At 34.9% G+C, this 62,344-nt stretch overlaps 3 protein-coding genes and 3 non-coding genes across 6 annotated transcripts in view; 1 reads left to right on the top strand and 5 right to left on the bottom strand.

Annotated features, from left to right (window-relative positions):
* Positions 1-2,095: 2,095 nt before the first annotated feature.
* On the bottom strand, positions 2,096-10,845 carry LOC143532292 (protein FAR1-RELATED SEQUENCE 5-like). Its single transcript, XM_077027381.1, has 5 exons — positions 10,827-10,845; positions 9,733-10,410; positions 2,912-3,111; positions 2,415-2,622; positions 2,096-2,358 (listed from the first exon to the last, which is right to left on the bottom strand). The coding sequence occupies exons 1-5, from the start codon at positions 10,843-10,845 to the stop codon at positions 2,096-2,098; spliced, it is 1,368 nt and encodes a 455-aa protein (XP_076883496.1).
* Positions 10,846-14,701: 3,856 nt separating this feature from the next.
* LOC143532307 (uncharacterized) lies at positions 14,702-16,954 on the top strand. Its single transcript, XM_077027395.1, has 5 exons — positions 14,702-14,878; positions 15,969-16,083; positions 16,237-16,326; positions 16,416-16,514; positions 16,679-16,954. The coding sequence occupies exons 1-5, from the start codon at positions 14,811-14,813 to the stop codon at positions 16,775-16,777; spliced, it is 471 nt and encodes a 156-aa protein (XP_076883510.1). The 5' UTR covers positions 14,702-14,810; the 3' UTR covers positions 16,778-16,954.
* Positions 16,955-21,167: 4,213 nt separating this feature from the next.
* On the bottom strand, positions 21,168-21,241 carry TRNAV-CAC (transfer RNA valine (anticodon CAC)). The gene has a single exon. It is a non-coding gene; the product is annotated as a tRNA-Val (tRNA).
* Positions 21,242-46,710: 25,469 nt separating this feature from the next.
* TRNAV-CAC (transfer RNA valine (anticodon CAC)) lies at positions 46,711-46,784 on the bottom strand. Its single transcript has one exon. It is a non-coding gene; the product is annotated as a tRNA-Val (tRNA).
* A 12,861-nt stretch (positions 46,785-59,645) lies between these two features.
* Positions 59,646-59,719, bottom strand: TRNAV-CAC (transfer RNA valine (anticodon CAC)). The gene has a single exon. It is a non-coding gene; the product is annotated as a tRNA-Val (tRNA).
* Positions 59,720-62,020: 2,301 nt separating this feature from the next.
* Positions 62,021-62,344, bottom strand: part of LOC143532325 (transcription factor EMB1444-like) — a 3,856-nt gene continuing 3,532 nt past the window's right edge. The window contains exon 11 of the mRNA XM_077027410.1: positions 62,021-62,271. Coding sequence (XP_076883525.1) covers positions 62,191-62,271 — 81 coding nt within the window. The 3' untranslated portion in view covers positions 62,021-62,190. The remainder of the gene's footprint in view (positions 62,272-62,344) is intronic.

Below are 62,344 nucleotides of genomic sequence, written 5' to 3'. Positions count from 1 at the left end.
TGTATCCTCAAGGATTTGAGCTTGAATTTGTTTCAACAACAGATCCTTAGCTGATGAAGAAGAAGATGAAGATGAGGAATCCATATCTTATTGTACTAAGTTTTGTGTGGTGAGATGAAAGGTGTGGTTGTAATTAAATAGATAAAATAAAGATACATGAAGACAAAAAATAACTACAGTGACAATAATTATTGATAAAAAGTTATCCTTTGTAATTTAATAATTTAAATATCTGACACCTATGAAACTATAAAGACAATTACACGTTCCAATACATAACAACTGCATGTAATTAAATATCTGACCAAAACGTTCTCATACGTTCTATACCAAAGCATTAAAAAGATTGGGCTCAAAAATAACACTACTGAAGTGACAACTGCATGTAAAAAAAAATTATCATCAAATTTTAGTTTAATTATGAAATACATTAAATCTCCAACCAATTAAAACACAGAGAAAAAAGAAATTACAAATTTCATTAATATGTTCAACTACTCACTTTGAAAAAATTGGCAAAGCAATCATGCCTACTAAAATGTTATGATGCCTAGATATAATTATACTCAGTTCAATAAATTAAGTAAAAATTGTAATAACTTGATTCACCAACCCAAAAAATCAACAAAGTCTATAAAAAGAGAACAAACGCATCCCACAAACACATAACAAAAAATTTGAAAAAAGAAAATGGATTCTGGAAATGTTACTGTTAAAAGCATTTTTCGAGCAAGAATCAACATGGAGCTTGAAAAAGACTGCAATCGGCTACGAGTAGTTGAAGATACAAAGAGGTGTGTGACAGATGAAGCAACAAAAACCGATGCTCTTCATAAAGAAGTTCTGAAGCAACCAGATAGCACATTCAAGACACAGGCAATAACCTACCTGGAAAGGCAAGCTTCATACTATAGACAACTTCAAGATGTTCTAGAGAGAACAGCTCACAAGGTGACGGTGAATAAAAGAGTAAAGCGTGAAGGGGCCGAAGAGATCCTCGACAACTAGGGTTTCCTGTTGATTGCTGGTGTGGTGGTGTGATGTGGTGATGGTGTGGTGTGGTGGTGTGGTGATGGTGTGGTAGAATAAAATAAGTTTGTGAATAGGTTAAATATGATCCTCTTTTGTAACCTCCTTTTTCAACCGGATTTAATATAAAATCTTTTTAGTATCAGTTTATTTACACGTTCTTATATGTTTCATTATACAAACTTGCACGTTCCATGAAATATAAAACATTTTCTTATACGTTCCAGTATACAAACTTGCACGTTCTATGAAATATAAAACAGAAAAAATATAAACAAAACAATAACGCTAAAAACTATTCTTCTTGAAGTTGAGGACAAGTTCGACTGTTATGACCATGTTTATGACAAACTTTGCATTCCCTATATTTCTTCCCAGACCGACTTATAGCAATCTCTTTATGAGATTTAATCCGTTTATGTGACCCGCAACCCTTATTCTTAATACCACTAGGCACACGGACAGTCACCTCTGATGGTTGATCATACCCTAGAATAGCAGCAAACATATCCCTTTTTGATAAATGAGTTCTTTTGTATCTTGTCTCATCGGCTTGTTTGATCATAATGTTCATTTGATCCCTGACTTTAGTAAGTTCATCAACATCAGTTGCGTAGCTATTTATGAGATACTTGCCAGCCAATGTTATTTCCCTTGCGATCTCTTTGACAATTTTTGTCATTACCAAAAGTTGAAATTGGAGCAGTTCTAGGATTAACACCAGCATCTCTCTTCCAACGATCGACTATGTATTTCTTTGGAAATCTTGTAACTCTAAGCAAATTTAAAATATAAAGGCTGTGACGACACAATAACCCATAATGTTCAAATCTTTTGCATCCGCAAGAAATCGTCGAATCAATTCCTTCCTCACCTTCCTTTTTATACAAAAACTGACACACAAAAATATATTAAAATACTTTAAAACATTCTGTCAAAAATTCAAATAAACTTTAAAAAAAATGTTTTAATACGTTCTAAAACGTTCAAGCAAAAAAAATAAATAGAATCTTTAACTAATTCATACCTCCAAACAGCCTAGAACGTATGCATTAAAGTCAAATACTTAAAACCTCACAAAATCTTCTTCTTCAGTTGATTTCAAACATGCTACACCGCTCCTAATATGATACATTTCATCTTGGAAATCATTAAAGATAGCCTTTGTATACATCAGTTTTGCTTCCTTCTCAAAAGGGTTTTCACTAACCGGATATGGATGCGTGTATCTTGTATCATGATCATTTTCCCTAGCTTTGTGCCTTTGTATCTCCATACAATGATCAAAATGACTAAAGAACTCAACTAGTGATAACTGTGAGTTAGAAACTTGACAAAAAAAAAATGATTTTCACTTTCTGATCTCGATGTAGTTCTCATAAGACCAGACAACGGCTCATCCATGTAATAAGCAGGAATCCAATCATATCTCATTTCAAACATGTCATACAACCATTTATTTGTTTCAAGATCATATTCCTTCATTATAAGTTCCCATTGCGTTTCGAAATCAAATTGAGAAATTGCATCCGTCCAAACAATGTCACATATTTTACGTTTAAAATCTTCATTGTTACAAAGGGTAGCACCAACCTGTTACATAATTTGGTAATAAGATCAACATCAGTTAAAAAACACGTTCTTATACGTTAAATAATTCACACTTAAAACACACTGATGCATGCTAGTTTGTTATACACGTTCTAACACTAATACAAATATTAAATATACTAAAACAGTAATATGTTTATACGTCCTTAAACGTTCTAACACATTTAAAAAATATGCAGCTATCAAATAATGATGGATACTAATATGTTTAGACATTCTAATACGTTCTGAAACATATGCATAGAATATTGAATACATTAAAAAAAGTTACCTTATCAGCAAGTTTTTTCATAATGTGCCACATACATAACCGATGTCTCGATTTTGGTAAAATAAAGTAGATTGCTTGCTTCATTGCTGGATCTTGATCAGTAACAACCACCTTTGGGGCAATACCGAAAGAATCAAGAAAAACTTTCAAAAGCCATGAATAAGATTCAATAGATTCAGATGATAATAACGCAACACCAACTATAACATTACAACAGTGATTATCAATGGCAGTAAATAGTACAAAAACCATATTGTACCTGTAAAAAATAAAATTATTAGAAAACGAATTAAAAAAAATATGTAAAAAAATAAAAAATTAAAAAACAAATGTATTAAATTGACATACTTGTTGGTCTTAAATGTTGCATCAAATGATATAATGTAACATCCCGAAATTTCAAAGTGATATTAATTATATTACTTACTAATAGAGGGAAGTTTGCTCGGGTTGTCAGGAAATAAATAATAGAGTAGGAGTTGGTATGAGTCGGGCTAGTGTTGGATTAATGGAGACGGGTTAAATGAGAATGGGCCTTAGGTCCATGGGATTTCAGGGATATAAATACCCTAGCACCCCAAAATATCTTCATTTCTATCATTATCCAAACACACACATACACCACAACTTCGTCGGCGGCCGGAACCGGGCAGATCCGAGGAGAGGAACGGGCAGATCCGAGAGAGAGAGCGATTAGTTGTGTTAACAAGTTAAACGAGATCCAAACAAGCTCAAAAAGGCATGATTCTTGATATTTGAAGTTTCAAAATCCAAGCTTTTTAGTGTATAAGCGACCGAAAATGGTCGGGAAGCGTAGTGGGTGATATTGAACCATAGCAAGGGTGTTAAAATCGCTCAAAATGCTGGAAAGAAACCGAACAGCGGCTGTCTGGGCAACTTCGCCTGCATCTGGGCAACTTCGCCTTCAAAGCGATGAACTTCGCCTGCAAGCTAAGTTCGCCTGATGAACTTCGCCTGCAAGCTAAGTTCGCCTGATGGCAACTTCGCTGTAAAGTTAAGTTCGCCTAACTGGTAACTTCGCCTGAGGCCAAGTTCGCCTGATGACAACTTCACTGTAAAGCTAAGTTCGCCTAAGGTTTAACTTCGCCTAAAGCCAAGTTCGCCTAAGGTTTAACTTCGCCTAAAGCCAAGTTCGCCTGAGGTTTAACTTCGCCTAAAGTCAAGTTCGCCTGAGGTTTAACTTCGCCTAAAGCCAAGTTCGATTAGAAAATAAATTAAAAGCGATAAGTTAAAGTAAGCTAATACTAGGCCACCAGATTAGATCAGGCGAGTATTGATACGTGTAACTTGTACAGTCAGCCGAGCTCAGTTAAAGAAGGGATTTACAGATATCAGAGGAAGAAGCAGAGTCCAGGTGAGTTTCTAGCCCCATTTCCTTGTTATGTTTTCGGGGCTGTGTGCATACTCGATGTGAAGTGTGAATACACTTACCTTAAGTGGTAAGTGTATGCTATAGATGTTATACGAGGTATATATTTTATAATGCTTGTCGGAACGTGAACGATCTTCGGATATTGCACGCATCGCCAAGGATAGTGATTGCCAAGTGGTTGATAGTGTGTATGAATGTTATGATGTGACTTGTTTATTACGTAAATACTGAACTGATATGAAGTGTGATATAGGCAGGTAGAGGTAGAGTGTGTTAGAAGTGGCAAGAGTCTAGTATGGGTGTTAGTGGCATAACTTGAGCGTGTGATAGGGAAAGCCTGTACGTGCCATCGTTATTATGTGTGTATGATTGTTGATGTGACTTGCTTATTATGTAAATGATATGAAGCGTGTTGTAGACAAGTAGAGGTAGAGCGTGTTAGAAGTGGCAAGAGTCTAGTAAGAGTGTTAGTGGCATAACGATAGTACGTGGTAGGGTAAGCCTATACGTGCCTTTGTTATTAAAGTGGTAAAGTGGCATAACGTTTTACGTTATTAAAGTGGCAAAGTGGCATAACGTTATACGTTATTTAAGTGGCAAAGTGGCATAACGTTATACGTTATTAAAGTGGCAAAGTGGCATAACGATATTCGTTATTAAAGTGGCATCAAGTGGCATAAAGTGGCATAAGTGGCTAAGCTGTAGGGGTAATTAAGAGGCTAAGCTATAGGGGTAATTAAGTGGTTAAGCAGTAGCAAGTTAGATAGTGGACTACGTGTCTTCGGATACGCATATGATGCATGTAGTGGTTGTATGATGAGTTGCTTGATTAACTAGAACTCACTCAGCGTAGCTGAATTTTAGTATGCACGCAGGTGAGCTGATTATAGAGTTAGCATGAGGATGGCACATGGCATGGATTGAACGGCTGGCATCTGAAGAAGAAGAAGAAAGGATGTTTTAAATATAAGTTTTGTGTTATGGTATCAAAGAAAAGATTTAATGTTTTGTAAAAAATGATTGATGTTTTATATTCCGCGAAAAGTTTTAATAAACTCTGATTTGAAGAACTGTGTTTATGAGTAAATCCGACGCTAAAGTAGGGTCACCGGGTTCGGGGCCTTACAAGTTGGTATCAGAGCATAAGTTCGAGAGATTTAAGCATCCTACATGCTTAGACTCGAACAGAGAATGGGATTTAAGTAAGAAAGGAAAGAAGATGCCAGTTCAAGAATGCCATGTGTCGCTCAAGCAAGATCAGTAAAGGTAAAGTGTATAATTTAATGATATATGTTAATGAGAAAGAAAAGATACGTGAACGGCAGGGATAGGAATAATTGATTGTTGATTTGACTAATTGCTTAAGTAGAACCAGCACAAAGAGACACATAAAGGGAAGTGTATAGAACACGGAAAGCAACGTGATATGCTAGTCACAGCTGGCCACTGTTATTACCTGTTAGCCTTGCTATCCTTGTACTAAATAGTTCATTGAGTGATGATGTTTGTGTTGTCCCTTCTAGAATACTGATGGCTGGAGTTGGAGAATTTGTGGGAAACGGGGGTCGCACTGGACGTCGTGGCAGGCCTCGTCTTGTCTGGCAACCCTCGGTAGAAGAAGCTTCCCACACCGAAGATGAAGGAAGCGCCGCTGGAGGAGACCAGAACAACAACGAAGAAGTTCAACTTAGCCCTGCAGTTCAAGCAGCCATTGTTCAAGCTGTAGTTGCTGCTGTGAAGAACCTGAATCCCGAAGGGCCTGCTGGAAGCCGTGAACGAACTGCTGAAGGGGCTGGTGGTGATGGTAGGAAGGACGGGGAAGGAGAAAGAGGGGCCTCGAGTGAGGATAAGTCTGTGAAAGTCGATGACAAGAGAAGAGGCCAAGGTGGGTGCAACAATAAGTCCTTCAAAGGATGCGACCCGCCAAAACTGACTGGTTTGGGAGACGCAATCGCTACTCTCCAATGGATAGCCACTATGGACAAGGTTATCCGCATTAGCGAATGCCGTCCCGACCAAGCAGTGGGTTATGCCACTCAGTCATTTGAAGATGAGGCCATGTACTGGTGGGAAACTGTCGAACAAAGGAAGACCCGAGAGGAGATTAAGGCCATGAGGTGGGATGACCTTAAGGAGTTAGTGATGAAAAGGTTCTGTGCTGATGCTGAGGTTGAGAGGGCCGAGATGAAATTTCTGAATCTAAAGGCGGACAAGATGACACATCGTGAGTACACCACTGAATTCAACCGCATGTCTAGGCTGGTTCCTGACATGGTGAACACCGAGGCGAAACAGATCAAGTGCTACGTTAGAGGACTTCCCCAGAAGGTCCGCATGTTGGTCAGGGCCAACAAACCTGTTACCTTTGAGTTTGCGGTCGAGTTGGCGGAGAAGGTCTATGATGATCTGGCGGCGGATGATGTGGAAGTGGAAGATGAGGAAAAAGGGAAGGGAACTAAAAGAGCTGGGGATGTCGTGGAGCGTGCAGGGAGAAAGACACAGAAGATGGCAGGAAGGGAAGCATGTAAGGTGTGCGGGAAGATGCACTTGGGGGAATGCAAGGCTGGTCCAAATCAGTGCTACCGATGTGGGAGGAAGGGGCACATCTCCCGTGAATGCACCGAGGACCAGAAGTGTTACAAGTGTGGTAAGTCAGGTCACATAGCTAGGGAGTGTGGAGAAGCCGTGGCAGTGGGGGAAGGAAGAGGAAACGCGTGAAAGGATGGTCTATTAGCTGCTGAGGAGGTTGCAGGAGAATAAGTGGCATGTCACAGTTGTTTTATGTTTAGTAGTTAAAGAGTGTTTTATGTTACAGTTGAACCTATGTTTGTTTAGCAAGCTTGAATGATTTCCTTTTATGTTATGAAGTACTTGTGACTTCTTATGCTTTTGTATGAACGATCTATGAATTTATCTTGAATGCATGTTGGTTATGATAAATAGTTGTGTGATGGTAAAGCGTCGCCTTAGGAGTTAGCGTTATTATATAAAACAAGGTTCCTCGGGAGGGCGATACGAGACTTGGTACATCGAGGGCTTCATAGACAAGCTACCGTAATAGCTAAAACACATGATCACCGCTCGATGACTACAAGTCAGGAGTAAGAGGGATAACTCAGAAAGCGAAGGCGATTCAATAAAGCGTGTAAATATAAGAAGTTTTCCTTTTATAGGGAATAAGTTAGGTTTCGGGGACGAAACCTCTTTAAGGAGGGAAGACTTGTAACATCCCGAAATTTCAAAGTGATATTAATTATATTACTTACTAATAGAGAGAAGTTTACTCGGGTTGTCAGGAAATAAATAATAGAGTAGGAGTTGGTATGAGTCGGGCTAGTGTTGGATTAATGGAGACGGGTTAAATGAGAATGGGCCTTAGGTCCATGGGATTTCAGGGATATAAATACCCTAGCACCCCAAAATATCTTCATTTCTATCATTATCCAAACACACACATACACCACAACTTCGTCGGCGGCCGAAACCGGGCAGATCCGAGGAGAGGAACGGGCAGATCCGAGAGAGAGAGAGCGATTAGTTGTGTTAACAAGTTAAACGAGATCCAAACAAGCTCAAAAAGGTATGATTCTTGATCTTTGAAGTTTCAAGATCCAAGCTTTTTAGTGTATAAGCGACCGAAAATGGTCGGGAAGCGTAGTGGGTGATATTGAACCATAGCAAGGGTGTTAAAATCGCTCAAAATGCTGGAAAGAAACCGAACAGCGGCTGTCTGGGCAACTTCGCCTGCATCTGGGCAACTTCGCCTTCAAAGCGATGAACTTCGCCTGCAAGCTAAGTTCGCCTGATGAACTTCGCCTGCAAGCTAAGTTCGCCTGATGGCAACTTCGCTGTAAAGTTAAGTTCGTCTAACTGGTAACTTCGCCTGAGGCCAAGTTCGCCTGATGACAACTTCGCTGTAAAGCTAAGTTCGCCTAAGGTTTAACTTCGCCTAAAGCCAAGTTCGCCTAAGGTTTAACTTCGCCTAAAGCCAAGTTCGCCTGAGGTTTAACTTCGCCTAAAGTCAAGTTCGCCTGAGGTTTAACTTCGCCTAAAGCCAAGTTCGATTAGAAAATAAATTAAAAGCGATAAGTTAAAGTAAGCTAATACTAGGCCACCAGATTAGATCAGGCGAGTATTGATACGTGTAACTTGTACAGTCAGCCGAGCTCAGTTAAAGAAGGGATTTACAGATATCAGAGGAAGAAGCAGAGTCCAGGTGAGTTTCTAGCCCCATTTCCTTGTTATGTTTTCGGGGCTGTGTGCATACTCGATGTGAAGTGTGAATACACTTACCTTAAGTGGTAAGTGTATGCTATAGATGTTATACGAGGTATATATTTTATAATGCTTGTCGGAACGTGAACGATCTTCGGATATTGCACGCATCGCCAAGGATAGTGATTGCCAAGTGGTTGATAGTGTGTATGAATGTTATGATGTGACTTGTTTATTACGTAAATACTGAACTGATATGAAGTGTGATATAGGCAGGTAGAGGTAGAGTGTGTTAGAAGTGGCAAGAGTCTAGTATGGGTGTTAGTGGCATAACTTGAGCGTGTGATAGGGAAAGCCTGTACGTGCCATCGTTATTATGTGTGTATGATTGTTGATGTGACTTGCTTATTATGTAAATGATATGAAGCGTGTTGTAGACAAGTAGAGGTAGAGCGTGTTAGAAGTGGCAAGAGTCTAGTAAGAGTGTTAGTGGCATAACGATAGTACGTGGTAGGGTAAGCCTATACGTGCCTTCGTTATTAAAGTGGCAAAGTGGCATAACGTTTTACGTTATTAAAGTGGCAAAGTGGCATAACGTTATACGTTATTTAAGTGGCAAAGTGGCATAACGTTATACGTTATTAAAGTGGCAAAGTGGCATAACGATATTCGTTATTAAAGTGGCATCAAGTGGCATAAAGTGGCATAAGTGGCTAAGCTGTAGGGGTAATTAAGAGGCTAAGCTATAGGGGTAATTAAGTGGTTAAGCAGTAGCAAGTTAGATAGTGGACTACGTGTCTTCGGATACGCATATGATGCATGTAGTGGTTGTATGATGAGTTGCTTGATTAACTAGAACTCACTCAGCGTAGCTGACTTTTAGTATGCACGCAGGTGAGCTGATTATAGAGTTAGCATGAGGATGGCACATGGCATGGATTGAACGGCTGGCATCTGAAGAAGAAGAAAGGATGTTTTAAATATAAGTTTTGTGTTATGGTATCAAAGAAAAGATTAATGTTTTGTAACAAATGATTGATGTTTTATATTCCGCGAAAAGTTTTAATAAACTCTGATTTGAAGAACTGTGTTTATGAGTAAATCTGACGCTAAAGTAGGGTCACCGGGTTCGGGGCCTTACATATAATATCTCCAAAAGCCAAATAATTTTTCTTTGAAATTTCGTCCGCCCAAAATAAACGATCTAATTCACCATTAGAATTAACAGTATACTCAAACGAATAACCATCACAACAGTTTTTCTTCCCACTTAATCTTTGTACAACCATTTCCACATCATACTCCCCAATATAACAAGTTATACTCTGTTTGAAATTCTTACAATCGTCTTTTGTAGCCCCAACTTCCTCAAATCCTCCACACTTTTTCCTCATAATATTGAACGCCTTAACAGGGCCTAAATTCAATGTTGACAACTCATATATAATATCTTGTTGTACATGAGTCAACTTCCTATTTGATCGAACAAAATGCATATCTTTTGCATCCACCAGTTCATGATTATGTCCTTCGACAAAATCATTTATTTCAAACCTCAAACCATCATCAGATTTTAGAAAAATTTGAGCTCGACAACCACACCGAATTGTTGGTCTCTTCCTTCTTTTATAATACGGTCTATTGGAACCATCTTTTTCAGCCATAGAATCATAACTGTTTGTAGGTTTATGACCTTCTTTGGAACATGTAAAATATTTAGACTTTAATAAACCGTCATTCATATACGAACCTCCTTTACCAACACAAAAACCAGCTTTCTTTGCATATTCACAATAGAAATCATATGCATGATCAACAGATTCAAAAATAATTCCTTTTACAGGTTTACAAGATGCATTAACTTGCGGTATAACAACATATGATGAAGGATCTGATAAACAAAAAGCAATTTAAGTCAAAAAATTCGCCTAAAAAAACTAATTACAGTTTAGAAAATACATACGGAAATAAATATAATTTAAAATATAATCAAACATCAAAAATAATTTAATACGTTCTAATACGTTATAATATGTTCTAACAGAATCACAATTACTAACCAATTATACATTCTAATACGTTCTGAATACAAAATCAACAATCCTATCCACGATTTGCTATTAAAACACATAATTTGAAGTCTAACCGAATCACAATTAGTTGACAAACTATAAAACACAATATCGATCATAAAAATCAACGGAAACACAACCTAAAAATCGAAAAACTTAATTTGAAGTCAATTAAACCTACAGTATACAGCTAAATAAATAACAATTGATTAGAATTAAACCTACAATTACTTACTTTGTTGATCGTAATACATGACGCTAAAAGTCAACGAAGACCGTCAAAGCTAATCGAACAACAACTCGCCAATTGTTAAGCAGTTTTCGGATACAAAGATCAAATTCAATAAAACAGGGTATATGCAAAAACCGTTTATTATACAGGCGCGATTAACTTTTAAAAATAATGTAAAAAGACAAAAACATCCTTCTGTTAACTTACGCGATCAAATTAATGAAATTGGAAATCAACGAAAGGAAGCCTCGCGTACGTAATGTACGATAACCAATTTTTGTATTGGATCCTTTATCTATATATATATATATAGGGTTGTTATCAATTGAGAACTCACATTTTTTTAAGAACTTTGAGAACCAATCTGAACCACAAATTACTTGATCAATGGTTTAAAATAGATGGCATTTATGTAATTAAATAAAAGATTATGAATAACAGTTAAATTATAAAAGGGCATGATAGGAAATAAATTTATTCTCTTTCTTAATAGTAATATTTTCGAAAATTACTCAGTCTCTCTCCTAAGTGTTGACCATCACTTTTTTATAATATGACTTTCTCTCTCTCTTTCTCTCAACTGTGTCGTCAGTCCCTGATCCCATGTCTTTGATGATGTTTCATATAGAGATATATACACAGCAAGTATTGAATTTCAATATCAAACTCATGGAAGATTGTAACTAATTCATTCATATTCATGTTTCTCAACACCTAAACATTAGTATTCATATTTTATATTTAGGTGTTCTTTTTTATTACGACGTTCTTGCATTATATACATATATATATATATGTAAATTGGTTATAACATGACATTCTTGCATTATATACATATATATAAATAGGTTACGTATATTAGGATGAGTATCATTACAGAACTCTTAAATTATTTAGGGACTTGAAGGAACTCTTAATAATGGATGTTCTTTATAAAAAAATTTGTATGCTAACGTTATTTGAGTGTAGTTTTATCACTTTTTATATTTAATATCACGATTACAATTATGAAAATTAATTTTACACATATCTAAATATTATTTACATATATGTAAATATGTTATTACATAAATTTTACATATATGAAAACTTGTAAAACTAGTATCAGACAATGTTAATATTGAAAAAAAAAATTAAAAACAAAATGTTTGATTGTTATGAGTTACAAGAAATTCTTAACTTTTTTTGGAGTTCTGAAAGAATACCAACCCATGTATATTATATATGTTTAAATAGTCACGTACATACAAATATATTTCAAGCAAATCGAACTAAGGCATTCACAAAGTTTTGGAAACACTACGGAAATATACCGGAAATAATGAAGAAATCTATTTTATTATTGAATGGTTTTGAAAATATGAACGTATGTAAACATTTATATTATGGCAATCAACATCTTTGATTTTGTGCGCATGTGTAATTATCAATTTGAAAAATGTTTTTGAGTTAGTAGATTTTGTTTTGTTACATACACGTGTAAATATACATTTTGGTTATACACGTGCAATACGTTTTTTTTGTTATATATATACATATACGTAAAAAAAGACTCAATTTTAAACAAGAAATGTAAATACTATGTGGAAGTTTGTTTTCCTTTTTACATATATGTAAGTTTGTTATATATGTAAATATTGTTCCAGGTTGTTCGAAGTCTTCCTCCTTGGCAATGAGAAAGTAGAGATGAAATGATTAATTGGATAAGTTTGTAAATATGACTATTATAAAAAAACAGTTTGTAAATAACCAAATATGGAAAATATGAAAGAGAAAAGAAGAGAGAGAATTAATTATTTAATTTGGTAAGAGACAATTACATGAATTACCATCATACCCTTAACTGTTTATTTTTAAAACTTTCATATTAACCAAAATATTTGGTTCATATTAGTTTTTAGTTCTTAACCAAATTAGAGTTTTTAAAGGATACTAACCCTATATATATATATATATATATATATATATATATATATATATATATACACATATATCTATAATATATATAAACGAAGATATAAAAATCCTACGTGTCGCGATGTGGTCGCTCCCCCTTTTTTGGAGTCACCAGATTTGCTTAGATTTTTAAATGGAAGCTTCTCATACATTTGACCCAAATTCATGGGTATGGGTCTTACCTAACCCAGATATTCCTTAAACGGGTTATAACATCTAATTAAATTAAAAATTATTCTCAACAAATTATTGATGTAAAAAATCCTATAAAATAGGAACCATAAGTATATTATTAACTTTTATACAATAAAAAAATTTAAATTTAGAAAATAAATAAATATTAGAATAAACATATAAAACAACCCCCGTAATACGAGGGGTTAAAAACTAGTATGTATACACACACACACACACACACACACACACACACACACACACATATATATATATATATATATATATATATATATATATAAGCAAAGCACCAGATATTAAAAGTTTAAAACAATGCTAATCCACAAAAATTGAAAAAGTGTTTTAAAACATAATAAACATCATCTTAAATATAAAAAACATATTCAATTTTTCAAAGTAAAAAAGCATCCCAAACAACATGAAACCATTATATGTTTTGGATAACAACGACCATCGAATATTTTGTTATATTAACATATATTTTTCCTGAAAATGTATTTATCTAGATTTGATGCACATGAACATGTAATACTGCATGGTTGACAATGAAAATTACCGTTGTTGGATGGTTGTCCAAAATTTATAACAATTAAACATTTGTTTTTTAATGTAAAATAAACCAATTTTAATATAAAACATAGAATAGTAAGATTATATAAAAGTTATTTTTTATGTCTTTTAGCATGTTGTTGTTATTATTATTATTATTATTATTATTATTATTATTTTATTTGGAATATAATAGAAGTTATAGTTATAGTTGGGAAGTGAAAGATTTTAAAAATTATGAATGATTTTCTAGAATTAAAGTGTTAACTATAGTTTATAATTTAAATTAAAAATAAGATAAAATACAAAATTTAAAGTATTCACTTTTTAACATGAAATTATTAAGACTATTACTTTGTGTAAGTCATAAAATTGTAAAAAACAATGGAATGTTATACTAAAAATTTAATACAAATATTGTAAAAGGATATCATTACGAGAAACATTCTTTTTGTTAAAATTAAATATTACATGAAAAAAAACATATTAGAATTCTAGTGTTTTGATATGATATAAGGATAATAATTGGATTAGTTATTGAAGGTTTTAAATGATTTATTTTAATAAAATAATTAGGAATTAAATATGAAAAGATAGGGTTGACACTTGACAAAATTTAGGCTAATTGAAGGATATGTGATTGAACCATCATTTTTGTTTATTATAATAGTAGATATGGACCATTGACAATATTTAGCTCAATGCCCATGCCCAGAATTCTAAATCTTTTATGTACTCATAAATCATAATCATAATCACTAATCATTCGTCGACTCAGCGACAGTTCCATGTAGTTATTGTGGCCTTTAACTTTTAGTTTTAGGATGTATATCTTGTGTTTGTTTATTATGGCCATTAACGGTGCTCGAATCCGGAACACTAACAAAAATTAAATTCAAGCCAAATTGTTGTTTTGGATGAATTCGGTTAATACGGTTTGAATCAATTTGTTCGTTGTAAATGAACCAGAATTCGGTTTGATTACGGTTCGATTTTCCCCTTTTCGAATTTGGTTAGGTTCGATTTTCTTAGAGGTACAAAAATCTCATAATCGAACAAATCAAATTAAACAAATCGAATAAATCGCTAGACGAATCGTTAAACGCCCCTAGTAAACTAGATGCATTCCCCGTCTCTTTCTCATAAGTATTTATTTTATTTTATCCGACTGCTGATTGACGTCGATGACGGCGAAGATATTAATAAAAGTTTGTTAGATAATAATAATAATAATAATAATAATAATAATAATAATAGTCTCTTCCTCTCAGCTTGACCTAGGGTTTAATGGCGTTCACTTTGTTCATCGGAAGGCTTCTCTTCGCTTCGTTCTTCATATTATCTGCTTATAAATTGTAACTACTCTTTTTACCCTCTGATTACTACTCCTTTTATGCTCACAGATCCGGTTCGTAACGGTTCAGTTATTCTGTTACTTAGCTTTTATCCTGTAATAATTGCATATCGCTTCAGTTTTGTTAATAATTGATATGATAGATTTTGCCGTTATGTTGAGCTGGTTCTCGTTGTTGCGAATATGTGAAAGTAACGGATAGTAGATGTGGTTCGTACTCGTATTAATTTATAGGTTGCTAATGACTTAATTAGTTTGTTCCACTTGTTTACCGGTTTGTTGCTACCGTTTGGGCTGGTATAACAGGTTAGACATGACACGATAAGACATGATTATCTGTGGTGTTAGACACTAACACGAACCTGTTTAGAAACAAGTTACTTGACGTGACCTGTTTAGGGACACGATAAATATCACATGTGTAGAATTGGAGCTCGAGAACTGGATTCAAAAATAAATTTATGGTTTGGTTTAGGATGTAAGGGCCGGGCCGGGCCGGGGTGTAAGGTAACTAAGCCATAGGCCATATATTGTATTTTTTTTAAGTAAAAATATAAACAGGTAACCAACCTGTTCAGACGCGAAGTTAATCGTGTCGACCTGTTTAAGACACTGAACGTGTTAAGCTCAAACTTAGACTTGTTTAACCCTGTGTCGTTTCGTGTCATGTTAACATGTCCATGTCATAAATTGCTAATTCTACTGTTAATGCTGCTTACATTATTGATTTTTTGGACATCAATTGGAGATGTGATGCATATTAACCAAAAAAACCTAAAAAAACTCTATACATTTCTGAGAAGTTGTAGTTCTAGACAAGTTGTGATTTGTTAATATGTGACTGTCAGAAGAAAATGAAAATTGCTTGTTCTTGTGAGGACAATACTTTTTTGCTTGTTTTTGAGGAACTATGGTGCGTACAAGTTCCTATTATATTATCAACTAAATCAGGACATTAGTTACTGATAAGACTGTACAATTAGCCATACTTGAGTTGGTTCTGTATATCTGTTGACAGAAAGAGCAGTAAATAAATTAAAAAACACTTCTAATTGCTTATTATACTTATTGGAATGATTCGTCTATTTTAGGTATCAGGAATTTGGAACTGATGGAGGACCAGTTGTAAAGGTTCTTGAATCAAAGCTTAATGTGTTCACTAAATTGATTACCTCCAAAGTTGGCATAAGAGTTCCTGAAGTCGATGTAAGTATCTCTTCATTCATTTATGTATAAACAGTTTTAAGTTTTTAATTTATTTTTGAGTTTTTTCTCTGGCACTCTTCATTTACTTTCACACTATAATAATATAATATGCACTTAATTTATGCAACGAAAATTGAGCCTTGTTTTGAACAGACCAAACATGTTGTTGCAACAATGATTGTTCTTCAAGGCTTAGGTGGCGTTGGTTTCATATTTGGTAGCTACCTCGGTGCCATTTTGCTGGTAAATAACCATAGTTTGTGTTACTAGAAGCTCTTTTTGACAGTTTTTTTCTCTCTTCAGTCTCTTGTATTTATTTGATCTGCCTGCAGGCTCTGCACCAGCTTATTTTTACACCTATATTGTATGATTTCTATAACTATGACGCTGAAGACATAGGATTCAGCCTACTTTTTTCAAAGTTCACACAGGTTAACATCTTTTTGCTTCATTACTTTTAGTAAAATGCTTTTCTTTAATTATTGTCATTGTAGTTCCATTTTAAACCAAACAACAAAGATATAAGTAGCCTATTTTACAGCAATTTATATATGTTTTTAATTTTTTTTGTACTGGTTTTGTCTTTTGAAAGCAGAATATGGCTTTGCTGGGAGCAGCGTTATTTTTCGTAGGGATGAAACACTCGATATCGCTTCAGAAATCAAGGAAGATTCCCAAGGCCAAAACAAGCTAGTTTGTCAAGTGTTTATCTCAAACATTGTACTTAAAACTGTGGTTTATATTTGATTACCCAAAAGGTGATTTGTATTAATTAATTACCCCATACAACATTAGAGGACTAGTGGGGGTGATTCATAGTTGTAACAAATGGAATGTTTGATGTTATCGTCAGTGTTGTACTATTTCCTTATTTTGGTAATCGTAGCTGCAATTGTCAAAAACCAAATGTTGCTACTAGAGGTGCACAAAAAGACCAGGTCCGGACCCGACCCGACCCGACCCGGTGTACCTAGCCCGGAACCGGTTCCTACCTGTACCCGACCCGCGGGTAGGACCAGGTATAGGATTTCTCCCCGAAACCATACTCGGAACCGGAACCGGAAATACCCGGTCAAAACCCGAAAAAAATCCGGAAGAACCGGTCAAATACCCGGAATTGGTTCCTACCCGAACCTGGTTTGACTTTTGTTGACCATACCCGGAATCGGTTCCTACCAGCTCCGGGTTTAATTAATACCTGATTTTGTGCATGTCTAGTTGCTACGCTGTGCACGGAAAATTGTAAAGCTACGACTATCTATTATGGCGTCTAAGATATCATCATCAACAAAGATGGTAATTCGTCGCGTTTGGGATGGGTTTTGATATTTGCAGCCCCATATACTATTATAAAAGCCTAAGATATCCTCGTTTATGTCTTGGTGGCTAAACTAATCGTTGAGACTTCAATCATAGAAACCGAAGAATCACGGATCTACTCCCCACTAATGGGTCCTAGATCCGATGAGTCAACAGGGTAGGATATGGTTAACTGCCAATATGATATGAACTCAATTGCCCAAAGTCTAGTGACGAAGACCTGCAAAACAAACACCGTGAGCTCGTTACGGGAAGGACAAGAGGGGGGGGGGGTTCTTCCCGTAACCACCCTCCGGCGTGAGAATAAGTACAGTTCTGATGAGAATAAAGTACTTAAGTAAATTGAGAGAGTACAGTGTGAGTGAATGAATACCTCATGATGATTGAGAGGGTATGTATGGCCGAAGGGTGTGGGAAGGTGATTGGGCCAGTTGTCCCTTAAGAAGATGCCTGTATAACCGTCTGGACGCGTGTCCTTATATGATAGGTTTAGCTTATACGTTGCATGTGCATGTATAACAACCTGGACACGTGTCTCTCTATCATTGGTTAACGGGGTAATATTGGCCATGTGCACGGTTATAACGATCTTGCCACGTGTTACTGGCTGATTGGCCGAATGATCACGTATTGCCCAAGAGAGCATCTTGGCAAATCTTCTAGAAAGTGTGACAATCGTCAATTTCAGGTTAACTCCGTTAACTCAACTCCGTTAATTCAAACTTAAAGATCATTGAATCTATAACGCACACCTCACTACATTTAAACTAGGGTTTAAATGACGCTTGACAATTACTACATGTGTAGTCTTTCGGAAATTGCACCGAAACGCAAACGAGTTGACGCAAACAATTGGTGAATAAACGAAAAACGTCAAAACAATAATTATGTGATAATTATGTGTTAGACTTATATGTTATGTGATAACATTGTATAAACGTTAACTCAATGTGCTAGAACTAGTTATTTAGGCTAGAAAAGTAACATTTGGAAGTTGAGGGACTAAAGTGTAACATGTTATTATAAATAATAACATAAACCTAAAACCCTAACACTCTTTCTCTCCTCCCAAAACCGATCGGCCCTCCCTCTCATTCCTTTGGCAGCCGTCGACCTTCATACACACACATACAATCAAGATTGTTCAAGTTTGATCGAAGATTAAGGTGCTAGGAAGGTATAAACGACTATCCTATGCATCCTTTATACTTAATTTTAATTTTTAATGGGTTAATTACAAACCCTAGATTCCGAAAATCTCCATATAATGTGTTCATATGATTCGTTTGATTTGATGATGTATTGATGATGATTTGATAACTAGAATTGATATTATTACATGTTAATTGTTGTGTCTTTGATTTTGAGATCAAATAAAACCCTAACCATGTATGTATGGTGTAATTGATATGCATGGATAGTGATTATGGTGTCTAGAATGTTATATGAATGAATTGTGGTCTATAGATGGTTAATATGTTGAGTTTTGTTGCAAACAGTTTCTGGACAGATTGTGTTGTTGATGTTCAATTGACTGTATCTGGGTGTAAATGTGAAAATTGGTTGAGATTATTGATACTACAGTAAACTAGGTTGAGTCTAGTTTCTAAAGAATATAAATTTGCAATTTTTGGACGTGTAAAAGTTAACCTTTATGATTTTACAAAAACGTTGTGCAAAGCTGAGTTGTTAGACCTGCTGTTAGGTTGTTTTGTAAATGTTATATCTCATGAACTGCGAGACCAATTGGGTTGGTTCCACTTCTGTAAGTTGACTTGTTGAGTTAGGAACCTAACCCAAGTGGTCTTGCATTTGTAGGATTTTTCGTTTAACGGGAATTTCAAGTAACATTCTGTTGCGCATGAATTTGACTGTTATGAGTTTGCTGTAATGTTTTGATCACTGTGAGAAACATATGTGGAATAAAAATAAAATAAAATATGTTCTGGAAACCTAATACATGTATGCTTTTGTGATGATTTTTGGTAAATTAATTGAGATGCTATGATCGGTGGAATAGACTAGTTTTACAAGTAGAATTCTGTCATTAAGAAACTAGTTGCTGAATTTTGTAAAAGTTGCATGAAACATGGTAATTGCTAATTAATTGTCGTGTTTTGACCAAATTGCCCTTGCGGGGAATAATTGCTAATTAATTGTCGTGTTTTGACCAAATTGCCCTTGCGGGGAATAATTGCTAGTTAATTGTTATGTGTTGACCAAATTGCCCTCACGGGGAGTAATTGCTAGTGATGTACATTATTAATACATGACACGTAAATAATTGCTCACACATGTAATGTATCACAAATGTACTTGTTAAAGTCACACACGATTCACAAACGAAACACGAAACATACTGTGTGCATAGGTATTATGTGCCGAGTCTAGAGACTCGATAATAGTTCCGACACTTAGAAAAATCTCTTTGTTGTTTTAGAACGCTAGAGAGAGTTTTTCTGTGACGCGCATCCTTTGGTGATTTATTTTGGGAATTCTTCGCAAACAGTGAGTTCACTTACCCCTCTAAACTATTTTCAAACGCTTTTCACTTGGGGAGATAACATACTCCGAAAACGCATTTAAGATTTTGTTAATATAAATTATATATCACTTGTAAAGACTAAGTGGCAAACGCAATAACTAAAGTCCTTCATTCACATCGAACCGTTTAGTATTGGATAATAGCGAGCCATTGTTGAGTAGTACTACTGGGTTTGACAAACCCCACCCAACGCTAAACTCGACTGGAGGTCGAGTGGGTGTAATCTTGGCTAAACACATACCATGGTCGGGATAGACCTGGTGGCAAGGCAAATGATAAACAGACAGCTTCGGTGTCGAACACTTAGTAATACTTGTTTTATAGGCTAGCTACCTATAGATATATAATTGACATAACATTATCTGGTAACGCAAAACGCTGAACGCAAACGCTAAACGCTTTATTTTATATAAACTTGTGAACTCACCAACCTCGTGTTGACACTTTTAGTATGTTATTCTCAGGTAGCCGAGGCGGGCGCGCGGTATAGGATCATGCATTGTTTGAAACGCTTTTGTTTATGCAACCTGATTTTAAACTGTTATTATGGGGTTTTGAGTCGTCCTGCGTGACGCAACTTTTATCTTTTGGTTTTTACGCTTCCGCACTTATTTTCATTTACACGTTTTTATGGTTTGATTATAACTAATGATTCCGATCCTGTTAGTTCACACCCTCTGACGGTAAAACTCCGTTAGTGGATGTTGAGAGTGTGACAGAAAGTAATTGGTTATTGACAGCTGTCCCGGAGCATTACCTCGTGGTTATTTACGCGGAAGGATATTCCTTCTTGCAGATGATTTTTGAGGGTGCTATGATGCTTCCGCATGTGCTATGAGGGTGTTTCTTCCTCAAATGATTGTGCAGATAGTTTATATGTCCCGCGGGTGCTTTATGAGGGACTTCTGATTGACCCACGGGTATTCCTTAAAGGTATTCGCGTCTTTTTGGTACCCTACCTCTATAGAAACCTGCTCTCAAACTTGTCAAATTCACTTTAAAATATCAAATTCTAGCAATTCCGAATTTTAATAGGTCTAAGTTTATAACAAATTTAAAGTACCATGTAAAAATATTTTTAATGCCATATAATATGGGATTTGATTATTAAAGTCGTCCCTAAGATGTCAAGGGCCAAAGAAAAACTCTCTCAACCCGTTATCGACTAAAAATTGAGTATGGACTATGGACAAAAAGTATAATATACCACAAAACAATTTGTCTGAGTCCGGGTTCGAACCGGGGACCTCTAGTGTGTGAGACTAGCGTGATAACCGACTACACCACCCAGACTTGCTTGTTTAATTTTCACCAAAGTTTAATTAGAAACTATGAAAAAGCATGCCAACTTGACTTACTGATAAAGAGAAAAGATCAAATAAGAAGTTTGATTATCCTAAGAAGGCTAGGAAGGAGGATATTTTTGTCTAATACCTTAATATTGAAAACCACTTAATTTAATTTCAAAAACCCACTTAATTAAAACCCACTTAAATTTTCACTTATCTCCTACAACCACCACCACCCACCGTCACCCACCACCACCACCTTGCCGGAAAAGGCTTCGGAAATTTCGTCGGAAAATAACACACTATGAAAAACACAATGAAAAAGACACAATGTAAAAAACACAATGGAATAAACACTATGAAAATAAAACACAATGAAAAACACAATTAAATTACACGATGTAAAAAACACAATGCAAAAACACTATGAAAAATAAAACACACTTGTATAACACAATTTTGTAACACACAACAATTTTGTAACACACAATTTTGATAAAACACACTTTGTAAAAAACCCAAGAATTTTTTTTTATTTTTATATAACAATATGGTACTCATATAAAAGATAAAAAAACACTCGTTATTATGGTGAAATTGTATTGAAAAAAAAATGTCGTATAAAAAGTTATGAGCGTTTTAAAATGATGGGGGTATTTGACATGTGCCTTGCATGTGGAAGAGAAAGTCAACAAATGTGTTATCTCTATTATGCCATTACCCTTGTTATACACTTTATGATCTATCTAATCTAATCTCAACAATTCAATTTTAAATGAATGGCCAAGATTATTTCTTATCATTCTTAGGAAAACTAATCTTCTTATTATAACTCAACCCTACTGATAAAATCGTAAAACACACTTTTGATTTGTTTTATTTTTTTTCTTAATCTGCCTACAAATAAAATTCATTTTTAACCGGATAAAGCCTTTAAATTTTAAAATGCTTGCATATAAAGTGCCAACTATGAATCAAGTGAGTTCTTTATAGAAAATATATAAATCATGTTTCTATAAAATTTTGCAATAAGCTTTACTTTAAAGTCCTCCTTATTCACCTTAAGTCCTTGATTATAGTTTTTGAAATATAAAAGATCCATTTTGATGATTAAATGGGTTATCACTTACGAGAGACGATGGGAGTAATGACAACGCAATTGGTGATGGCTTTACTACAAGTTAGACCGAATGTAGTGGGCTAATGCCCCACTACACCTCAACATTTTATGACGTTAAACACTATTACACAATAGGTAGGGACGACAAAAGGGCAAGAGCGTCAATCTATTGGTGGGTTTGAGGGTTTGGTTGTGGGGCTAGGTCTTTTCTTAACCAATCAAATCATTTTTAGCATTACACATTCTTTATGGAAAAGTTAGCGGGAGCCCTAATGCTTACATGACAGTGATGTGACATGGCGTTTTTTATTTTTCAGTTAAACTATTAAACATACCGGAGCGAACCACAAATTAGGTGACTGTGATCTAGCCCTATGTGCTTTTCTGGTTGAACTTGAAGGCATGTCTCCATTTTACAACTCTTTCTAACAAGTTGAAAAATATCATGTTTTTTAAAATAGGCAAATTGGATTTTAATAACCCCAACTAAATACTATTGGCCGATAATAATCTCAGTTTAGTTTATTCCCACCACCAGTCCCAAATTTAAAAAAAATTAGATCTTAACGGTCCTCCGTTAAAAAAAAACTAACGGCGTTAAGTTTTTTCCAAATTTCAAACTGATTTTTAGGGCTTTTGATCGGTAGGAGGATACGAGTCGATTGATGTTAAACTTATCTTGAAACGATGCTCCAAACGGCTTGATTAGTGCTTCAAATCGGGTTTTTAACTTCAAATTAACAAAAATTAATATGTTGGAGTATCATTTCGAGTTAAGTTTTGCATCAATCGATCAGCATCCTCCTTCCGATCAAAAGCCCTAAAAATTAGTTTGAAATTCGAAAAAAACTTAAAGTCGTTAGATACATTTAACTTATACATAGTGATTCGATCTCATAATCATTGGCTGGTATTTGCTTGTTATTATAGTCGAAAAGAGGTCTTAAGAGTTTGGAATTTAATTTTGGTTATTGAGTTTGATCATGTAATGTAGTGTTATCTACCCGTTTTAAATGTTTATCTTTTTCGTCAGATGTTATAAACATGTAGGAAAAATATATCCATGTGATGGATGAAAATTTTCAACACCAATTATATGTTTATGTCTCCTAAATAGTAATTCCAATAGTATATATATTTACCTCATGTAACATAAGAAGATACACATTGACAGTTACTGAATTGTCTATTTTCTTATTCTCTTGTTTCTTTGTTAACTTCAAGTTCACATATTACTCTAATAATCTTTTTATAGTTAGGGCTAATATCATAACACATTATCAGCACGAGCCACTTATATCCTAATCAAGAAAGATAATAGGCATAAAGGTATCCACATAAGCATCATAAACACTTCTTTAATTATGTACATTAGATATATATATATATATATATATATATATATATATATATATGCATATACATATACTAAGTAATAACAATAATGTGTATAAACATTGTTATTAGAAATTGATAACTATTCTAACTTTTCATAATGCATCTAATTTTTACTTTCATCGCAACTAACTTTTATTTATATATGCACACTAATATTTCATTTAGAAGTTATATTTATATATACTAACAATTCTATTCTTATTATTGTGCATACTATTCATATATTTTTATTATAAAATAAACTATATTTAATATCTTATTTATTACCCTACTTTAAAATAATTAATATTATATATATATAGATACACACACACATATACAAACGGTGATATTACCGTTATAAAACGGTAATATAATCGTTGTAAAGCGGTTATAAATTTTCACCATAAATAACTAATTATCAACTCCATTTTATTTACAACAAATATTCTTCTTCTTAAGTTTATCCAAGATAAAGCTTTCAAAATGATTCACCCGGTTTTGGTGTTGGTCACTATAATGCTTATACTACTTCTCATTCTACTTTTTAATCTCTCACCTGAAGATTTCGACATTTTCTTTTTCTTTTTATGTTTATAGCTCTACCAATGTATTGTATCAATTGTTGATTGATATATATGGATTATAATATTTATCTTCTTATTTTCTTTATTATGTTTAGCAACAAAATGTCAAAAATCACAAAACTTGAATTCCCTGCACTCAACATTTCTGGAGAAAACTATATGTCTTGGACAACAAATGTCAAAAGATATTTGCAATCAATGGATGTGTTAGAAACAATCCAAGAAGACAATGAGTGCTCTGTACAGGATAATGCAAAAGCTGATTTTTCATCCATAAACATATTGATGAATTACTACATCATGAGTATTTTAATTGTGATAACCCATATATGATTTGAGAAGATTTGAAAAACAGATTTGATCATCTAAGGGAAGTTTTACTTCATACTTCTAGAGATGATGGAACAGTCTTAGGTTCCAAGACTTTAAGAGGGTAAATGATTACACCTCTGCTTTATACCGAATTTCCTCAAAGCTAGAATTTTGTGGACATCCTAAATCAGAGGAAGAAAAGTTAGAGAAAACTTACTCCACATTTCATGCATCAAATATAAACTTGCAAACACATTATCGATTGCAGAATTTTAGAAGATACTCTGATCTAAATGCATTACTCCTTGTAGCAGAGGAAAGTAATGAATTATTGATGAAAAATCATCAATCTCATCCCACAAGTTCATTAGCAATACGAGAAGTATATATTGCTTACAAAAATTCTCATAAAAATTCTGGTCATAAATGGGAATAGGGTCGTGGACGTGGCCGTGGTTATTTTGACAAAAAACATTCTAATGGTCGTAACCATTCATTTAAATGGAACACTAATTCTTACGGTCGTGGCCGTGGCCGTGGTCATAGCCAGAGAGCCAATAATTACCATGTTCCACAAAATAACAATTCCAACCAACACAATAAATGGAATGAGCTAGTTGGTCCGAAAACAATTGCACTTCCTGTTTTAAATGTGGAAGTACAAACCACTGGTCAAAGGCTTGTCGCACAGCTCCACATATGTGTAGCCGACACCAAACGTCTCTCAAAGGAAAAGAGAAAGAAGTGAAACATGTTGATACCTTTGATGATCTCAATGCTGAGCTGAACATTGCAGACTTTGATGTAGAACTCTGAAACAAATGTTGCTTGAAGACAATAATTATATTCAATAATTAAGTGGGTTTCTCATTATCTTCAATTATGTGTTTTTCTTCATGTAATGTTTTTTTTTTCAATTAAATAAAGTTCTTATTAAAATATCATAATGTATTTGTTTTACACTTATTATTTTTCTTAATATTTTTAAGATTTAAAATGAAAGTCACTGGAGCACAAGATCAAACAAATGAAGAAGATATATGTATAGCAGATAGTGGAGCCACGCATACTATACTTAGATCTAACAAAAAATTTTATAAACTGAAACCAACAAAAGAGATCATCAATACAATATCTGGTCCTACAAACTTGATAGAAAGAGTGGGAAAATGTAATTTAGCACTACCAAATGGTACAAAGCTCAATTAGAAAATGCTTTGTTTTCCCCAAAATCAACAAGAAATTTGTTGAGTTTCATATACATATATCATAATGGATATGATACTCAAGGACTGTTAGTAATCAAATATATTTTCATATCATAAGCAAAGATAAGATATTGCAAAAACTATTAATGCTCCATTCTGGATTACATTATACATATATAAATGTGCCTCAAACACATATAGCAGTCAAAGAAAATTGTTGTGATTCTTGTATCATAAACTTATGGCATGACAGATTAGGCCATCCAGGATCCAAAATGATGAAAAGGATCATTGAAAATACACATGGGCATCCACTGAAAGATCAAAAAATCCACAAAATAGATAAAATGTCTCAATGTACATCTTGTTCTCTTGGCAAATTAATTACAAGGCCTTCGCCATTAAAAGTTGATAAAGAAATTTCTTGAAAGAATTCAAGGCGACATATGTGGACCAATTCATCCACCATGTGGACCATTTAGATACTTTATGGTCTTAATAGACGCATCCAACAGATGGTCTAATATCTCTTTATTAACGACTCGTAATGTCGCTTTTGCAAATTTCTTGATCAAATGATCAAATTACGTGCACATTTTCCCGATTATACCATTAAAAGAGTAAGGCTTGATAATGCCGAAGAATTTACATCGCATGCTTTTGATGATTATTGCATGTCTATGAGGATTGTTGTTGAACACCCTGTTGCTCATGTACACACACAAAATGGTTTAGCCGAGTCGTTGATCAAACGCCTACAGCTAATAGCTAGACCATTAATAATGAGGACAAAACTACGTGTTTATATTCGGGGTCATGCAATTATGCATGCTGGATCATTAATTCGTGTGAGACCAAGTGCAAATCATAAATACTCTCCCACATAACTTGTTTCCGAAAATGAGCCAACTATCTCTCACCTTAGAATTTTTGGGTGTGCTGTGTATGTTCCTATTGCACCACCACAACACACAAAAATGGGTCCTCAAAGAAGGTTGGGAATGTATGTTGGATATGAAACGTCTTCCATCATAAGATACCTTGAACCTTTAACAGGTGATGTATTTGCAGCACGTTTTGCTGATTCCATTAATTTTAACGAGACAATATTCCCGGCATTAGGGGGATAAATGAAAAAGCAAGAAAGAGATATATCATGGTGTGTGCCATCATTATTTCACCTAGACCCGAGATAAAAAAAAGTAAGACAGAGGTTCAAAAAATAATACATGTACAAGAAATTTACTAATATAAACACGGTCACTAAATCTCATATACCAGCTGCTAAGGCTCCAGCTCAAGTTGAGATCCCAAGCAATAAAAACAATAATAATGCACCTCATGAATCCCAAAAACATTTAAAACGTGGAAGGACAATCGGTTCAAAGGATAAAAATCCTCGAAAAAGAAAGGGCTCTGAAAAGGATACTGACCCAAAGGAAGGAATGATTGACAAAACCTTCCATCAGGAAAGAATAAATGATATAACATTCCCTCAGAAGAAATGAATGATTCCAATAAAGAATTGTCAATTTTCAATGGTCAATTACATATAATGTGGGATCGAGATGAAATGAAAAATATTGATGATATATATTCTTATTCAGTGGCAAGTGATATCATGGAAGAAAGTGATGACCCTGAACCAAAATCTGTAGATAATTGTAAAAATCGACAAGATTGAAACAAATGAAAAGATGTCATGCAAGCTGAATTAAATTCACTAAACAATCGAAAGGTTTTTTGGACCTATTGTCATTACACCAAAGTCAATAAAGCCTGTAGGATATAAATGGGTTTTTGTGAGAAAACGAAATGAGAAAATGAAGTTACAAGATATAAAGCAAGACTTGTAGCTCAAGGTTTTTCTCAGAGGCCAGGACTTGACTATGAAGAAACGTATTCTCCTGTTATGGATGCTATTAAGTTTAGATATAAAATCAGCTTAGCAGTCTCTAAAAATTTAGAGACGCGTCTTATGGATGTTGTCACGGCTTACTTGTATGGATCACTAGACAGTGGCATGTATATGAAAATTCCTGAAGGATTTAAACTCCCTGAAGCATTAATCTCAAAGCCTAAGGAAATGTACTCCATCAAGTTACAAAGATTTATGTATGGGCTGAAACAATCTGGAAGGATGTGGTACAACCGTTTGAGTGATTATTTGATAAGCAAAGGATACACAAATAATCTTATTTGTCAATGCGTCTCATTAAGAAGACAACATCAGAATATGTTATCATAGCTGTGTATGTTAGTGATCTAATTTGGGACACAAAAAGAAATTAATGAAACAATTGCTCTTTTAAAGAAATAATTGAAATGAAAGACCTTGGAAAAACCAAATATTGACTTGGTTTATAAATTGAGCATATGCATAATGGGATACTTGTGCATCAGTCAACATATACTGAGAAACTCTTAAAATGTTTCAATATGGAAAAAGCAAGTCCTTTAAGCACACCGATGGTTGTTAGATCATTCAATGTTAACAATGATCCATTTCGTCCTTGCAAAGATAATGAAGAGATTCTTGGTCCCGAAATACTATACCTCAGTGCAATTGGAGCACTTATGTATCTTACTAATTGTACAAGACCTGACATTTCTTTTACAGTTAATTTATTGGCAAGATTCAGTTCATCCCCAACTAAAAGACATTGGAATGGCATTAAACATATTTTTCGGTATCTAAAAGGAACTGTTGATTTAGGTTTATTTATCCTAACGATTCAAAAGAAGAGTTAGTTGGTTATGCAGATGCAGGTTATTTATCTGATCCCCATAAAGCAAAATATCAAACTGGATACATATTTAAGAATGGAGGAACTATGATTTCATGGCGTTCTCAGAAACAAACACTCGTTGCAACATCTTCAAATCATGCTGAAGTCATTGCATTGCATGAAGCCACAAGAGAATGCATATGGTTAAGATCTATGTCACGACACATATTGATTTCTTGAGGACTAGAGAAAGATCGAATTCCAACTCCTATCTATGAAGATAATACAGCTTGTATCCCTCAAATGAAGGAAGGGTATATCAAAATTGACTGAACAAAGCATATACCACAAAGATACTTTGAGTATACTCGAGACATTATTAAAGACAATCAGGTTGAGATGAGATATGTCCAATCCAACAACAACTCAGCTGGTCTTTTCACAAAAGCACTTCCCACAACAACATTCCGAAAACACGTTCATGATATTGGTATGAGACACGCACGAAAAATGTAATTACATTCAACTTGAAGGGGAGCTATATACTGCACTCTTTCCCTTAGCTAAAGTTTTTCCCACTGGGTTTTATTTAGCAAGGTTTTTAATGAGGCAGTAATTCAAATATCCCGAAGTTTGAAAATGTGTCATCGAAGGGAGAGTGTTATAAACGTGTAGGAAAAACATATCCATGTGATGGATGGAAATTTTCAACACCAATTATATGTTTATGTCTCCTAAATAGTAATTCCAATAGTATATATATTTATCTCATTTAACATAAGAAGATACACATTGATAGTTATTGAATTGTCTATTTTCTTATTCTCTTGTTTCTCTGTTAACTTCAAGTTCACATATTACTCTAATAATCTTGTTATAGTTAGGGCTAATATTGTAAAGCCCCGAACCCGGTAGCCCTACTTTAGCGTCGGATTTACTCATAAACACAGTTCTTACAATCAGAGTTAATTAAAACTTTTCGCGGAATATAAAACATCAACCATTCGTTACAAAACATTAAATCTTTTCTTTGATACCATAACACAAAACATTATATTTAAAACATCTTTACTTCTATCTTCAGATGCCAACCGTTCAATCCATGCCATGTGCCGTCCTCATGCTAACTCTATAATTAGCTCACCTGCGTGCATACTAAAAGTCAGCTACGCTGAGTGAGTTCTAGTTAATCAAGAAACTTATCATACAACCACTACACACAACATATGCGTATCCGAAGACATATAATCCACCGTCTAACCTGCTACTGCTTAACCACTTAATTACCCCTACAACTTAACCTCTTAATTACCCCTATAACCTAGCCACTTATGCCACTTTATGCCACTTTAATAACGAATAACGTTATGCCACTTTGTCACTTTAATAACGAAGTCACGCATAGGCTTGCCCTACCACGTACTGTCGTCATGCCACTAACACTCTTACTAGACCCTTGCCACTTCTATCACACCCTACTCCTGCTTGTCTACAACACACTTTATGTCATCACGTCATTCATATAATAATCAAGTTACATCACAACATTTATATACACACTAATAACAGCTTGGGGATCATTCCCGAATGACGGTACGCGCAATTTCCGAAGATCGTTCACACACCGACTAACCTTCCCTGTCTACGCGTGCAATATTGGAAGATCGTTCACGCGCCAACAGACATCCATTCATAACATAGGTAAATATTTCACATCAAACATTATAGCATACACTTACCACCTAAGGAAAGTGTATTCACACTTCATATCGAGTATGCACACAGCCCCGAAAACATAACAAGGAATGGGGCTAGAAACTCACCTGAAGTCGGTTACGTTCACCGTTAATAGTTATCCCTTCCTTCAGTTGGGCACGGCTAACTGTATAACAATTACTCGTATCAATTATCTATTACTAGCCATATCACTAGCTTATTTGTAATTAATTCATTCTTTTCTAAGTTCAGGGACCATTCTGTCCTTCTGTTAAACTTCTAATTCGTTACCCTTTTCCCCTAACGAATCGGATAAAGAATCAAGCCTAGTTCGTTAGGCTTCCCTATGCGAATCAGCTAAAGAATTACCCTCTGATTCGCTAAGTTCCATAGCGAATCAGCTAAAGAATCACATAGCGAATCAGCTAAAGAATCACCCTCCGATTCGCTAAGTTCCCATAGCGAATCAGCTAAAGAATCACATAGCGAATCAGCAAAAGAATCACATAACGAATCAGCTAAAGAATCACATAGCGAATCAGCTAAAGAATCACATAGCGAATCGGCTAAAGAATCACAAAACGAATCAGCTAAAGAATCACATAGCGAATCAGCTAAAGAATCACATAGCGAACTAGGGTTAGGTCAGGGAATGTCAGAACATTCCCTGACACCTCTATCCTCATATTAACTTTTCCGGCGACGTCATTGCCGGAAAGCCGCCGGAAAAACAGAAACTCACCGGAAAAACGAGTTTTAACTCGTTTTTCACCGTTTTTCGCCCCGTTCGATCCAGATCTGAGCTAGGGTGATCCCTAAGCTCATCATAGGTTCGGTTTATACCCGATTCCACCCGGATCTCATGATTTAAACGGTTTAACGATGTCGGCTCATCGTTTCGCAACTATATCTAACGGGTTAAGCTCATACAATATTAAACTATCGTTACCTCGGGTCGGAAATCGGTTCTCCTTCTTCTTCTTCTTCTTCTTTTTGGTTTCGGCTTAGAGAGAGAAAGTAGGATGAGAGAGAGATCTAAGTGTATGTTTTGGGTGGTGTATGGAGTATGAGAAATGAATGATAATTGGGTAATTAAGGCTTTTACAATTATGGATCATGGGCTTAAGCCCATGGTCTCATCCTTCCTTCCTTCATGACCCAAGTCCATAACCCATATCCATTAACCAACACTAGCCCGACCCATACTAGCTCCTACTCTATTTTATTATTTCTCCGCTTACCCGAGTCAACTTCTCACAATTATTAAATAATATAAATAATATCATCTTAGAAATTTCTTGATGTTACAAGTCTTCCCCCTTAAAGAGGTTTCGTCCCCGAAACCTAACTCATTCTTTGTAAAAAGGAACGCTTCTTATATTTACACACTTTATTGAATCACCTTCGCTTTCAGGGTTATCCTTCTTACTTCTGACTTGCAGTCATCGAGTGGTGATCATGTGTTTTAGCTATTAAGGTAGCTTGTCCATGAGGCTCTCAACGTACCGAGTCTCGTCTCGTCTTCTCAATGAACCTTGTTTTATATAATAACGCTAACTCCTAAGGCGACGCTTTACCAATACACAACTATTTATCATAACCAACATGCATTCAAGATAATTCATAAGTCATTCTTACAAAATCACAAAAGGTCACAAGTAGTTCATAACATAAAAAGAAATCATTCAAGTTTGCTAAACAAACACAGATTCAACTTGTAACAAAAAACACTAACATAAAGCAACTGTGACGAGCCACTTATTCCTCCGCAACCTTCTCCGTGACCGATAAATCTTTCTCTCATGCGTCTCCCCTTCTTCCCTCACCGCCACGACTTCCTTGCAATCTCTAGCTATGTGACCTGACTTACCACACTTGTAACACTTCTGGTCCTCGGTGCATTCACGGGAGATGTGTCCCTTCTTCCCGCATCGGTAGCACTGGTTTGGACCAGCCTTGCATTCCCCCCAAGTGCATCTTCCCGCACACCTTACATGCTTCCTTTTCTGCCATCTTCTGTGTCTTTCTCCCTGCACGCTCCATGACATCCCCGGCTCTTTTGGTTCCTTTCCCTTCTTCCTCATCTTCCACTTCCACATCATCCGCTGCCAGATCATCATAAATCGTCTCTGCTAACTCAACCGCAGACTCAAAGGTAGCAGGTTTGTTAGCCCTAACTAACATGTGGACCTTCTGGGGAATTCCTATGACATAGCACTTGATCCGTTTCACCTCGGTGTTCACCATGTCAGGAACCAGCCTAGACATGCGATTGAATTCGGTGGTGTACTCGCGGTGTGTCATCTTGCCCGCCTTCAGATTCAGAAACTTCATCTCGGTTCTCTCAACCTCAGCATCAGCACAGAACCTTTTCAGCACCAACTCCTTCAGATCATTCCACCTCATTGCCCTAATCTCTTCTCGGGTCTTCCTTTGTTCCACAGTTTCCCACCGGTACATAGCCTCTTCTTCAAATGACTGAGTGGCGTAACCCACTGCTTGGCCGGGACGGCACTCGCTAATTCGGATAATCTTGTCCATAGTGGTTACCCATTGGAGAGTAGCGATTGCGTCTCCTAGACCAGTAGGGAATAATAGTCTCAAACATTTAATGATTTAATGAAACGTAATTTAGATTGAACTTACGGTAAACGATACGATGCAACGTAACCTTATTAAATAAATTAAATCGTATCATACAGATTACCCATGAGCGAACATAAAACGTGACAATATGCTGGTACTACTCCTGCATATTTATCACACGAGATGGCGAGTTGGCATACTCGCTATCCATCTCCTTAATATTAATCATTGGATCGATCCATACGCCTCATAATAGCCATATGTACCACACTTGTACTTAAGAGACGCCGTGAACTGATCTCACCATCACGGTTGGTGCACATGTTGTCGATGCCGCAACAACATGCTCGTGGGACACTCCACGAGAAGCGGCACTCATGGTATCAAAGTATAAATCTTATTCACATAACTCGTAGCAAATGTATTATCGTAACATATATCAGAACATGCGATAATAAGTATAATTAAACATAATAATATCGCATGACATTAAAGCTAAATCCAAAGTTTAATCATAATTTGAATCCAACGGACAGCCAAGTGAATTAATAATCCAAAGACGTGAGGAGTTATATATATTAACTCAATGGGTTTATATTAATTGAATATGAAAACAATGAAGAGTGGGGGTAAGGATTCGTACCTTTAATGTTCCAAAGTGATGCTAACTTGTTTTTGAGGGTTCAAAAGTATCTACATAAAAGTTATATTTTGTTTAAAATTATTATTATCTTGTTTCAAATTTAAATATGAATCATTGTCGTTAGTTATTTTATATTGGAACAAAATATTTAGTAATAGATATATAACACTTTCATGAGAAATACTTATTATATCACAGAAAATGCAACTCTTAATCAAATTTTATATACTAAGTGTTTATAATATATAATTATAAAATTAAAATAACCACTCTAGTTTAACTTAAACAAGACATGTATACTTATAATATATATTAGGTTTAACAAAATAATTTCTATATTTTTAAAAGATAGTTGGAGGGTCCTTTAACAATAAAATAATAAATTTTAATATTCATCTTCTTCATGTGACTCTTTCTTTTTATTCTTTAATCTATCTAATTGTTTCTTATATACACACACACAAACACGTATGTAAGTGAGTGAAATTTTTGAGTGTGTGGAGCTACCTTACGTTAAAGATGAATAATACATAGTGAGAACGATGGGTTGCCGGTAAAGATCGGTCCCGTTGTGATATCGTGCGATGGTTCGGTGGTGGTGGGAGTTTGGCTATGGAGCGGAGATAGTTAACAATGTTACTTCTTTACTCCTCGCGTTCATATATGTTGCCGGAAGAAGTGCAGGTTGGCCGGAAAAGTTGGTTTTGAGCTCTACGAGGGCTTTCCAAACGTAACGCCATGACCGAACATTACTAACGGGAATATAATAGGTAGCGATATTTTGATTTTGGCTCGTCGCGTCGTCGTCGGAAACTTTGACGTGAATATTTAAGAGGTGTGATGGTTTTATTTGTGTCTTGGGTTTATTTTGGTTTCGCCAAGGAATCTAACTGTTGCCATAATTTAATATCGGAGGTGAGAATCAAAGTCGAAAGGTATGAATACGAGAGAATTTGATACATGTATTTATAATCAACAATTCCTTTGCATCGAAGGTATGGATAATAGATGTAAGTATTACCTTCCTTGGATAACCTTATATATACTGATTTTCATCCTAACTTCACTTGAACTCATCTGCTAGCGTGTTTAATTATTTATTTACACACACATTGCGACTTCATTACCATGCACTCGTCACATAAAAAAATTTAATGTTTATTAAAATCCGTAGTGCCACGACGCCCCATGTACCACCACATCTAAAACTTTAAACTACAATAAATAATATATGCATATTACAAGATTGAATTTAAATGTATTTCATAATTTCTTATTTATATTTATCTTATATTCTTACATACTTAAAATAGTCGACTTTTGTTTTCGTTGGCCTTTTTTTTTTCTACTTATTATTGTTACTTTAATGTTTATTTATTTTAAGATGATATAAAACTTTTTGGTCGTTACAGTAACTTTTTATCGCATATAAATGAACTAGGATAATATGGTGATTTTTAAATTGTTTTTAATGAATTGGATATGCATGATATATTAATAACTTTTTAAGGGCATATATGATACTTTTAGTTTTGTGTGGGTATATATGATATTTCAATATTTTTAAAGTATATATGAAATGCCCCTCTAATATAAAATCCTACTTTTAGTGATCAACGATAAATTGGGTTAAGCGCAAATTTGGAACCATTGTAAGGTGTTGAAATTGTGTTAAGTACATCATTGTTACAAGGTCGTGACACACTGTTGTGAACTCCTAGTGCATACACAACTACATTTTTTTATTATCCAAGATTCAATATCAGCTGGTTTTCAATTTGTCCCCCACAACGCCGAGGCTTGTAACCACTACTAACGCTAAAAACTAACCTCTGATAAGAGTAGATTCATACCAGATACAATAACGTTGATATGAATTGCAAACTGAAAATAGTATGTATACAATATGTAATGTAATCATGAACAACTAATAACCTAAAAGAGGATATACAAGTAATCATGAAAAGTTGAAAACCTAGATGAGATACAAATCATGTAAGTCAACACTATTATTATGCATAAAACAAAACCAAACCTATTAGATCATTCACCTTTTGACCAGGAAAGTTGCCACTTCACACCCCCAGAGAATCCAAAACCAATGCATGCTTGTTTCATCGTGTCCTTATAGAACACCGGCACGGGCGCTAGTCCCGGTGCCGCGACGTTGCATATGCAGTGACATGGTGACATTGGCACTCCGTTATTCAGAAGCTCCGCGACTTCGTAACCACACCATTAAAAAAAACTAGCACCACTAACGCACTTCATCTTCAGTACTTTTAGTTCCCGTCAACGCCGCACGCGCGATGATTTTTTGAAAGATCACCTCTGGCTCTGACCGCTCCGGAGTTTCACAAGTTTTTTCCGGCATCCGACCAACAGCCAGAAACACATTGATCCTCCGGTGGCACGACGGCTAACTCCGTTGAACATTGCCTTCGACATATATCTCTCACACTCTTTTACTTTCTCTCATTTGATTCTGTTGCATTTTCAGTTATTCTAAGAATGAAATGGCGAGGGGGGAGAGTCTGTTATATGTCCTACGTGGCCAATCTTTGATGATGATGTGACTAGTCGTTTGAACCCGGAAATATATAGTCCCGCCATGACAATTTTTTGCTCTAACGGTGAAACTGGTGCACAAAAACGAGATATATTTTTTTGATCCTACATTCTCTGGATTTATTTCAAGCGTGTGTGTAGTTTGTGTGATATGAAGAAGAAGCCAAATGACTTAAAAATAAAAATATGACTTTATACGGGGCGTATAAGGTACACCGACAACCTACGAGTGTCAAATCCACTGACATCTGGTACCAATATGCCGCGTATATCCCTACACGCAACATGTAAGGCACAAGAAGAAAATGACAAAACCCTCAATAAGCGGCGTATAGGGCGACGCACCGCGTATTGAAGGGTGCACCCTAATTTTTGGACGATGTCTATAACAAGACCTTATTGTTTTAGGAGTTAACAACTAATGGGCTTTTTGTTAAAGCTCTAATAATTTTAAAATGGCCCATCCCATTTAGTATTTTAAGTATATTGCAACCTGTCTTCGCATGTTCTCATATTTTGTTGAAAAAAATCTCCGACTGTGTTATATTTACCCACTCTTTTTTTCTTCAATTTAAATGCTCTATTTGAGAGAATTTGAAGGGTCGAATCACTAAACAATTTCTCCTTTCCATGGCTCGATTAATACAGAATCTGGCCGACTGTAGGGTCACTGGACCCCTGTGGTTCCGCCACGACACCGTCACCGGTAACGTCAATTCTTCCAATAATTCATAATTGATAATAAACAATGAATAAAAAATTTCAACAGTGTTGTATACAATTGTCTACATTTGTACACACACCCTGCCCGTTATTCATACACACCTATGTGAGTAGTATAAGCCAAATATTGTCTAGTGAAATCATTAATCAAACCAGCCAGCAATCAAGAGAATACGAGGAACTTCATTTTTAAACTCTGCAATTATCCCTTTTTGTATAAGACTCGTAGATGTTAGTGTAAGTGAATAACGGATAATTTTATTATTATTTTACTCGATGCTGATACTCATTACGTTTTTTTCCCGACAACCAAATTGTGAAAAATAGATTTTGTTTTGTTTTTCTTGTTGCTGATAATATGATACTTGGTTTTAAATCTATTTGGGCTATACTCGTATACGTCTATATGACTCTTATATACTACTCATATATGGTCATGCTACCCGCATGGAAGTTTTGGCAACAACAACCCTCAAAAGTTTGTTACTATTAGGTATGAAAAAAGTCACATGACTCGTATGACTCCATACAATTTGTATGGAGGGTTTCTAGATAGTGGGCCATGGTGTTATTATGAGGGATTTGTTTCCATATCAATGACAAATGTGTTAAAAGTAATTATAAAATTATTAATTAAAATTATGCTAGTTTAGACACTTAGTAATAATTCTAGACTCTTAACTTAACTAAAACTACTAACCGACAAATGAATCGTTCGACTCTAGTACATCTATGTAAGTCCGGATATCGAACCCACAAGACTCTTTTAATTACGTAAACTAGCTAATTAGACTCGATTAATTGACACGGCTATTTATTTATATTATTTGAGGGGGGGGGGGGGTTTACTAAAATACTATGACTAAACTATTATTAAAACTAATTAAGAAAAGACAAGTAAATTAGACAATTTGATTTGACTGATTTAGATGATGATGAAAAACCACCTAGGCTAGAATTCCCTAAGTTGTAGTTATTATTCAGGAAATATTTGTTATGAATCTGGGATAATAAAATAGAAACTTAAAAGAAAACATGAACAGGTCCCTGACGCTTCTCAATAAGACACCTATTGGTTTCTAATGAGTTTTTAAGCACACCAGTTTTAAATATTAGACTCCCTAAATATTACCTAATTAATTATGAACGTGTACCTTTCTACGAAATTCTAACTTACAGAACGGAAATCAAACGTAGTTTAATTATTTCAATTGACTCGATAGACAATGTTAGCCAATCAAACATAAACGGACTCCTTACGAAATACTAAATCTAGCAATCTTAATCAAAAAGGCCTATCAGATAATCTGTCACCTTACAGCTTTCTAAATTAGCATCACACTTTTATTTGTTTGATTAATAATATTGTTCCCATGATCTTATTATAAATTGTGACATTCGTCATTTTTGGTTTAATTCATATTTGTATTTTGTAAGGTCCCGTTACCGGTAGCCCTACTTTCGTGTTTGATTTACTCATAAACGCAGTTTTAAATATCAGAGTTAATTAAAACATTCGCGGAACATTAAAAACATTCAACCATTACATTCCATAACCATAATTCTTGTCTTATCGGGCATTCATAGTCATTTAAAAACAAAACATGGTCTTTTAAAATAAAACATCATAGCAAAATCTTCAGATGTCAGCTTCGTCCAACTCTGCCATGTGTCCTCCTCAAGCTACCTGCCTCATTCTACTCACCTGCGTGCATACTAAAAGTCAGCTACGCTGAGTGAGTTCTAGTTAATCACATAATCATACAATACCTTCTTACATTTCATACTTAACCTCTTAACTTTCTTTCATACACACATAAGTGCATATACTTTCATTCTACCTTCATACTTTCTTCACATACATAATCATACGTTTTAAAGAGCCTTTCGCCTTATAACCTCACAGATATTGTAAGGGTCTGGTCCCTAACATCACAGATATTGTAAGGGTCTGGTCCCTAACATCACAGATATTATAAGGGTCTGGTCCCTAACATCACAGATATTATTAGGGTCTGGTCCCTTTGTTTCGTGTAACTGTACCATACCTGTTCATACATACTTTCCATGACAATACGTGCAATCTCCGAAGAGTGTTCGAGTACCATCATCATAACATACATACATTATGCATACATCATATATTCATACATACATCATATCTCTCATCATACTTATCAATTATATCTTAACTACCACCTGATGGTTCATGCAATATCCGAAGATCGTTCAAGCACCGTCAAGCAATCATCATACATAAATCATACAAGGCATACACTTATCACTTAAGATAAGTGTATTAACTATCACATCGAGTATGCACACAGCCCCGAAAACATAACAAGGAAGTGGGGCTAGAAACTCACCTGAATCCTGTTACGCTCTCCGTTAATCGTTATTCCCTTCTTGAGCTGCGCACGGCTAACTGTATAATATTTACATGTATCAATTAACTACTAGTACTCATGTTGTATTTCTATCTTTATATAACCCACAACGAACGGGGGTCCGGGGGCAGCGCCCCTGGCAGCGGGGTCTAGGGGCGGCAGCCCCTAGCAGGGTCCAAGGGGCAGAGCCCCTGGCTGGGGTCAAGCTGTCTTAGCACATTTTTCATTAGTTTTTTTTTATTTATCTTCTAATTTGCTATCTCCATCGAACTTATCATTAAGCGAACTTAACAATAAGCGAACTTAACATTAGGCGAAGTTAAGCATTCAGCGAACTTAACTCAGGCGAAGTTAGCATTGAGCGAACTTAACTCAGGCGAAGTTAGCATTGAGCGAACTTAACTCAGGCGAAGTTAGCATTGAGCGAACTTAACTCAGGCGAAGTTAATTAGTTAGGCGAACTTGCTTGCAAGCGAACTTGCTTGCAGGCGAAGTTCGCTTGCAGGCGAAATTGTGCAGCAGTCGCCACTGTTCATCCTAAATCCCCAAAATCATCATCGTTTTACCGAGAAATCCATGGGTATGGTATTTGACTAACCCGCGATCATTCCTATGGTCGTTTTTGGATAAGGTTTGACACGAAAACACGTAAAGTTTGGACCTTTAAGTTCAAAAACGCTTAATACAAGATTTACGGTTTATCCTATACGAACCGTATATGTTTATGGGTTCATTGGATTCGTCCTAGCATCAAGTTCGTTACTTTACGTTTCGTTTAGACCCGATCTATTATAGTTTCAAGTTTCATGGCTAACCGTCTATTAAAACATGAACTTTAAGATCGAAATCATACCTTTATGTTTTCGTTTTGGTCTCGGTTAGCTAGCTTATGAACTTTGGATCTTGTATAAATCTTGAACCACGTTTTCTTGCTCGGATTTCACCTCTCTCCCGCTCGGCCGCGTATGGTGTGTGTGTTTGGAGTGTGTAGAGATTAAGATGGAATGAAATGAGGTTTAGGGTTTTATGGTGGTTTAGGAGGATATTTATATTCCCCAAGGCCCATGGACCTAAGGCCCATTATCCTTAACCCATCTTAATTAAATCCAAGTCCATGATCTTTTCCATATTAGACGTTAGTTAATATTATTAAACGCACGACAATTTAAAGCAACTTTCTTTATTTATTATTAGAATATTTAGGATGTTACATATTTGTATTGTAAACCCGACCCGTTTTGTCTTTCGGAACCTTCGTTATTAATAAATATTGGGTTTTATGTTTCAATTATGTTTTACAATTGTCGGATCAAGATAACACCCTTTACGGTACTTTAAAACACTATTTTATTGATATAAATGACTTAAAACGAACTTCGGGGGACTAAACTCTCTAAAGAACGAAAGCTTGAGACCAATACACCCCCCATGACAAGCCACGCCGCAGCCAGAAGGGGGTAGGATGGTCTCAGGTGGCGGCTACGTAGCTGCAGCAGATTCCCACTCGTTTTTGGTATTTTAACTTGATTTTAAACCCACCAATTAACCAAAATGCATGCAATTCTATTGGTGGAGGCTTGTGGCGATACCCTAATCATTCCTCTATAAATACTAACCCATTTACACCATTTCCAAGCTTCTCACACTTTAAACACTTTCTCAAATTAGAGTTATAAGCTTCATTCCCATGTTCTTGATAGTTTGACTTTTTGAAGTCAAACAGAAGCTAAACTTTGATTTGAATCCGTTGTTGGTAATTAAAACTTGCATTTTCAGTTTGTTTATGTTATAGTACTTTACTTCTTTATTTTCCCTTCTTCAACAATGATTGAATTAGGTGCTATGCCATCCTAAGACAAATTTACATGATAGGGTAATTTAGTCCATTTCAACACTTTAATTCATTTAAGCTTACTGTTTTTGTTTAATATCTGAGTTTTTAATATTCTATATTAGTTATATGGTTTTGGGTGTCTGGTAACTAACCTCGGTCTCATACCGAGTCATGGACCGAACCGAAACCGAACTCCCGTTTAACTCTGTATTTAAATGATTTAAAACAAGTTGAATGTAAGAGTTAAGTTTCTAAGTTCTTTTATTTACCTTTTGTATTTGTTGTTATTATATTGATTTGTTGGAACTAAACTTGGTCATAAACCAAGTCTTGAACCAACCAAACCGAACTAAACCGAGTTCACTCGCTTAAGACACACTAGTTGTGTTTCGGGCCACCGAATCTCATATTTTTATTTAAGATCTTATTATAAACTATTTATAAATTTTTTTCTCAAAATACTTGGTATGTCGGATCCAACTTGATCTTATAACAAGCTTGGACCGATAAAACCAAACACTCGCTTAACATTGACGTTTGAATTTTCTTCCTAATATAACTTCCAACTCAGTTAAGATTATGTTTTAAATAATTTATCTCATGATATTTATCACTTTGGAATGTAGGGTTTGGACTTGACAACTTATCAAGACCCGGACCGACTAAACCGAACACTCGTTAAAATCCCGTTTTGGTATTTATCTATCAGGGGGTCGTACACTATTGCATTAAACCAATACCCACATATTTACTTAACAAAGGTTAAGTAAAACATATGGATAGAACATCAAGACGCGATTTTAGGTTAACTTACTTTTCAAACCGCGATTTTGGGTTAACTTAACAATGAATGGCTATAATCAATATGACGAATGATCAGTTGAGCCATAGCGAATGCATCTATATATCTTCAAATCTTCAAAGCAATTTTCCAGATCTGGTAAATCCCAAATTCAAACCTCGATCCAGACTACCACAAACTTGTTGATTAAACAACCAATTCTTAACCAAATCACACAAATAACGACTCAAACAACTTGTCTCAGTCCCGCGAACAAATCCAAACCAATCCGAACACTCAATTCCAAAACAAAACCAATCCGAAATCCAAAAACCACCAAAACAGAACCCTCTGTTTCCTATACTCACAGTCTCAATCCAATTCCATTCCAAACTATCACGATAACACAAATCAACCACCACGAAGAACACATAACCAATTCCGAACCCAATTACAATCAATTCATCAATTAATTAACATCTCAGCATGTTAATTGAGCTAAAATTGATTAAATCAATCTCGGATCTAAACTAAATAGTGAAGACACAGTCAATTCAATATGGTATACCTTAAATCACATACACGATCTAATGACTGTGCTTTGATACCCCTTGAGAATGCTTAAACACTTGAGCTTCAATTCGTTTAATCAGTTCATATCGATTGATCTACGGATCTAGTTATGAGATATGTGTGTGTGAACTCATAGATTAATGAACGAAGTGTATGAGTGGAAATTTGGGCAGAGTAACGGCTTGAGAGAGATATCAGTCTATTTATAGAAGACGAATGTCATTCGTTACACATTCTGTAACGAATGGCCTTCATTCGTCTTCATTACATACATAAATATATTAATGGGTATAGCGAATGACTCATTCGCTATACCCATTAGTCAACATTCCATGACAAATGGTACAGAATAATAATGATTAGATGTTCATTTGTTAAACATAGATAGATAAATACTAATAGCCTCATCTATTAAACATCTTTAACGAATGAACATAGATAAATACTAATAGCCTCATCTGTTAAACATGCTTAACAAATGAGCTAATACATTAACGAATGGGACTTGTAAATTACTAAACTGCCCTTACAGTAAAATAATAATAAATTACAAACGATTACAATAATTAATCATTCGCAAAGAAACAACTTTTTAATCATTCAAAGCAAACATAAAGCTAGATTAACCGAATGATTAATCAACACTTAATCCAATCATATATATAATCCATAAAATAATCTGTTCATACAAAAACCTTACACCTGAAGTGGTCACAAATGGTTTAGTCTTGCCTGTGAATGATGAATCCTTCAACTATTGGTTGGAATCTTGGAACCATGGAAGAAATAATGATCGAGATGTGCTAGTTTGGTGTGGAATAGTCGCAAAATGGTCTCAGGCTGCTAGGGTTTGGAGATATACGACCTAATGTGAAAACGAGCTTTAAATACCTCTGAAAATCATGACAATCGAGTATTGTGTGTCTAAATGGTCGTAAGGTGCCAAAATCACTTTGCGACTTTGAAAGTCTTGCCTTGTGACCCCATTTTTGCCCAGTTATGGCCCTTCCTTAATTTACGGTGGTTCCTGCACTACATTTCTTTGTTTTCATTTTCTTAACATACGCGATCCATTCCAAGCCTCTGGTTTCTTTTCTTCATCTATACCTTGACTCTTTATCATCTTGAATACTTTGATTTAGCTCCTTTAAGCTCCAAACACCTACAAGCATAAAACCCGTAAAAGTAATCGTGTTTGATACAAATAAATAATTAAAATACACGATATTAAAAAGTAAAATATTCTTTTACCCACTCATCAAATTGCGGTTTTGTCCATTGTCGGACTAAACACTCATTATTTGAAGAGATTCCTTAACAAATTAAGCCGTATGATATAATCATGTTCTAACTATGATACAAATCATAGGGCTGCCGTTTATTTCCGCAACCCGAACCTCGACCCGAATAACTATTAACCCAAACCCAAAAGTACCCATACTCATGAACCTGATTCTAACAAACCTGAGTACAACCAAAACTAATACAAGTCAAGTACTAATTACTTTTTAATTGATTTCAGGTAAACCCGAATAAACCGTTTGACTAGGTCCTTTATTCAATTATTATATCTCCATCATTAGCATATTCAATTACCATCGATGCCTATCCAGATGATGGGTAGTGAACTAGTGATACGTGAAAATAAAAACAAAAAAATTATGTTAATTTTTAAATTTCACGTGATTCATGGTGAACTTTTCATATTACATCATACTAGTTTTGTTATATAGCGTGTTTTAGAGAAAAGGAAATATTAATATTGCCCAATTTACCTTATATATAAAGAAGGAAATATGTGTTATCATACAATTAGGGGAAAGTTAATGTACAAATGAAATTAACGTGCCAATTATGAGAATTAAATAGAGTAATTATTACATAATTACTCGTATATATAATTAGCACGTTAATTTCATTTATATTTGATCCAAACCCCATACAACTATACATATCTTTAACAAGAAAACCTTTAATCTTTGATCAATGTTAATGTGACTCGCATTTGATCAGTAGAAAACCTTTTATCTTTGATCAATGTTAATGTGACTCACATTTGATCAGTATCAGCGTGACTTGTTAAAGGATTGTGTATTTTGGTTTATGTGGTTTGTTATTTGCTTATATAAGTTAAAATTTGATGATGTATTTGCTTGAATTTTAGCATATATATAATATATTTAGTTTTTAGGTCAAATACTTGAAACCCGATGAATCCGTACTCATAAAACCCCGAAGACGAGTAACCCGGAGGAGATTAGGGTCAAGTATGAGTACTCGAAATAAGTTTGTTAAACCCGGAAAACCCGAGTCGAGTAACCCGGAGGAGATTACTGTTTCATGTAACCCTCAACTCCCACGTCTTCTCAACCCCCATCAATACTTCCAGGCTTCCTTCCGTCAACCTCACTCTAATTTCTCACTGATCAATCATCGTCTCCGTCGCCTGATTTTGATTTGTAGCCATAGGTCTCGCGATTGCAGGTAATTTAGGGGTTTTGTTTACAATTTTAGGTATTATATGTGCATACAAAAACTAAGGTACTTAATGTTTCTCATCAGAGCAGTTGGAAGCGCCGGTTACAAAAACTAAGGTACTTAAGGGTGGGTTCACTCCGGATCGCGATCGTCTTGCGGTGAGTATTACTTGTTGCTCTTTTTAGAAGTTGTGGTTTTTGGTGTGTGTAAATTAATGGTGTCGATTGGGTGTTTGGTCCAGTGTGAAGGATGGAAGGACTAATATATCTTGTTTGACTGAACAACTATCTTGAAATTTGAGTGCCGATAATTAATGTGTTTCAAATAACAAGTTTTTCGTTCGAGGCTGTCAATTAGGGAACTTCTGTTATTATAAACAGAAGTTCCCTAATTAACAAGGGGGATTTCCATATCCACACAGGCACACATCACTAATTTACTTTTAGATTAAAAGAATTTTTTTCATTATTGTTAGTGACAATCTAACAATAGAATGGTGTTACTGATTTTTTTAAGACGTTCCATGATTCTTTTGTTATATAAGTGTTACTTTATATATAGCCATTTCTCATGGTATGATGTGCTTTTATATTCTCTGAAGTTGTCAAATGAATCAACTGAAAGCATTCTTTATTTTTGTGGAAGGGTATTTTGGTATTTAGCCAACTCAAATATTGTGTTTCTTGTCTTGCATGAGTTGCAGGGTCTTGGCCAAATCTTGAGCCAAAATCATGGGAAACTTTGGAGGCTCTCTAAACATATAAAGCATAGTTATTTATTTTGTGGAAGTCGGGGCCATTATTGTTGTTTGTCTTGGCTTCCTGCTTAGTTTTGGTGATATAGCTAATTAGATGCTTAATTTTCAGTGTTTACTGCAACTAATTTATTTTAGATTACCAGCATTTTGGTTTTATATATATATTTGTCAATTCAGGTTCTTCTTCAACTATCCTCAATAGTTGTTACCAGCTTCGTGTTACAATTTAGTGGAACACAAGTCTGGTATTCTGGTGCTTCTAATTTATTCATGTTTCTTCTAAAAAAAATCAACAACCACAATATGTTGGATATTCATAGATTTACCACCTATTACTAATGTTGCCTTTGCCTCTGATTATGCAATTAATCAGAAATGTACTTTTAAAATTATTCAAATGTTATTTATCTAATATGTACTTTTAAATGTTTCGCTCTCGGCCTTGACGCAGTTCAGTTCCTTAAGCGGGTTCAGCAGGTGGTCAGCAGTAACTCCGCCCATGCTAAAGGGCTATTCAGAAGGGGGTAGCGGCGCAGCTTGTTGCCCGTCTATCTGCCGTTAGTCTGTAATTGTCCCAGTGTAAAAGTTTTCTCTCTCTGAGGGTATCCTGAATTAATCAACATGTTATTATTAGAGAATTTATAATTTACCACTTTATAATATTCATAAAAGTATTTTACACATTCAACTTACTTCGTGCATTGTAATGGACTAACGGTTTTCGACAAAGTCAAAAACACAAAATATGTATTCACAAAACATAACACTAGGGTAATAGTGTATCATATAAATTTCTAAATGTTTTTAGAAGCTACTAATATCATTTTTGTTTACATAGCATTATTATGTAAATTGCAAATGATAAATATTCAAATATAACTTTTTATTTTATTTTATTTTATTTATGTTATCTCAAATAAAATGATTCAATTACAATAAAAAGGCAGCTAAGCGGGCAACAAGCTACACCGCCACCCCCTTTTAAATGACAAAACCGATCATACTGAAAATATAATATGTATTCATGTATTATAATATTTCCTAAATTTTTGGTACTCAATCCCAACCAAAATAAGTCCGAAAAAAAAACGGAATGTCTGAGCCCGGGTTCGAACCGGGGACCTCTAGTGTGTGAGACTAGCGTGATAACCGACTACACCACCCAGACTTGTTTGTCTATTTTTCACCAAAGTTCAATTAGAGAGTATGACAAAGCATGCCAACTTGACTTATTGATTAACATACACTTTTGATTTGCTTCTTTTTTTCTTAATCTGCCTGCAAATAAAATTTATTTATAACAGGATAAAGCCTTTAAAATGCTTGCAAATAAAGTGTCACGTAACAAGTAACATCTCAGCATCTAGGGGGTTCATTTTAGAAAATATATAAATCATGTTTCTACAAAGTTGTGCTCTAACTGACTACACCACCTAGACTTGCTTGTTTAATTCACCTTGATTATAGTCTCGCAATATAAAGGATCCATTCGAATAGATGAAATCGAAATAGGTTATGAGATGGGATAAAAGTAGTACTAGTAACAACACACTTGGTGATGGCTTTATCAAGGTCATCTTAACTATTTTAAGGTCCAAAGCACATAATAAAATTGAGATCCTTTTAATAAAAAACCGTGTTTTTGTTCTTGTTACTCTTGTGCCATCTATTTGTATGTATGTGTAACAAGGGGTGTGTCTTTAAGCGTACCCGACCGAAGCCATCCGAACCCGAATTAGAGAATACCCGAACCCGACCAACCCGAGCCTTATATGGGTCGGTTATCGAGTCATATTTTCTCAACAAAAAATCCGAGAAACACGAAACCTGAAAACAACCCAAACATTATTGTCTTTTGTTTGTAGATGTGTTTTAGTTTGGAGTCTTTGGTGTTTGAAATATAATGTGTTATAGTTAGTTTTGGGACTTTTGAAGATTATCATACTATGTTTGAATTTTTATCTACTATTATAATAAACAAAAACCCAATTATGCCACGTGTCCTATTGTTAGACCATTATATAATTATGCCACGTGGCCTATTATTAGGCCAGACAACTCTGAATATTATTTGAGTATTCGTTTATTTCATCCCTGCTTACAATTTTCATATGAAATTTCACCCATTTTATATTCTTTAGGGTTTTTGAAATTGGATTAAGAAACTTACGAATGTTGGTTGTTTAGAGGACGTTTTTGTACAACTGTAAGATTTCATGGAGCACCCTTTTGATCATATTGAAAAACTCAAAATGATTTGTATCACTTAACTCAAGTAACGGGCCAAAGATATTGAACACTAATATGAGAGGTTAAGCTCCACGAACATGACAACCAATGTATAGAAAAATGTTGAAACAAAACTGGTTTTGAGCACCTTTGATGGTGTGCGCATAAGTGTGCAGGTTTCTAGAAAATATTGAAATAGAATTTAGAAGAAGTTACCATACTAGATATATATACTATGAGAAAAGATGCAATACACTAATGCCTTAACGTACAATACTACGTGAATCCATTTTTCACGAAATTGATCCATGAAATCATATCCAAACATCGGAATCGTCAATACATATCCAATTAATCATTCGTTCACCGAAAAAAAACAGTTTTGGATGGTTAATCGATCAATTTTCACTTTTTTTCACGAAAACCGTTTTTGAGCGTTTTTTGTTTTTGACTGAGCGTTTTATTTTTTGTGAGCGTTTTCTGAGTGTTTTAGGGTTTTGTCTTTGTTTTTTTGCCTTTGAGCGTCTCGCGTACCTATCGTATGTTAAGGCATTAGCGTATAGTAATTGCACCCTATATATTATTAATCAATAGTTTATAGCATATAATTTCAAATAGTTATGAACAACATTCACAAAATCTAAACATTAGATATACTAATGTGCTGCTTTTCTTTACTGTGATTTAACATTTATACTTTCTTGCAAATCACATATACCATGGCATCATGTTTAGAAAACAATTCAGTTCATATTAAACAGATTGGAATTATGAATTATGTGTTGTTACATGTTATCTTGCAAGAATTTTATATAGGTGTTGAACCTTCTTGAATTTATTTCTTTTGATGAAATCACGAGATCTAAAACGTTGATTATAACATATATATACTCATGATCCTTTCCGTTTACATGTGTTAAAAGTTCAAAGTTCAACTACTCTAGAGTATAAACCCAAGTTTGACACACTGGTAAGAAACCTATACGACACATATAATTGACATATTATATATATATATATATATATATCTTTTAATATTTTGTTTTTTGAAAAGACAGTTGATGGAACTGAAAGAGACTGAAAATAAATCTTTTATGGAATCTGAAAGACTAATGAAAGAAAATGAGAAGTCTAATAGCTAAAGATAACATTGATACTCTGGTCAAATTTCAACCCGTTTGGTAATCATTTTGTTTGACCCGCACTAACAGAAAATGTTAACACGATGACTGCTGTTTATGAGTAATTTGATAAACACCCAGAGTTGAAGCAAAAATGAAATAAAAACAATTACCACGGTTATTGAATCTCTTTAGGTATTTTTTTTAGCATAAAAATTTAAAACAATAAACATAGATGCTTTAATTTTTATTTGTTTGGCTGTTGATGAAATCTTATTTGTACGTCTTGAGTATGACTTTATTTGTTGTCATGTTGAATACAATTTTTGTGTTTTTTGTCATCACATTTCAATAAATATTGGACGTGGTTATGTGACTGCGTATTTGTAATGCTTTAGTTATAGGTTTGACCATTCGGTCGAATTGGTCATCGACCAAATTTTGTGCCTGCAGATTTTGCCTAAGCAAAAACTATTTGATTAATGTTTTAGTTAGAGTTGTGGATGTTCAGTTAAACTAGGCTTGAAGTTTGATTCATGTTTGTTGGTTCCGATGTATATTTTGCAATATGGTTTGGTTCAATATGATAGCATCTTTTAGCCAGGAGTCCAGAAAGAAAGGAAGGTTGATTCGGTTCTAGGGAATATCATTAGCAAATTGTTTTTTTCTTGAACGGCCAACTAAGTAACGCCGGGTACTCTGTACGCGGCCCCCATTGGCTAAAGGTAGCCCGAGCTGGCCACTAGTCCAGACGGACGGAGCCCTAGCGGTCCACCTGTTGAGGGATTCACCGGATAAAACCCGACTCCACACCCGCCAAACGGCACGACAACGAGGAGCCGGTAAAACCGAGTGAGATCAGGACTCGAACCCTGGCAAGCCAGGGTCATCCCTCATATCTCCCATATAAATTGGTGGTAGTGAGGTTTGAAACCCCTACCTCTCAATAGTAAAGTGAGTGTTCTACCATTGAGCCACATCCAATTTATAAAATTAGCATATTGTTAGTCCTCAAATTGAGTGTGATTGAGTACACATTAGTTTTAATTTGTTTAATTAGTTTTAAATGAATACAAATTTGAACAAACATAAAAACGAACATAAATGAGCATATAGGATAAACGTAAACAGACACAAACATATAGGTAAATGAGCATATACTTTTTATTAAGGCGAATTTTTTGTTCCACTGTGGCATGGATTGAAATATAAATTATTTGTACATTTGATAAGGATTTTTCATAATGGTGTTGTGTTTATTATTTAAACTTTCCACTTCTTTCTTTCGATAATGAACCACCTGGTTTGCATACCAAATGTTGTTACCATATAATACCGTAAAGTGTTGTATATAAAAAATTATTTATACACTTTAATTAATCAATCAATCAATCATGCCCAGTGAAATCCCACCGACAGCAAGGCTATAAGTAGGGTCTGTGGAGGGTGGGATGTAGGCACACCGTACCTCTATCCAAAAGAATAAAGATGTGGCTTCCAGAGAGACCCTCGGCTCTAAGTACATGTGTATGAAGCAAAATAAAGGAAATCAAAGTTTAACAGTTATATAAAAACTACTACTAATTATAATAATATTAATAATAAGTTCACAGTTTAACAGCAATATAAAAGCTAATAATAATTATAATAATAATAATAATATATGTAAGGGAAATACCATTATGGTATGTGACCTAAATAAGTAAAGTCTAAGCCCTAAGGTATTCAATTCTCTCTAAAAATCTTTAACTTTAATTCTACTTCTCCACGAATTCCTATCCTCAACCATGTCCTCGGAGAGGTTTAGGTCTATCAAATCATGCCTAATCCTCTCATCCCAAGTCAATTTCGGTCGTCCTCTACCCCTCCTCCCCTCTATAGTAATGTTTTTTACGGATCTAACAGGATTCTTCGTCTGTCTTCTCTTTACATGTCCAAACCATCTCAGTCTCCACTCTCTTATCTTGTCTGCTATGTTCGCCACCCCTAATCTCTCGCGAAACACAACGTTTCTTATTCGGTCTAGCCTTGTGTGCCCACACATCCAACGTAGCATTCTCATTTCTGCTACCTCCATCTTCCGCACTTGTGCCTTCTTGATGGCCCAACAATCTGTTCCATATAGCATTGCAGGTCTAACTGCCACCCTATAGAATTTTCCCTTTAGTTGAGTCGGGAAACTCTTGTCGCACAATATACCTGTGGCTGCTTTCCATCTACACCATCCTATCTGAACTCGGTGGGTCACATCACTGTCTAATTCCCCATCGCTCTGTACAAATGATCCTAAATACTTGAACTTCGTTACCTGCGGGACCACCTGCCCTTCAATTGTGATATGTGCGTCTTCATTGTCATTTATCCCACCAAAATCACAGTAGAGGTACTCCGTCTTAGATCGGCTAATATTTAAACCTTTTGTCTCTAAGGCTGTTCGCCACTCCTCAAGCCTCATGTTTAGATCTTCTTTTTTCTCAGCAAGTAACACAATATCGTCTGCGAACATCATGCACCACGGGAGAGTCCCCTGAATTGACTTTGACAACTCATCCAAGACTACTGCAAAAAGAAACGGGCTCAACGCTGACCCCTGGTGAAGACCTACCTCTACAGGAAAGAAATCAGTATTCCCCACTGGCGCACGGACACTTGTTTCACTCCTGGTATACATATCCATAATTATCTCTATGTATTTCCTTGGCACTCTTCTACCCTCCAAGCACTCCCAGAGCACCTGTCGTGGCACACTGTCGTAGGCCTTTTCTAGGTCAATAAACACCATATGTAGATCACGCTTCTTCTCCCTATACTTTTCCATTAATCTTCTTATAAGGTGTATTGCCTCTGTGGTGGAACGCCCCGGCATGAAGCCAAATTGGTTGACCGTAACCTGAGTTTCTCGTCTAAGTCTAACCTCAATCACTCTTTCCCATAGCTTCATAGTATGACTTAGTAGTTTGATTCCTCGGTAGTTACCACAACATTGGGCGTCTCCTTTGTTCTTATAGATAGGAACTACAACGCTGCTATCTATAAGAACAAAGGAGACGCCCAATGTTGTGGTAACTACCGAGGAATCAAACTACTAAGTCATACTATGTAATTCCATGTTATTTATAATTTAATATTGTTATATGCAAAAAAAATCGCATTTATTTATTTTTTATAATTATCCAGCCTCGTGTAATACACGGTTTCTAACCTAGTTATTCTAATATAGTAGAATGATGATATTTTGTGAATAATTTTTTTTTTCATTTTGCATTTAAACCTGAAAGCTGAACAACCCGAACTAAACCAACCCGAAACTATTTGGGTTGGTTATCAGGTCACTTCTTCTGGCAAAAACTCGAAATGCCAACCAGAAAATTAACATTCCCCTATGTGTAACTATAGGCCTCAAACCCTATCGTCAAACAATCTCATAACCAAAATCACATGTTACCTGCACATAATTTGTTATCTTTTGGAATTTGGGCACATGTGAATATTTGAGCAACAAAAGGCCGCATCATAATGTTTGGTAAACTAAATACCAAAACTGTGATAATTGTTTAAACAGGAGAAAAGTGTAATTGTTCTAATATTTTTGGACTTTACAAAAAGTTTAATTCAATCTTTACTATATATAATCCATCAAACAATGGCAAATTAATACACTAATTTTTAAGGGATTTACAACACCCAAAGCATTATGTACATCTCTAAGTAAGGATACAATTGTCTTTTACACCCATAAAACCCACTTCATTTAATTTTTATCAAAATAATTACAAGTATGGTACCTTAATTTTACTTAAATTTTGTTAATTAGGAAAATATTTACAACTTTGATCCCTCATGATTACCCACTTTTTACTCAACTTTAATTTTTTTGGTTTTCTTCATATATGCCTTACAAAAATAAGATTAAATTTTTTTCGAACATACCTATTTAAATGTGTTTATTTTTGTTGACATTTCAGTATAATTTTTTATCAAAACACATAAACAGTTTAAAATGTACAAGTCATTACTGCATGAAATAATGCATGAATGTACAAATTTCTAAAGGATAAAATTTACAATCTCATGTTTCATTTAATTACATATCTAGCCCCTTTTTTTATAAAAACATAAACAAACTTATTACAATTCAAAGTATAAGGAATAGTTACAACTTTGACCACTTATTATTATCTAAATATTACTCAACTTTAAAAGAAATTTCTTCCATGTGTTTTATAAAAATATGATTAAAAGAATTTAAATTATATAAATATCAAAATAATCAAGACGGACTTGAAGTTGAGCTTGGATTGAAGTTTGAATCGAGTTTAAACTAGGCTTGGCTTGCTAACAACCTTTACGTATTGTTTCCCGCTGCATCGCGCGTACACCTGACTATAGTATTAGAAACAAGTAGGCAACCTTTGGTAGGTTTTTATGTTTTAAAACATTGGCAGACCGACCCTGAACACCGATCTCGTCGCCGGTAACGTCAAGCCTTTCAATTTGATAATAACCAGTGAATAAAAAATTTCAAACAGAGTTTGTATACAATTGTCTCTATCTATACATACACCCTACCCACTATTCATACACACCTATACAAGTTGTATATGGTCTAATATTGTCTGGTGAAATTATTTTTTAATCAAACCAGACAATCAAGAGAATACGAGCAACTTCGTTTTAATCTTTTTTATATAAGACGGGTAAGTGAAGAAAGAATAACTTTATTTTTTATTTTAATCAACCTTGATACTCATTATGTTTTTCCGAACAACCAAATTGTGAAAAATAGTTTGTTTGTTTTTTTAGTTTTGTTTTCTATGTTGTTAATAATATGCAGGCCCGGCTCAGTGGGTAGGTCAGGGAGGGCTACAGCCCAAGGCCCTAATTTTAGGGCCCATAACTTTTTTCACATTTATTATATAATTTAAAAACCTATGAAAATTATTAAACAGAATTTAGTGCAGACGGTGGATATCTCTTCCAACAAGAGAGTTTCTCCATTTCGAAACTTGTGTCACACATTTTTTTGGATTTATTTGTTTGCAAGACCCACTGAAGTTTCGGTCCAATCTTAATTTCAAACAAAAATAAATGAAGGTATGTTATTTTATTTGATATTTCCCCTCTCAACTTATGTCTCTTACTTTTTTTGTCATATTATTTTACTTTTTATATTTAAGGAGCAAAATGATTTTTGATTTATAACCAAAAATGTTATGAGAGACTCACACTGGATTTGTAGCAGGTCAGGCAGCATTGAAGGCGGCATCGGGCAAGGTTGCTAAACACGAGAGAGCTTGTTTGGAGAATCAACACGTGTTTATCCCCTTCGCTTTTGACACTTTTGGTTTCTTAGCTCCGGATGCCGTGGACCTTTTGAATAGGGTTCAGAAAGTTGTGTATAGTAATGTATCAGCCCATAAGAATCAAAACTTTGTTTTTAGTCGGATTGGGTTTGCTATCCAAAAGGGGGTTGCGGCGCAGCTTGTTGCAAACTTCATTGTAAATCGTTTGGATGTTTCTATGAAATATCATAAAATTAGATCATTGTTACAATACTTTTTATTTTGTTAATTGTTATCATAATTATCGTCGTAATATTGACTTTTATATACAAGTTATTGAGTTTTTATTTTCAGGGCTCATTTTCTTATACGCCCCGAGCCCTTAAATTCTGAAGGATTCTCGGGGACGGCCCTGATAATATGAGATTTTATTTAAATCTATTTTGGCTATACTTGTTTTATACTGCTCATATAGGGTCACGCGACTCATATGAAAGTTTGGTAAATGGCAATTCTAACAAGTTTGTTACTGGTACGGAAAAAGTCATATAACTCGTATGGAGGGTTTCCGGATAGTGGGCTAGGGTGTTGGTATAATAGGACACCAGGACACATTTAATTTTATGAATTTTATTTCAATATATGTTGATTATATGTCAGAGGTTTGTTTCATGTTAAAGTTTTGCCTCTTTTTCAAATAGACTTCCCTCCTATTTATGTGCTAACTTGTATGTGGACTTGTTTCTGTTTATCTTTATTTGTTTCTAATTGATGTTTCGTTTGTGTAGATTAAACCTATGATGCACGGAAACGCCATCAAGGGTTGAGTCCCCGTCCCGGGGATGGTCTGGGACAGAAACGCCGAAGAAACGCATCGGAAACGTTTCCCGGACGATTCCGATAAACGGGGACGGATCCATCGGAGTTTCCGGGACGTTTCATAATAAATTTAGGGTTTTAGGTTTAGACTTTCAAATTATATAAAGAAGAGCTAAGAAAAATCAAAAGATGGGTGAAGTATGTAGAAAATAACGTTGGTTGAAGATGGTTTCTAAAGGAGAAGATGGTGCAAAATATTGAAAAAAAAAGAAAAGCTATGCAATTAAAGTGGGCTTACGGTTTACGGCATTTACTTGTTTATCAACTAAAAATATTTTACTTAGTATCTTCATAAATTCGAAATAACTACTACTACCAAAAAATTTATTAAATCTTTTAAGTATATTTAATTACATTTGTTAATATATTTGTACTTTTTTCTAATTTTTTTTGCCGTATCGTTGCTGTACCCGTATCTTGGATTTTTTATTTTTGTCGTTTCCCGTACCCGCATCGTCCCCGTATCCTGGTCCCGTACCCATTCCCGTGCTACATAAGATTAAACAATGGGATTGATGAGAAAAACTAAAAAACACTTTTAATAAAGCCGATGTTATCAGGAACTAGTTTCTTTTATGGTAAGAGGAAGAATCCAAGACTTGAGCACAGCAAGCTTGACTCTTGAGATCACAAAGTATGATCCGCGTGTCAGACGCCCTGTTCTTTTTACTGAAGTCAAGATGAAAAGATAAGAGATTAATCTTCATGGTGGTGATTTAACCATCTTATTATCAAGATTTTGCTATTAGTATTCAAATTTTATAATATTATTGTCCAGTTTTCATGACAATATATAAAAATTTTATATTCCCAAAACAAGCAAGCCGCAAATCACTATCACACTGTTTGCGAATTCACAAGCAAAATCACAAGTTCACAACAATCAATCTTGCAGCAAAATATAATATCAAATACATAGAAGTTTAAAAGATTGGTGTTCATGAAGAACGGCTATGATGTTGCTGAGCTCATGAAGAACGTGTTCCGTTGTCGCCTTGTCAATGCAAATGCGCAGCTCCGGCGCCGACGCCATACATTGACACCGTGAAACAAGCTGGAGTTGGCTATGGACTCTCTGAGGTTTGAAAATGGATAGCGTCATGGTGGTGAATAGGTTTCATGCATGAATGATTCGTTAAGAGATAAAAATCTCTATCAATATAGTCGGTTTGTATATCAATTGGTTTCATCAAATTAGATTTTCTCTGAATAGGTTTAGAATTCTTTGTTTTTAAGTATTGTAATTCGTAAATCAAGTAAACCATCATCTGACACATTGGCTTCAGGTTTCACGATCAAGTCTTAGTTCGAACACCCCATGTTATCAAAAGCACTAAGGTTTAAGTTCGAGTATTTATCACCATACTCGAATCTCTTATACTCCGGCTCTAATACCAACTTGTGACACCCAAAAATCTAAAATCACGACAATTTTTTTAATATGGAATTTTCGTCTTCATCTTCAGTATGTTACTAGATCTCATTTACATCATTTAAAATAAAACTTCATGAACTTGTTCTAATCTAAACATTTTGTGTCATGACAATATTACAAAAGACTTGTTTTAACAATTGGCTAATGTTTAAACCTGCACAAGACTTTAACCGATCATCCTTTGGTGCAATATTTACCTGAAAATACATATGCGCAGTCATTCTAAGGGGAAAAACACATAATATTATAGAAACTACACGGGATAATCAATTGAGTAAATGGAGGCCACCCAAAGTATTCAAAGTTTGAAACTCCCATCCAATAGAAAGCCCTTATTACTTAAAGAAAGAAAAGAAAATGGATGGAAAGAACAAAAAAGTGTGTTCCTGAGTTTTTTTGTTGGAAGGAAATAACAAAAATGGTGTTCCAGATATTCATTAAAGGAAAGAAAAGAAGGAGGTTTTAAGAGTAAAATGAAAGGAAAGTGTTTCTTTTCAAATTGTAAGGAAAGTGAAAGTGAAAGTGAAAGGAAAGGAAAAGAGTGCAATGGAAAGGAAAAACTTTTCTTTCCTTTCATTTCCATTCTTTAGATAAATGAACTCGGAAACACAACAGTTTCCTTTGCCATAAAAGACCATCTGTAATGGGCTAACACAGTTTGTCAAATCACCGAAATTGGGAGTGGAACATCACGTCGAGCGTGAGTTGAACACCAAGCATAGGGCGAATGTGTGTTAAATTAACTTTAAAACATGCACATTTCACAAGTGTAAAAACTAGAACCACTCTACCTACATGGCACCGCTTTTGGAGAAATCGTCACACATAGCCTAACATGTTAATTCCACTTCAAATACCTCTCTGTCTCCCAAGATTTGGAGGACATTATCAGCAGTCTGCTTATTTGAGCCGAAATTGATACTTGGACGGTCTATAAAGTAATTTAGATACGATTCGTCAAAATACAAGAGGTTGGATGAGATGAACTGTATAACGTGTGAAGTGAAGCTTGGGTTAAATCATGGAGGTGACCAAAATCACAGACCCAAAAACTTTCGGGTCGGTGATTCGGTTTGGGTTTGGTATTAGTGAGGTTCAAAACCATACCATCAGTTTTGGGTTGGGTTCCGTTATTTCGGTTTGGTTATGTCGGTTTACCTGGTCCCATTGGTTAGCATGGCATTATGTTTCCCATTTATGGGTTCTGAGTTCCGACAGTCGTTAAAAACAATATAATCAAGATAAATTTTATGGATTCGTATAATAACTACTTGCTTGCGCATTCTCGATCTCCTAGCTGAGTCTCGATTAGATTGCTTTCATTTCTACCTCTTCAGTTCATGTTCATCCTGTGGTAAGATAATTGCATTACTTAATTAATTTAAACATTTAATCCATAAGATATAAACATAAAACAGCATACACAAATCCAAAAAATTTGTATTCTAATTTTATATACCCGTGCCTACTGCCCCATTCGTCGGTGGTGGCACCATTGTTTGAGCGCCAGAAGGATTAAATTGCATTTCCACAGCCACATCTCTTTATCCATAGCAGTTATATTAACAACAGGATTGTCATTCTGCAAATTGGCTGCATAAAATGAAAATTATAATTCTATATTATGAATCAAAAGAGGCAAAGTAAAGTGAAAGGTCAAAGGACAAAGTTCGAATCACCATCCGAAGAACCATCATTGTCATTATCAGCGGTATCAATATTAAACTTTATAACTAGAATTGCAGGATCTAAAAACACGAACAATGTCATAAACTAACCTTAATAAAAACACTTAGAATCTGTATGATGCATATACACCTTTGGTATTGGTAAGTTGGACCCTCATTCACCGGTAGTTAAACCATAATAGTTTCTTCCGATTGAAACTCCATCTGCAAATACACAAAAAATCAACCATCAAAATCAATTCCCATATAGAAGGTCTATGACAACTAAGGCATGAATCCAATCATCATACTGTCAAACAATCATGTTGATATCGTACAAGTATTTATGATTCAAAAGGAATTTACCATTATTAAACAAAATTTTAAAATGCTTACAAGTATAGTTTCACCCAAATCTCAGCATCTAGTGACTTCTTATTAAAAAGATATTAAGTTACTGACTCGTGTATGTACCATACGAGTGAAAATTATTGAATAATGCAAATACGAATGTAAATATAAATAATACAACAATCCTACATTCTTTTTCTTTTAGTAAAGCTATATATAAGTTTATCATGGATTCTACTACACAAATGAGACGACACTCGCAATTGGCCTTCTGGACAAATGTCATGGGGTGCTGATTCTGCTTCGTCGACAGTTTTCTAAAAACTCGACCGAAAATCACGCATTCAAACAAATCTAAGTTCACCGACGAATTGTGTAGCCCAAGCAAAATAGAGAGAACGAGTTTTGAGTGTGAGGGTCTTTATAAAATATATCAATTTTAAATGCTGTAAAATATGTTATTTTATTTTTAATAGCCCATTTCAAAATCCTTTTATAAATCTTGAACTCAGCTCGTAGGTTGTTTTATCAAGCTCGTATTCGGCTTGTTTATTATGTATTAACTAATTATTTATCCCCATTTGTGGTCTAGTGGTAGGAAGGTTTTGGTTTTCTAATAGAGACTCAAGTTCGATCCCCACTTTGTGTCAATTTAGGTGGTTATTGTCAATAAAGGGTTTGAGCTAGGCATTGCGAGGGTTGTCACTTCGGATCTCAACCTCAAGTGACATCCGTGTGTTACGTCAAACAGTTATGCTCTTGTGGTGGCATAACAGCTGTCAAGAGTCATGAGTACTCATAAAACTCGAACCCAAATAACCCGGGGGAGATTAGGGTCAAGTATGAGTACTCGAAATAAGTTTGTTAAACCCGGGAAACCCGAAATCTGAAAATACAACCTGAGTAACACCCCTAACAAATTATAAACTATTGTGAAAATATTATCAAAAACACTAACATATTTTCTATGTTATTCAAATGCTAATGCAATTTATTAGCATTTGGCAACATATGAAATCCCAACCAACATAAATCAAAATGTTATTACGTTAGAAAAAAAAGGAATGTCTGAGCCAGGGTTCGAACCGGGGACCTTTAGTGTGTGAGACTAGCGCGATAACCGACTACACCACCCAGACTTGTTTGCTAGTTTTCACCAAAGTTCATTTAGAAAGTATGACAAAGCATGCCAACTTGACTCATTGATAAAATACACTTTTGATTTGCTTCTTTTTTTTCTTAATCTGCCTTCAAATAAAATTCATTTATAACAGGATAAAGCCTTTAAAATGCTTGCAAATAAAGTGTCACGTAACAAGTAACATCTCAGCATCTAGGGGGTTCATTTTAGGAAAAATATAAATCATGTTTCTACAAATTAGTTTTGCTCTAACCGACTACACCACCTAGACTTGCTTGTCTAATTCACCTTGATTTTAGTCCCGAAACATAAAGGGTCAATTTGGCTAGATGAAATAGGTTATGAGATAGGATAAAAGTAGTACTAGTAACAACGCATTTGGTGATGGCTTTACTCAAGCCCGTCTTAATTTTTTAAAGATTCAAAGTGCATAATAAAATTGAGACCCTTTTACATAAGAAAAAGTGTTTTCGATCTTGTTACTCTTGTGCCATCTATGCGTGCCTATGTGTAACTATAGACCACAAACCCTTGTTATTTTTTGGAATTTGGGGCATTTCTACTTAGGGGTGAGCAGAAAACCGAATTAACCGAACCGAAACCAAACATCTAAAAACACTAAACCGAATCATTACCGACGGTTAATTTTTTAGTTTTTCGAAAAACCGATTTTTGGGTTTAGGTTCGGTTATCCATTTCAAAAAATGAACCGATTAATCGAACCTATGTTTTTTACGTGTTTTTTCTAAATATTGACGGAAACAAAACACCAAAAGAATCTATCATTGACGGTGATGAATATGATGAAGATTGGGTCTAAACTTTGAAGATGAATAAGATAATGAATGAAGATTCGGGCAAAACTTTTAGTATTTTTTTATTAAGAACTTTGTTGAATTTTAAATTTTACTACTCAAACAACTTTGTATTAGTTTGGTTCCACGTAACACATGCCTATCTTTGTATTTTTAATTCAATATATATGAGGTACTTTTTTTTAATGTCTATTCACAATAAAAAAACGAAACCGAAAATAACCGAATAACCAGATAACCGAAAACCGATCGGTGATATTCTAAAACAACCGATAGCTTCTATTTCAGTTTGGGTTTTACCTAATAACTGAACCAAACCGAACCGAACCGAACCGTAGAAGAGTAACGAAAGAAAACATTCCATGAATATTTGAGCAACAAAAGGCAGCATCACAATGTTTGGTAAACTGAATACAAGGACTGTGATAAATCAAATGTTTAAACATGAGAAAAAGTGTAAATGTTTTAATAGTTTTGGACTCTACAGAAATTAATTTAATAGTATTTGAAACCCGTAGGCAACCTTTGGTAGGGTTTTAATACAATGGCAGTCCGACACTGAACACCGATCTCGTCACCGGTAACGTAAGTCTTTCAATGATTTGCAGTTGATAATAACCAACTATTCATACACACCTATACACACACACCCTACCCATTATTCATACACACCTATACAAGCTGTACAGGGACAAATATTGTCCCGTGAAATTATTTTTTAATCAAACTAGACAATCAAGAGAACATGAGCAACTTCATTTTAATCTTTTTGTAATAATCCCTTTTTATATAAGATGGGGTAAGCGAAAAACGAATTAACTTTATTTTGATATTAATCGACGTTGATATTCGTTAAGTTTTTCCTCACAACCAAATTGTGAAAAACAGTTTGGATTTTTTTTAGTTTTGTTTTCTTTGTTGTTGATAATATGAGATTTTATTTAAATCTATTTGGGCTATACTCATTCCATACAACTCGTATGGAGGCTTTCCGGATAGTTGGCTACGGTGTTGTTATGGTAGGACCCATTTAATGTTAGGGATTTGTTTTATATTAAAGTTTTTCATTTTATCAATAGACTTTCCTTTAATTTGTGTGCTAACTTTGTATGTTGACTTGTTTCTCTTTATCTGTATTTGTTTCTAATTGATATTCTGTTTGTGTAGATTAAACAATGGGATTGATGAAAAAAACTAAAAAACTTTTAATAAAGTTGATGTCATCAACAGAAACTGGTTTTTTTTATGTTAAGAGGAAGAATCCTAGACTGAAGCAGAACAAGCTTGAGATCAAAAAGTATTATCCACGTGTTAGACGCCATGTTCTTTTCACTGAAGTCAAGATGAAATAAATGATAAGAGAATTAATCTTCATGATGGTAATTTAACCATCTTATTATCAAGTTTTTGCTACCAGTATCCATATTTTATAATATCATTAATCCTGTTTTCATGAAAATATATAAAAACTTTATATTCCCAAAATAAACAAGCAGCAAATCACTATCACATTGTTTGAAAATTCACAAGCCAAATCACAAGTTCATAACAATCAATCTTGCAGCAAAATATAATACCAAATAAAAAGAGAAAATCCCGATCAAACCAAGGTATCAAACACAAAAATAATCACTCTACAAGAAAAATCACAAACTCAAGTCTTTGTCTTCAGTTCTAATATTTGAACGAGTGACCACAATATATCCATCCGATGCATACTTATGTTATTCTCCGCCTGCATAGATCACGTTGACTAGATTAGCCGCATGTTAAGTTTGACTTGTTAATCGATTTGGGTTATGTCAATA

Source organism: Bidens hawaiensis, unplaced genomic scaffold (assembly GCF_021521415.1).
Source record: "Bidens hawaiensis isolate Kalapana, Puna unplaced genomic scaffold, B.hawaiensis_p1.1 tig00009443_1, whole genome shotgun sequence".
Lineage (NCBI taxonomy): Eukaryota > Viridiplantae > Streptophyta > Magnoliopsida > Asterales > Asteraceae > Bidens > Bidens hawaiensis.
Note: the sequence above shows the minus strand (reverse complement) of the source record. Positions and strands in the feature narration are given on the sequence as shown.

Excerpts from the sequence above, each read along its gene's own strand:
- LOC143532292 (XM_077027381.1), bottom strand. Across the intron at positions 3,112-9,732 it reads GTATACTGTTAATTCTAATG|TTGGTGTTGCGTTATTATCA; the intron begins GTGAATTAGATC and ends GTAATGTTATAG. Across the intron at positions 2,359-2,414 it reads CATGGATGAGCCGTTGTCTG|TTTCTAACTCACAGTTATCA; the intron begins GTCTTATGAGAA and ends TTTTTTGTCAAG.
- LOC143532307 (XM_077027395.1), top strand. The coding sequence starts at position 14,811 with ATGGCGTTCACTTTGTTCATCGGAAGGCTTCTCTTCGCTTCGTTCTTC. Across the intron at positions 14,879-15,968 it reads ATATTATCTGCTTATAAATT|GTATCAGGAATTTGGAACTG; the intron begins GTAACTACTCTT and ends CGTCTATTTTAG. Across the intron at positions 16,515-16,678 it reads TTTTTTCAAAGTTCACACAG|AATATGGCTTTGCTGGGAGC; the intron begins GTTAACATCTTT and ends TTTTGAAAGCAG.